This window comes from Choristoneura fumiferana, chromosome 16 (genome assembly GCF_025370935.1).
Source record: "Choristoneura fumiferana chromosome 16, NRCan_CFum_1, whole genome shotgun sequence".
In the NCBI taxonomy this organism is placed as follows: Eukaryota; Metazoa; Arthropoda; class Insecta; order Lepidoptera; family Tortricidae; genus Choristoneura; species Choristoneura fumiferana.
Window position 1 is genome coordinate 15,849,632 of NC_133487.1, and position 72,089 is coordinate 15,921,720.

The 72,089-nt window shown below is 36.2% G+C and overlaps 1 protein-coding gene across 1 annotated transcript; it reads right to left on the minus strand.

The window, feature by feature from the left end:
- Positions 1-3,608: 3,608 nt before the first annotated feature.
- mspo (M-spondin) lies at positions 3,609-56,368 on the minus strand. Its single transcript, XM_074098791.1, has 8 exons — positions 56,180-56,368; positions 32,652-32,915; positions 23,882-24,081; positions 17,424-17,528; positions 16,153-16,332; positions 12,971-13,191; positions 12,109-12,293; positions 3,609-8,222 (listed from the first exon to the last, which is right to left on the minus strand). The coding sequence occupies exons 2-8, from the start codon at positions 32,839-32,841 to the stop codon at positions 8,023-8,025; spliced, it is 1,281 nt and encodes a 426-aa protein (XP_073954892.1). The 5' UTR covers positions 32,842-32,915; positions 56,180-56,368; the 3' UTR covers positions 3,609-8,022.
- Between the last annotated feature and the right edge of the window lie 15,721 nt (positions 56,369-72,089).

Sequence of the window (72,089 nt, forward strand, 5' to 3'; positions counted from 1 at the left end):
TCGCCTAAATAAAAATATGAGATAAATAGTTTGGGAGTTAATAATTTGCTAATAATTTTCGCCAAATCATTAGTAAACCAGTATTATGGCACAAAATTGTATGACAAACATTTCGGAGTTCCAATAATCGGGGTTGAAAAATTATGCCAACTTTGGCGCACCCCAAATAGAGACGGCATCATATTTAACCGTCAGATAACACTAATCAATGGATGGTGAAACAGCCCCTTAATCTAAAATAAAAGCCATGGTTCCTAAGGACAGGTTTCGCTATATCTCATAGTTTCTGATTTCTCCCAACTGACCCATTTGGATTGATCATCTGTATAGTCTACTGGTCTATACTATAGACCATGTTATGTGTTCATATCTTCACAATTAACTCAAGTTGATAAACAATTTTGTCAGAGCAATTAAGTAATTGGGCTGTTTCATATTGTATAACTCATTCACTGCCACCGACGCATATATGCGTTTTTGGAACTTCCCCCCAGTGCGCTGTCAAAATTATTCCTACATTTTGAACGCACATGTGCGTCGGTGGCACCTGTGGTCAGTCAAGTCAAGTCAGGTGGCAGTGAAGTTAATTCATTGAAGTTTTAGTGGTAGTCTCTAGTCATAGTCATAATTTCTATTGCATACCTTGTAATTTTCTCTCTGTGTATGTGTTTTCTGTAACGCTTACTATTTCTGGTGTACAATAAAGTCTTTGTATTGTATTGTATGATACTTATGGACATGTTTGAGCAGTCAGTCCCTCAGTCATGGTACTGTTTTAAGAGATAATATATAGAAAATGCAAATGAGACGTTCGCACAACATGCTGGGCTATCTGAATCGCAGTGTGCATTTAGTATCACAAATCCCTTATACATACCTGTTGCAGCTCACAAGCCTGCTTGGCCTTTGGTTGTTTATATGTAATTTAATTATTGTGTTGTGGGTTTTGAAGTGTTAAATAAACATGCACGTTAACGAAGTGGTTGCCTGCCGACGTTATATTTTCGAATATATTATTATATTGACATAATAATAATTTGCTTGCTTGATTTTGTTTTTGCATTGTGCTATAAGAATATTAATCAGCCCTCGTCTTTGCTCAACTCATAATTCTTTTGCCAAGGAATAACTATATTTTGTATAAAATTACCCCTGTACCCTGTGTACTCAATTAAGCTGTTAAACTTAAGAATATACTTACTTTAGTGACAGTAAAGCCCACAACCATATCGGGATATGTTTGCTTAATTGTTAATAGTAAATCATAAATTTTGAAATAAAAATAAGTATCTAATCTATCTTTTGTTTTTATTTATAAAGAAATTGAATGTTATTTGGTAATTATTGTTGTTTGTTATTAATTCTTAATAACTATTTTTAATTATTGTTACTTTTGTAGCTATGTCGAAACTAGTTTAAAATGTTGCTGCTGATAGTTTGTAATTTCAGATGTTATGTCCAGTGCAGAAAGTTGCACGTGTACAATTACTGTTAAGTTTGAGATGATTAGTGCACGTGTAAAATTACTGTAACTTTCATGTAAAATGATTGAATTTCATGTAAAATCATGTAAAATGGTTGAAATGTTAACTGTTGTTTAAATTTAATAGTTGAATAATTTTGTAATGTGCAGACCTATACAATTACCTACCAATTTTAGAATCGCAAGTCAAGCGATTCTTAAATTGGTTGGCACTTTGTATATGTCAGGACATTGCAAAATGATTCAGCTAATAACTTTTAGCAGCAGTTAACGTTTCAACGTCAAGTTTCATTGACATTTTATACGAAAATTACAGTAATTGTACACGTGCAACCTAGTGCACTAATCATCTCAAACTTACAGTAATTGTACATTTGCAACCTTTCTGCACTGAACATCTGAAGCTTGCAGTAACTTTCACGTGCAACGTTCTGCAATACTTACCTGAAACTTACAACAATAATACCAAACTAACTTTCTGTAGGATCCTTTAGTAACGTTAAGTAACATTTATTTGAGTCTTACAAATAACATAGAACTGGAACGTTTAAGGATGTTTCAAAATAATGTTACTGGCAGTACGTACCTGAAACTTACAATAATAATACCAAAGTAACTTTCTGTAAAATCCTTTAGCAACGTTTTGTAACATTCATTTGAATATTACAAATAATATGGAACTGCAAGATTTAAGGATGTTTCAAAATAATGTTACTGCAACTTCATCAAGTACCTTAAAACCAAAACTTACCAGCAACGTCGCTACACAAGTTAAAGAAATGTTCATTTTAACGTTGCAGAAACCTTTCATTACAACCATACTTGCAGCTTAACAAAGTAACTTTCGTTTAAAAGTTGCAGAAAGTTTGCCACACAACTTTACTTAAGTTCTAATTACTCCTTACTGAAACTTATATAAGCAATGTTGCGAAAAAGGCTTACAAAGTGGGTACTTTCAAGCTTTCTACAACGTTTCTGCAACATTGAGAAAAAGTTGAAAGTGAAACTTATTGTAACTTTCTCCAGAGATCTTCCTGCAAGGTTGTTTTGTAGAGTTGCAATAATCGTTCAGATAAAAGTTACTGTAACATTCTTATGGAAAATTCAAGAACCTTCAATTTGAAACTTACTTTATGATACCTGTTATGGATATTGAAACTTCCCAAAGAAATGTTTCAAAAATACCTTAGAAAGTGGGTACTTTCAAGCTTGCAACAACGTTTCTACAACGTTGCCTGAAGGTTGAAAGTGAAACTTACTTCAACTTTCTCCATATATCTTTCTGCAAGGTACTTTCATGAAGTTACAATAATCGTTCATTGAAAGTTACTATAACTTCTCGCTAGAAGTTCTAGGAAACTTTAATTCGAAACTTACTTTTACGTTATCTTTGAATGTTATTGCAACTTGCAAATGAAACGTTTCAAAAATACCTTAGAAAGTGGGTACTTTCAAGCTTGCAACAACGTTTCTACAACGTTGCCTGAAGGTTGAAAGTGAAACTTACTTCAACTTTCTCCATATATCTTTCTGCAAGGTACTTTCATGAAGTTACAATAATCGTTCATTTGAAAGTTACTATAACTTCTCGCTAGAAGTTCTAGGAAACTTTAATTCGAAACTTACTTTTACGTTATCTTTGAATGTTATTGCAACTTGCAAATGAAACGTTTCAAAAATACCTTAGAAAGTGGGTACTTTCAAGCTTGCAACAACGTTTCTACAACGTTGCCTGAAGGTTGAAAGTGAAACTTACTTCAACGTTCTCCATATATCTTTCTGCAAGGTACTTTCATGAAGTTACAATAATCGTTCATTTGAAAGTTACTATAACTTCTCGCTAGAAGTTCTAGGAACTTTAATTCGAAACTTACTTTTACGTTATCTTTGAATGTTACTGCAACTTGCAAATGAAACGTTTCAAAAATACCTTAGAAAGTGGGTACTTTCAAGGTTGCAACAAAATTTCTACAACATTGCAACAATGTTACAACCTTGCAAATGTAACTTGCAAGCTTCCAAATGCAACGTTCGTTAACATTTAGGCAATGTTACCTTGCTCAGTGGGTAGAGAAGAATGATAAAATAAAATCGACAGTAATTCTATTACCGAAATGAAACTCAATTGTTATTTAAGATTTTATTATTGAAATGAGAATAATTTACATTGTAAAAAATACACAGACTCCAATAGTTATTACACTAAGGTTAACATTTTAGCTTTAATTTTTGGCTCTATTTTACAATCTTCTATAGCTTAAGTCCCTTTGTAACTCTATAAATCTTTCACGTAATTAGATATTTTTGGAACCTCTAAACTAGCAAAAGATTCTTGAGTCAACTCACATGTTCAATGCATAGATACAAAATAATTTTTTTTTTTTTTTTTTAGTTAAAATGGCAATACTTTTCTGTAAATGCAACGTTATGTTTTATTTCCAATGCAAAATTCTTTTAAAATCGCTCCTTTTAAATTAAAATGAAACAGTTCGAAATATTCACATTTCCAAAATAAACTTGAAATGAAACAAAATATGGTTGAATTTTAAAATGAGAAAAATTCGAATTATTTCAGTTTAATTTTAAAGGTGCGAAATATATGAAAGATATCACGGATCAATCTATCTATGACATGTATACTCGAACGTGTTTTTTTTGTGACAGTGTAAGACAATGTACACATGTAATGCATCATTATGCCATTTTTATCCATTGTATTTTATCGAAAAAGTTAGTATTTTCGCTCTCTGTCTATTAGCTTCAAAACCCATCTTACAGTCCTTTTAACATTGGACACTTAATAATAAAGTTCTTTATTAATAAATAAATAAATAATAAATAAATATCACGGGACAATTCACACCAATTGATCTAGTCCCAAAGTAAGCTTAGCAAAGGTTGTGTTACGGGTACTAAGCAACCGATAAATATAATTATATAAGATGCATACTTAAATACATACCTATTAAACACCCAAGACACGAGAACAAACATTCGTATTTTTAATATAAATATCTGCCCCGACACGGGAATCGAACCCGGGACCTCAAGCTTCTGGTTGGTTATGAAAATGGGTTGTGAAAATGTTACTCATTACATACAATAAATTGATTGACACTTCGGCTGCATTCGTGTTCTGACTAAGATCTTACCTTTACGATGGAAATACATTATACTTTATCTGTACACATAAAATATGTAAGCGTTGGGCGGTAACGTAGAAAGCTAGTTCTAATCCCATTATTTCTTGTCAGAACTTTCGACGATGTTCACCAAGCTTTTAAACACACTCCTTCTTTTGTGAATAAGTCTAACATATTTTTGTATTTTGTATTTCACTCACGAAGGATATACGCCAGACAGCTATTACTTACGAGGATGTTCGAACAAACAAGACGTATTTATCATTCATGGTCGAGTCAGATTAGATTTCCGTGTAAAACTTTCCCAGAAGTTTCTTTGAAACATTGGATACATACGTACGTAAGAATAAAACAAAAGGAATAATGCGCGAACATGTGAGTTGACTGGAACAGAGATTTTGTTCGAAATTAAGCCTATATTTTTTCTTTGGCATACGCTTAAGCGACTACTCTGGCTCCAATTGTTTGACAGATAACTTTTAGGTTTATTCTAAGACTAAAATTAACTGATTCCTTTACAAAAATCTTTAATAAAAGCACGCATTGCAAAAGGTGCAACAAATGAAATACAGATACTTTTAAAATACCAAAATATAGAATCATGCAGAAGGCAATGCTGATCTATAAATATATTAATCTAAATACAGACTTAACTATTGTTAACAGTTGCTTGCACGAACTCTAATATCTGGTATTTTCTTTAAATGCTAGATCTTTACATTTTCGCCCAGTTTTAATTGTTAAAAAGTGAACCAGTTTATTTACTCATTTAGTGTCCATGCAAGATACGTTAACTTTTTACATTTATTGGTATGAAAAATAAAAGCTGTATCTTTGGATTTTTCTCAAACCACTAGAATTAGTAGACACTACTATTTATTGAGTTACTGTCACAAGTGAAACACTTAAGTAAACGATATGTTTTTTTATTATTTAACCCCCCACCCACTGCATATTGTCAGAAAACGTCAATATTTGAAATTATACTGTTAATACAAAAGAAATGTTAAACTGTGTTTAGTTTTAATTTCTATTTTAGCATAAGACACGATATTATTTTGTACTAGACCTGACAATATAGGTACGTAAATATATTTCGGAATAAAATATACTCGCTGACAAAGTACAGAAATTATTACAAATCAATATTAAGTTAATGAATAATATAATTATTTAGTTTTATAAGATTTGAAAACGTAAAGTAAGATATAAATTTTAACTTTACTTGCCTTAACCTCACTTATCCTAACAATAATTGACAAACAAATGAAAATGAATCGCAACAAGCTTACGTAGGTACAGCAAAAACAATGGAACTCTATCTAATTTCCAAACATCGACAGTCTCTTACTAAATTAATTTATAATATTATACATCATTTTTATTTTTATAATTTTTATACATCACGAATTTACACAGAAACTAAAACGAATAAAGACATTGGAATCGAAACTGAATCAAACCAAGTAAGCTTTGGACGGACAGACAAAGATATAGATTTAATTTAAAAATATGAGTAAATTAAAATATGGCACATAGTAAGATGTATGGAGGATCATATCAGCTCGAGTAAAATTTCATTAGGAGTCAGTTAAATTACTGAGTCAACCATTTAATATCATCAGTCCAAGGTAATTTCAGAAAGTCCCGATAACCATTTAGTTTTGCCGGCAAGAGCAATTATCATTCACACTGCTTTGACGACTAATGATAAATTTTTCCGAGCACTTTAATCCTTATAAGAATTAATACATATGACGCTACAGTTTCTCAAAAAGGTTGCTCTTTTTGAGATACTGCGGCGTAAGATAGGGATTTTTAGACCCCGAAAACACTCAGAGCAAACGGTAGAGTCTGGATCACGCCACGTTTATATCCTCGTAAATCTCACTAGGTAGTAGTTGGCGAAGTTTTTGAAAAATAAATACAGTGAACTACTACTATTTTTAAGATTTTTATTTTCATTGTTTTTACTGACGTATTCACACAAAATATTCGTCACATTATACTTCGAAGTTTGGCCGACGGCTAATGATAATTAACTGGCAGTTGAAAAATGATTTAATGATATGCCAAGGCGCCTAAACGCCGCCTCGCTTCAAGAAAACACTGAAATGTAAACTTTGAACAAACGCTTTGATAAAATCAAAAAGGTTTGCAACCCTTCATCAACCTTTTTAAGACTTTAAAGATTCTCGTTGTAAAATTATAAAGTCTACATTACAATGCTTCTTTTGAATTTCGTGTATCGGGACTACTAGGTTTAATAGGCTGGAATCCTCACCCTCGATACTTCCACTTTGTCATACCAAGATAGTATTGAAATAAGTGAATCATTGACTATAACCATACAGCATGATTGAATAAGCTGAAAAATGACAAAATGTGATATAATCCCTTTTAAAGCACAATCTCTGCAAAAAGTAATTTTTTGAGCAAACTTCGTTACAGAGCTGAGATTTTTTTGCGACGTATGCGCTTCAAGCTTTTAGTCGACGTGACTCTTCTATTCCTCCTATTACGAGTTCTATGGTGCCAAAATGAAGCATCCCGATGAAAAGTATCCTCTTCTTCTTCCGTAAAGGTTCGACGGCACCGATGCTCAAAATACGCCGACGCATCGTATGTAGTGTCATGAGTACGCGTACGCGTTTACTAACGTGACGCATGATACTAATAACACGTACCGTACACACAGTTGCACAAAAAACGGTAAAGCACCTTAAAAGCAGACACCTGCATCATGCATACATTTTGTTGACTCGTAAGATCGGTTTCCTTATTTAAGTAAACACTTTTGTATGCCGCTAATTGGGCGTTTTCAGTTATTGTTATTGAAACGATTTTTTTTTTAGTATTGGATGAAATTTCGTTTTCCTACTCAGAATCAGGAGCACTTTCGATTGTAATAGGAGAAAAATAGTATCCCAGGTTTTTAATATAATTTTGTGTTATCCATTACACTACCGCCACAGAAACGTGTATGAAAACGGTAACGCAATGGAATAAAAATCTTGGGACACTTTTTTTCTCCTATTACAATCGAAAGTGCTCCTGATTCTGAGTAGGAAAACGAAATTTCATCCAAATCTAAAAAAAAATCGTTTCAATAACTTTTTCTGAAAACGCCCTAATATGGAAAAGTGGATGCTTACGTAAAGAAATCGACTATATGTATAGACCTGTTTACCTGATGCTACAAAAATGGTTTGATTTACAGTGAGTCAGCGTCTTTTGAGCATAGGTATGGAAGATACGCGTAAAAAAATGTGCCACATGGGACGCGTTACAGAGTTTACATATTGCGTCAGCGAATTTTCAACAGCAATGCGGTTGAACCTTTAATTTCAGTTCTGGTGTCGGGTCTTTTTGTATGTAAGAAAATAATTTCCAAAATTACGTAAGATTGTTCCGCCAGTCGGGAGCTGTGCAGTTGGTAGCGCACCACCGAGACTGGGCGGTGGGGGGGCAGGGCGCGCCGCCGGTGCGCGGGCGGCGGAGGACGCGGCGCGTGCGCAGCGCCGAGCCCACGCAGCCGCCGTCGCTGCGGCACGGGGACCACGAACCCCACTCCGACACACGGCAGTCTAGGAGCTCTGGGAGAAGAGGTGAACAAAATTTAATTTGACTCAACTCGACTTGAATCGATTCTTGACTCGATTTTATAAAATTACCCATTTAAATTTGTAAAACCAATGTAGATTGAATGAGGGCTATCGTTTTTTGTCTCACTAGATGGCGCACTGTTGCGTGAGGTTTTTAAGTATGGTTTTGAAGTCTGTTATTACGGGCGTGGAAACAAAGTTTAGATTAAAATCATATTTAATACACCTTAAAACCGTACCATATAAATATCGAACATGCCACAGTGTTGCATAGTCCCCGTTTTGTTCGAAAAAAAGGGAGGACAAAGGTTTCCGACAGACAAAACTGTCTCAAAACACAGACATTCATTGCCCCGGAACGCATATTTGCCATAATTAATTACAGATATTGCAAAATATTCACAAAATTATTCTAATTCTAAATAAACCCGCGTAGCTCACCCAAAAACTATGAGATTTGACATTTCGGAGACCTCACGCTACACTAGCGCCTCTAGCGGCGAACTCATTCGCGATAGCCCTCATTACAAAGGTGGTAGTTACATAAAAGTTGTTTCAATTTCAATAGGGCATATTAGGCAAAGCTCTGCGCAGGGGGCGACACTAGCACAGACCGTAAAGAAACCGCCGCCATGACAACGTCAGTTCTCTTTATGTTTTGTCGCCATGACAGATCATGACCAAAGAGTATTGACCTACCTATAGAAATCATGACATATTTATGAGTAACAAAATAAATGATATTTAAGTACATCGATGGGATTCGCGCTGTCATCGTTCATCCACCATTACCTCTCATATTTCGTTTTCTATAATTTTTTTACCGTACAACGGCAAAAACTACTAGACACTGGCAAAATAGTCCTCCGATGGACAGAGCCATATTGTTTTAAAGAAACAACAACAAGTACATCGATAGTAGTGATAGAGATATATTGAGCTATATTTCCAAAAAAATAATTGAAATAATATGATATTACGGCATCCTACGGACATTTAAGATACTCAAAAAACAATTAACCATAACCATTATGGTATGTGCCAGTGCTGCACTTTGACGGGATAAAATTGCAGTAATATTCCCTATTAATGAGAAGAAAGGCAAAAAACTACTATTCATATCATCGTAAATATGAGTGACGGAATAATTACAAGCATCAAGGCAGGTTGGTTGATTTATGGTGTGCAATAAAGAATATTTGTATTGTATTGTATTGTATTGTATTGTTGGCTCCTCGACATCGGCAATTACCTGAATCAACTTTTTGTATGCTGAAATTATTTGTGTACAGTCAAGGGCAAAGATATCGACACGGCCAAAGTTGCAAAAATATGTTTACACGGCCTTAATGTTAAGTGCATAAAGTCGTGTATATGTCGGCGGCCGATCGTAAAATCCGCCAGATCACGAAATTCCTAGGCATATCGTGAAACGCCGCCATTTCATGAATTGGCTAAGGGACATCCGCCATATCGTTCATAACTCACCGTTTAGCGATTTGCCTAGTGACGTTTAGGCAGATCATGAAATTCCTAGGCATATCATGAAGCGCCGCCATTTCATGATTTGGCCAGTTTAGGCAGATCATGAAATTCCTAGGCATATCATGAAACGCCGCCATATCGGTTCTGGCACTTCGCCGGCCGCTGCCGCGGCACGCTCGCTTCGCTCGCTCGGCTCGTGCGTCGTGATCACAATTAATACTAAACACTCCTCGCTTCGCTCGTCGTACCTAAATTTTTCTATATAAATAAATAACAACTAGTGAATACTTTATTTACCAACAAAATACTAACCTCTAAAATACGGGCAGACGTCCATGGTTTTTTCACATTGTGCACAGAATCCGTTTGATTCACATAAAAAGAACGGAGCTGATGTTCAAAAGCTTCTATTGCACTTCTATTTTGAATTCAATCACTATTTTCGGTTTAAAGATCATTTTGCTGCGACGCCGACATTTTTCACGCGCTAAACAAACACGGCCGGTCAGCTGGTCACGGCCGCCATTGCATACGCAGCGCCACCAGTGGCCAAATAAGAAACTATTTTACGATGTGCCCGGTATAGAGCTAGGAATATCGACGAATGCGTTGCTCTAATCGATCTGCCGTATTATTTCTCAGGCACATCGTGATATTCCTGGCCAACGTTTAGGCATATCATGAAATGGCGGCGTTTCACGATATGCCTAGGAATTTCGTGATCTGGCGGATTTTACGATCGGCCGCCGACATATACATATTTTTGTAACTTTGGCCGTGTCGATATCTTTGCCTTTGACTGTACTACCTAACCCGGGTTTTAAATACTTAAATACTTTTTGAATCATCCCGGAAATGGTAGTGAAGAGTAAAAAAGCATATACCTAATCTTTTAAAAAACATTTTCTTTTAGGGGCACTTGCAGGCTTTTAAATCTAGGCTTAAGTGGTCTTAAGTCCTGTCAGATCCGTACAAAAACTGTCAGTTTAAGCCTTAAATCGAGATTTATAAAAGCACGTCCTTAATCAATACAATTTCCACTTATTCATCATCATCATCCCAGCCTATATACGTCCCACTGCTGGGCACAGGCCTCCTTTCGGAATGAGAGGGCTTGGGCAGTAGTTCCCACGCGGGCCCACTGCGGATTGGGAACTTCACACACACCGTTGAATTGCTTCGCAGGTTTGTTGTGCAGGTTTCCTCACGATGTTTTCCTTCACCGTAAAGCTCGTGGTAAATTTCAAATGTAGTGTGGTAGATCAATCTTTCTTGTAAAAAACGTGCCAGATAAATTCTTACATAATTCAATACAACATAAAAAAGAGGTGCATCAATTTATCTGTTTTTTTTTCCGCTAACATTGAAAAGCCGAGTCGAGGGCTGCGGTTAGAGTGGTTGCCCGCCAATTGCCAGGGATGGTTAGGCACTTGTTTTATTTTAAATAGCCCCAACTTGGCTTTGAAATTTGAAATAAATTAGCCGCTCTCATAAAAAATGATGTAAAATTTACTCCTTTTATTTTTGAGGCGCTTACAGTTGTTTCTATTATCGCATTGTTTATCAAAAATACCTAGTAACGTTTCTGTAAATTAAACTTTTTACATAATATCTTTCCTTTCCCAGAACTTCATGTTTGTTCCTTGTAAAAAAATAATGTTGAAGAAATAATAAAGAATAAATTAAATAATTAAATTGAAACTAAAATAAATATAAGTTGCATAAATCTAAATAAAATCTGGAAATAATCCCCGTGGTATTGTGCTCAAAAGGCTGGCAGCGTTTCCTTGTTGAATAGCTTTATGTTAATTCTGTGAGAGAGATAGCTATCGGCCCTTTGGTTTCCAGCTGTGTGAACCAAGTGTATTTGCAAATCTGTGAGACCCAGGGTTTCAAAGCTGACAAATATAAAATTTTATGTCGAAGCGAACCCTGGTGTTTTGCTAACTTCTCATTGTCATCCTTTACATCCTTTTGAGTAAATTTGAAATTAAGAAGTAGTATAAGATATAATACATATTTAGTAGTGATGCAACAGACCTAACGTTATTCATAATAAGTTTCTGTTAAAAATTTAATTTCTAATACAAACTTCTTTGCTGACTCTACTTTCATTGTCATTTAAACTGCATATCCGTACCAAATTTCAAGTCGGTACTTTTAAACATTGAGGAGTTCTCTCCTGCGGAGACGATCCTGGCAGGACCACCAAGATGTCACTACCAGATTTTTGTATTGTCATAAGTATGTCAAATTTCAAGTTAATTAGACCACTGAAAGTGGATCAAATTCAGCTTACAATAGACCCAAACAAATAAATAAATAAACAGGGCAAGCTAAAGAAAACCTTGTAACAAAATCTAAATCTTGGAAAGAAACTTAAATAGCTTACTAGCTCTTTTTCGCTTCCTCCGCTCAGCGGGGTCGGCGTTATCAGCCCGCAGCTTACGCCGCCGTCTCGCTCTATACCGACGCGCTAGACTGCGAAGGGCTGATCTCTCACTAGCTGTCGGGCCTGATGTCGGCAGCTCATTGGCTGAGCGCGGCTCTTCTGTTGTGCTCGTTGAGTTGTTTACCCTGAGAGAAGGAGATGGATTATATGACGAGCAAGCAAGATATACTTATAAAAAAATTTCGTTGCTCCGCGCGAGTTAAACAACGCGACACTGCTGCATGAGCATGATGGTAGAAATTGCGAATAAGATAGTATTAGCGATTCAGACAAGAGATCCTTCTATCAGGACTTGAAGTATACATATCTATTCCAAAAATACCAGTGCTAAAGCAGTATAATATCCGTATTTTGGGTTGTTCCAAGTTTTCAAATTTTAATTTCGACAAACAGATTTAATTTTAATTTTAGAGATTCCTAATTTTACAAAAGAAAACTGGTTCTGGTAGGATCATAGTTCTTCCTAACCACTTCTCCTTACATAAAATAACAAACCTAACGGAAACCTTCTTTAAGGTAAAATGAGTTTAGAATCAGTAATACAAATCTGTAGAATTAAAAACAACCTGAAATTTTCCATTTCTGTTCTAAGGAATCGTTTACTACCTTCGGTACTATGGTACGGTACAAAATGAAAAAAAAACCGGTAAGTAGCGCTTTAATACTGGCATTTTGGTACCGCTTTCAAGCCTTGATTGTACCCCGTATGCGGTCATTCAGCCGACTCACTCCGAGTTAAGTTACAAGTACCGGTATTTATTCACCTACCACATGCAAAGTACTTGAAGGAAAGGCAACTCACAGAAAATAATAAGAGTAAGCTGCATCGGGCGTTGTCAATGCCCCATCAGAGTAGATTCTTGGTGCTTGTTCCGCCCTCTCCGCCTCCTCGGCGATGGAGAGAGCTCTGTTGCCATCCAGGACATCAATACTGTTGTGGCTGAGCTTGTCCAGTTGTAGGACGTCGTATCGTCTGTCGTCGCTGTCGCGGTGGAACACTTCGGATAGCTCGTATTCGCGTAACTGTGGGAGAATAAGTGTTACAGTAATTTAATCGCTGTTACAGTTAAGAGCGTTTATTCCTGCTGAGCTGGCAACGTTGCATTTTTGTTAGTTTTTCTCGATTATTCCATAAAAATTGAATGAAAATTAAAAAAAAAATCTGATAGAACACTTCTTAATATATAAGTTAATGTGTCTACTCCAATAATTATTCGTGATAGACTTTTATATTTCTTAAAAAATAATTAATGTTTATGACCGCTTTTTAAAAGAAATAAAAGCCTATAACGAATAATTATTGGAGTAGACACATTAACTTATATATGAAGAAGTGTTCTATCAGACAACATTATTAATTTTCATTCAATTTTTATGGAATAATCGAGAAAATCTAACAAAAATGTAACGTTGCCAGCTCAGCAGGTATAAACGCTCTTAAATAACGCTCTTATTTATTCAACTACTGCACCTATATTTCATCCCTTATCCCTTCAGGGGTTAGAAAAAATCAGCGAAGTGTGAGTCGGACTCCGATGATGATGATGATGTCGTAGAATACGAAACGGCGGATAGGGCCGCATCTATGAAATTCACTGTTAGCAGAACCCTCTGCTTGTAGGAGAAATACATAGACATAGATTGACAGAAAAAAAATAAGATTTTTCTTAATGGTTGTGCTGTAAGGGCTACCGATAACTGAAAATGCTCTATAGGTTTTCCGCGTTCTTGTGAAAAGGATTTGATAGATGAACAAACAGACAACACAACAAAATAAGGATACAAGTTTCTGTTAAGGCTAGGTTCCATCTCTGTACCTTCAACGGTTTTAATGTCTCATTCAAAGTTCCACTTGTAAGCAGGGGTTTATTTTCAAAAAAGATGAAAGCTCCTTCTTATTTACTCGTACAATGGTGAATTGTGTTGATCCACACTGATTTTTAAACCAAAAATGATTCGAGCAAATAAAACTTTGAACATTTAAATAGCACACTTCAAACTTAAAGTTTGAAGCTTCTGCGGGTTTACTAGTATGGCTAAAGATTATTTTAAACACCACCAGTCTTGTATCAGATTAGCGGAATTATAATTTCAAATGTTATGCCAGCGGCAGACACAGCCACACCGAAAGAGAAAAGACTTAACGTTATAAATTACGTAATTTGTATCTGTCCGACGCACAGCTAATGTGTTGTCAGTTTCGGGGCTCTGTTCTACATGGGACTGGCTGATTGGAACATGGAAAGTTTCCCTTTGAATTTTTTGGAATCTTTTTTTTATATAAAATTCGGAGTATTTAGGTATCAGTGGCCTGAAACTTTTGTTAGGCAACATGGAAAATTATATTAAACTAGCCGCTACCCGCGACTCCGTCTGCGCAAAATTCGTTAATAGGTTCAGTGGTTTAGACATGATGAAGTCACAAACAAACAAGCAGACTTACAAATATTAGTGGGATTAAATGATTGACGGATACAGCACTTCACAAATTAATAGTGTATCAACTCTTGCCATGCTTGTAATCACTAATGTTATGGTAAAAATGGAGACAATGTGGTGGGAATCTACTTAGTGGATAGGCCATGTCACGCTATTTCTAGTTAAGTACGAGTACTTAGTGTCCATATAGTGTTTGCGTTATTTTATCACCATGAACACAAATAAGTAGTTGATGCGCCTCGATAAAATTACGAGTAACTATCATTTAAATTTCTCTTTCGCTACCTACAAGACAGCTATATCTATACGACTCTATCAGAACGTCATTTGATTTGCTTGGGAACGATTGTGTGGTCGCTTAGCTTTGAAAATTAACTCTTATAAAGTCTAAAACGCGTTGGTAATGTGTAATAGATTTGTGTGACAAAATTATGCTGGTTCATGTGGAATTGGAAGAAAGGGGGTTTCTTGTATATAATATTTCTGCAAAGTAACGCCTGAATCAGTCAATCACACCTTAATCTTTATGTTTTTTTTTCTGGGTTTAGTCTCCTTAAGGGCCAAAAAATACACTATGTCCTTGCTTTTGTTTACTTAGGTATTTTTAAATGTTACATGAGGTTCTTTGTAGGAGATGGCATGAAATTGGGAAAAATCCGTTACAGACGACTGGGAAAGGAGGGTCCAGACAGTGAAGTTAAAAACCCAGCTGCAGTCTCTAACTCTTAGCCATTGATAATTAGCTTCAACTTGATACGTGAGTAATTCAATTTATTTCACTATACTCCAGGAGTAGTATTAAGCAGAACCAACCTCTTTGGATAATACCAAGCTAAAGGTTTGTAAGTGACACACGCGAGCTTCTCCGCTTATTATTTACGTAATGACGTCACTATTACCATTTGTCTTCTGTCCCTTCTATTACGTGTTGTCTGTAATCGTTCGAGGGTGAAATATGATTGTCAATGTTTGTATAATAATTACAGTTTTGTGTTTTACTTAAGTGTCTTTTAATAATGGTACAACCTATTGAAATCATAACCCTTCCTTTTGACTTTGCAGTTGTTAGATAGAAAGTAACCATAAATATTAACTAAAAAATTAAGACAAATGTCGGACTCGCGCACAGAAAACTCCGTACAAATTTGCAGTATGAATACAGTGTTAGCGGAGCCCCTCAGCCGTGCTCAAGGCGGCTTCGTGACAAAATTAAGTTTTAAAATGGAGTGTAAAAGATAGACGCAAGTTGATATTACAAATTATAGATATTAACTAGCATCTATTTTAAAAAATCATTGCGTTTTTCGACTCCATCTCGAAACTTGATTTTGTCACTTAGACGCCTTTTAGCTTGAGCACAGCAGCCCTCTCCTAAGCAAAGTGTAGGGGTAATTTTAGATGATTACCTCCATACCCAATTTCAAGTTTTCACGACAACTGGAAGTACCTACCTACCCTATAATAGGTTTACCCTATAGATCCCATTAAGCACATATCTCATCAGTGTTGGTAAAGGACGGTCCGGAGTCTAAATCTCGTACTTACCTTAATAAACTGGAAAGTGGCTATCGGCGGTAACCTTCTCAGGTGGGGGTAGAAGAACGACCCCGCCGGATGGGAGGGGTATTTGGAGGTGATGCGGTACGCTACCCCCTGGGGGGCGGTCGGCCAGTTCGGTGCCGTGAACGTGAAACCGTTGTCAGTGCCTGCGTCGAGAGGATCCACCTGGTAAGAAGAATTAATAATATTAATAGACATTTTTATACACCATCACAAACTATAAATTAGTAAGTATGATTTGGAAATGAAATAATACTTATAACCGTTATTTATGTCTTGATAGGGATAGTGAAAAGCAATAATTTCCTATTCAATTCCTTGGAAATTTAAGTAGATTAATTGACCTTTGCCCAGCAGTGGGACACTATATAGGCTACTTAAAAAAAAATACTTTATTTCATTGCTCTCAAATAAACTTATATCAATCAAGCTGTATCATTATCATCTCTAAAGATCACAAGGATAACTCAAGATGCAATGTACAGAAGAATATATACAGTGTGTTACCGCCAGCCAAGCTTTTTTAAGGGAGGTTAAAGGCTATTTCTGTAACTAAACCATGACATTAATTCAATTAATAAACTAAAATTCAGACTTTGTTAACTTTCTAGCAAAATGATTTTGGACAGCAATGTACAGCAAAGTAAATAAATTGACAAATAAGTGTAAGTTACACCCGACAAATACTTTCACTATTACATTTATAATTTTGTTAGAAAGTAAACAAAGTCTGGATTTTAGTTTATTGATTGAATTAGTGTTATGGTTAAGTTACAGAAATACGTAACTTTAACCTCCCTTAAAAAAAGCCTGGCTGCAGGTAAAACACTGTAGAATTATGTACCTGTGTGAAACCTTTGTGCTACTAATGTCGTGTTGACGTCCCATACTTTTGTCAAGGAAAGCAAAGCGAAATTGATTATTAAAAGGTCCATCCTGGCGCAGTCACCTACAAAGTTATCGATACGGCCAAAGTTACAAAAATATACCTATGTACCTATACACGACTTTATGCACATAACATTAGGGTCGTGTATATTTATTTTCGTAAATTTAACCGTATCGATATCTTTTTAGTTGACTGGGCATGAATCAGTTTGTTCCAGATAGTCCCAAAGGAAGTCCAGCGCCGTTCGCAAGACCGGCAGGTTGCTGATTTGGGACCATTTCGTGACATGTATTTTATATTTATCCATTCTTCCCATTTTGTAACGAAAAAATGTTTTTTTTTTATTTTATTTCTTTCATTAGTTTACCTCTATAGTGATGCTGTCCAGCCAGTTCCCGTCGACGCAGAGGTCGAAGCTGTCCACGCCCACGAACCAGTCAGGGGACGGTATCATCCTGGCCATCACTGACACCTGTGACAAGGGATTCATCTTAAAAATAATAAAAACCCGGCCAAGGTGTCGAATACGCCCTATATAGGGCTCAATATAGGGTTCTTCATTTCAGCTCAGTGTTCGAAAAAGGAATTGAAAATTTTGAACTACAAGATAATACCGGGTGTGGCCTGTAATATGAGCAAATAATTAAAACATAGATCATATTCATCAAACTTAACAACATTAACTAGTTCAGCGACTTTTAGTTTTTTTAATATTTATTACACTTTTAAGTTTATTCGAAGAAGCAATGTAAAGCAAAATGCTTAATGTTTGTAGCGTGACAGGCGACGTCAGTTGTGTTCTGGGATGGCGTTCATTGATAGCATTATTTAATTTGTATGAAAAAATTAAAATTGAAAGACTCCATTGTTTTTAAAAGTCGCTGAACTAATGTTGTTCAGTTTGACGAGGACGATCTATGTTTTAATTTGATACTCGTATTACAGGCGACACCCGGTATGTATATGGGTACTTATTCATTTACATACGAAAGTTGAAAGTTAAATAAATGCTTGTAAAAACCTGAAGCCACATCATTGACTGGCTGACATTGCGCCAGACTTAAAACTTTAGAGATAATCACCCTGGAGAAGGTACGTTTATATTTTTATATATTGGTTTCAGTTAATCTTCTGGCGTTGCAGGTGTCCATGGGCGACGGTAATCGCTTACCATCAGGCGATCCGCCTGCTCGTTTGCCCCCTATACCATAAAAAAAAAGTTATTTTTTGCCGTGGCTGTAATTTTTTTTTATAATTCCAAAAATTACCCAAAAAATCATTGGTCGCGCAAGTAAAAGTTCGTATTTAGAACTAAAAGAAGGTACTATGAACAATTATGAACGAAGTAATTACGCAACTTTACGTAAAAACTAGCTTTTGCCCGCGGCTTCGCCCGCGTGGTGAATTCGGTTATCGCGCGCTATTCCTTCGGGATCTGTGCATTTTTCCGGGATAAAAACTAGCCCATGGCACTCTCGGGCCCATAAACTAGAGGGACGGACAAACTTACAAACATACAAACACACACTTTATAATATTAGTAAGTATGGATTATATCACGTTTCTTAGTAACAGGTAGACCGCACAGACAGTCGGTAATTAATATGCCAAAGGCAGACAATACGCGCTCCTGGGCCGGGAGCTGACTGTATTTAATTGATCTTTTTTTTACAAGCTTTTATTTAACTTAACCTCTTAGCAATACAATACCCGTGTGATTAAATGTTTGAGAAAAACATGCACAACAATTATCAGTCACTCAGTGTACGGATTAAATCAAAATTTTGTAGATCGGTATGTAATTACACGTACAAAGAAAGAGAAAGTACTTCAAAAATATTTCAGCAGATTATTTAGGACGTTTGACTGAACACCTATGTGAACGTTGAGACACGATGCGATAAATTTCAAATTTTAAACAATATTATATGGACTTATTTTAATAACCTGGGTTTCTTCTACCCTACCAGACATGCGAAGGGTTAAGTTACTTTTTTGACACGGTAACTATAATGTTAACATCAATTGAAAATTCCCATAAAACTTTTCAAGAGTTTTTCGTTTCATGTTAAACATAAGAATTGTGTTATATGTAGCAGTACAGGTAGATTGCTGAGACAGTCAGTAATTAATAAAATGTCGTGCGCAGACGGACGGCGCGCACTGGGCTGGGTTAAATTGATTGAATAAGTAACTTTGCCATTAGACAGCGCCTCACACATGAAGTAATTTGTATTTGGCATTTTAACTCGGTTTATAGAACTTTGTAGTAAAATAGTATCATGACACGCAGCAGAGCGCCAGGCGAACGTCAAAAAAAAATATCGAGCAGCACTGACTGTTATTACAAGTTATATTTTTATTTTACTCGCAATTTTCCAATATGTATTTTCTTTTCATGTTTATAATTGTTTTTAGTTTTTGGTAATGAATATTTTTTTCATGTTCATTTCATTTTTTATGTTTAATTTTTGATGGAATTTGTCAGCGAACATATAAGGACAGTCTAAAGGCTTCATTATAAATATATTTTGTTCATTAGAGACTCTATTTTGTCTCTTAACTTCTGGGACACTCCATAAATTCTTTGAATAAGTAAACTTAATATTTGTCGGAGGAAGCTGAGTATTTCTTACTTGTTTATATGGACTGATGTATTTACGCATAATTTTCATGGAAATTAGTTTAGATATATTATTCAGATCCACTAATGTTTCAGTCTTGAGAAAAGAGTTACACATATTTGACGTCAACTCCCGAGCTAAGCCTTTACATCCGCAACCTAATCTACTGTCCCAGGAGAGCCTCTTCCTCTACCTTCATCAAATTACTGCCACTTCGTCCAATTAAAACTGATAGTAATATTTTGAGGGCAGGTCACATTTATGACAATAATTATAAGACATATACCCTAAGTATTAAAATAAGTTGCTGTAAAAAAACATAACATTTTTAACACCACTATTTTGATGACTGTACTTCAAATTGAAAGCAGTTGCATTGTTATCCAAACTGTATATCCGTGCCAAATTTTAAGTTTATCTCATCATTAAAAGTTGGTGAAATTTGACTGGAAAAGGTATGTTATTTATTTGATTATTTATTGTTTTGAGATTCCTTTATTGTAGCGTCCCTCGCGTTTTACAAGGTATTTACTAAAATTTGACCTAAACAAACTCATCTTAGGCATAATTACCAAAAAAAAAATGTGTACCTAAAAAAACATTATTGAGTGTTTGTAGTGTGTATTTTTTTTTTCTTTAAGCAAAGGAAATCACTCTTGACCTACCTAATAATCTCACATTCTACTCTAGATTACCAAGTTTCGTGCTCAACCTTTTATAACTAGTAGAGACACTGAAGTTAACAAGAACTCGAATAATGCCCGAAGTTTCGTGATACGCAAACAACAAGAGAACTTAGCACGACGGCTGATTACTTAGGTGAGGAAAGGTTTCGTCTCAGGTTTCAATGTAACATTGAAGTGATAAAAGTGTTGTTTACGTGGCAAGTTTTCAAATTAATTTTCTTTTACAATAGACTAGTGTCTCAAAAAATTCTAATCCATCGGTTTTCAGAAATTATTGGACATGTATTATTTCTTTTGTTTGGTTTTTGTTTTTTTTTTTTACCCCGGTAATTAGACAATTTAATCGGGTACTGCCTTTTCGCAACGCGTTTGGCAACCTGTTTGATTTCGCAAACTCTAAAACTGTAATTATTTCAGGATTTATTTCAGGGCCATCGTGTAAAACCTTTTAGGTTAGGTTAGATTAGTTTTATATTACAGAATTCCTAAAATATTTACTGTTTCAGAAATATTAAACAAAAGTTGTAAAATGAAACAGGTTACCAAACGTTATTCGCCGAAACATAAGAAAACCCATATTAATACCTATTTTAATTTTAATTTAGAGGTCAGTTCAAAAACGTCAAAACACTTTAAATAACAAAACACAATTAGGCTTCAAACGTCAAGGTTAGTTCGTTCCTTTTATCAAAATTACTTCTAGAGACAAAATTTCTAGACCTATCTCTAATTCATCCAATACAGTCCGTCGTTTATTAAGCAGGAACTAAATGTATCCGACTATAATTCGATCAAAGAACAAACACGGCCTTTAGTAAACAACAGCATTATGTTTATCTCGTAGACTGTACTGAACCTAATTCATTTAGAGACCCTTCTTGTAGGCAGAAATCGACGAATACCGGTTGAAGGGCGGAGGTCACAAGGTTCCTTATAATAAACAATATCAATACATAAATGTAATAAATAATACAAATCAATCAGAGTGAATTTTGGTAATATCATTTGGTTTGTTCCACAACCGGACTTTCGTCGGGCGAATGAAATTGATTTTTTTCTCTATACCAGCTCTCTACTAGATTGAATAGAAAAATGTCTGTAAGGTCTAGAGATGTATTTATATTTTTTATAATAATGTGTTTCTTTGTTGTATAATATCTTCCTTGTGATGCTATTTTATTATTAAATAGGTATTTAAAAAGGAGTTCAAACTGACGCATTCAAGTCAGAACTCCGTTTTTGATGAGAGACTGACTGACACATCAACGCCTAGGCCAGACACTTGAAACCAGAAAGCTAAAACGCATTGTCTTTGACATTGAAGGACAAGAAATAGAAGATAATACTAGATACAGGGATGGTGAATTTTGCTGCAAGTGCAAAATTACCTCTTACGGGCATAAGCTAGCATTAAAATATAATTTTCATCAGAATAATCCAATGTCAAAATTAAATTTGTTCTGTTTGTACAATTAATTACCCCAGTAACAAAGGTGATTTCGTTATTACAATTTGAGTAAAATTTTGTTTTCAGGTGCATAATTTATTACATAAGCAGCTACGATTTATAATCCCTAAATAGTGAATAATTATGAATGAAGGACGTAAGTACACACAAACGATACTAAAATACGGGTCTCCCCAACGATACTAAAATAATAAACCCTAATATCCAGAGAATATCGTGTACCAGAACATTCGTAAAACGGAATATAATTTTATAATAGGATACTTTTCATCGAAAGTACCCGCTCGTAATAACACATAAATATTAACGTTCAAACACACGACATTCGGCGAAAGTCGTTATCGTTTACCGTGAACGCCAAATAGCCGAAACCGAGTTGGCCGAATAAACAAACGCGATACGTACGTACGATAAAACTCCCCTTTTATTACGAGAATTTGAATCGATTCGGCTTTTTATTCGGCAGTACAACAGTTTGACGTATCGTAATTGTTGTTTGCTCTCGAGGGCATTAATTAGTGATGAAATACGATATTTTCAGGCATTGTCGGGGAATGTTGGCAATGCCGACGGTTTTATATTACAAGTACCGTTTGCAATTAAAATGGGAAGTTATTGAGCTGCGCTGATAGTTAAGCGATATAGTGCCTATACGTTTTGTTTATCGTTGTTTACGTTGTTAGATATCGTTTAAAGATGTATTTATTTATCGTATGGAATAAGTGTCACTGCAAAACTGTGCATGAAATACAAATGAAAACTAAACATTAAAACTTAAATCTAGATTTTTTAAAATATTCCACGGCTTTCTTTGACAGCTTCTTGAGGTCATCTATATGTCCATCGAACTTAGTGATCGGGCATTCCAGTTTAAAGATGTAGATATTATATCTTTAACAGTTACTGAAATAACATTTTCGGTGTTTGTTAGTTAGAGTCAATTCGACGGCAGCATTGTATTCCTTTTTCTGTAGTAATATTCATTCAAGAATACAACTCTGTCCTAAACCTTCAAAGGAATTAAAGTTTTTTTAAGATTTTCAATGTTATTTTTAGGGTTGAGACTCCATGGATTCTAGAACTACGGTAAGCATCCAAATGTTCCAAGCCTAGTTATTTTAGTTTAAATGCCACAACAAGAATAAACAAGTTTTTATAAATATCTCAATGTTTTTTAATCAAATACAAAATTTTATATGCCCCTAAAAACTATAAAATCTGCCAGCTTTTTTTTCTATCTGCAAACACTTCACTTATGGAGTTGAAAATGTATATCTTTGTCCCTCTAATTTTTAGTTAAACAAGGTATTTCGATTACAAAGATTTTAAGTATAATTTATTATTCATGATGATATTGAGACATTTTCACTTCGAACAGGACTGTCTCATTGGTCAACCTCCATTAATCTATTATGAAAAATCTTTTAAAAGGGTATTCAGTTGAATTTGCCCAACCGCTGGCTGAATATATCGGGTTAATTTTGTGATATTATATACCTACGATATTTTTCTATTTACACAAAAAGAGACTGCTTCCGTAGAATTAAAAAATGGCCAGCTCGTGGTAATTTGGAAAAACTGCGCTTCTGTGATCAAGGAATATGCGTGCCTTTCAAGTTTCTAGCTGCAGTGGCTAAGCCATGCGTTGTCTGTCAAATAGTCAATTTCGTTACTCTTTTAGAAGACACTAGTGCTTAACTGCAGCTTCGCACGTGTAAAACATTAGATCCAGCGCAGTTGAATTTAAATTTCGAGATTTCACTAAAGCCCTTGAGTATTAAAAAAAAGAGGATTTAACTAACGTTGCATATAAAAAACTTGTACTTAATTTCAAGATTCTAAGCCTAGAGATTTGGAGATTTTATCCCAAGCGTGTGGGTATATTGGGACATAAAGTAGCCTATATGCTATTTGAGATCTCCAGCTATTAACAGTTTTACCATGATAGAGTAACAAACATATACACACATATAGGTACTCACAAAATTTCTCATTTATAATAATTTCGCGTTTATATTTGTTTTTTAATATTAGTAATGGTACTAACCCTTGAATGGTTCCCATCCACGAAGAATTCTGCCTCTGTTCGGCCGGCGCCCTGCGTCACTGCCGGCGCGCCGAACACGTCCATGGTCCCGGGGGCCGAGCCGAGCGCGTCCGAACGCCCGGATTCGGCGAACTGCCGGACCGGGGACGAAACGCGTCGGCCCAAGCGGAACAGCACGTACGAGCGGTCGTGGGAGACGCCTGCAGCAAAAAAAAAATAGTAAAGTTATAAACAAAACAGCCAAAAACATCGACTGAGTTCTATTTTCGAATGGAGTACGAGTTTTTTTGTTATCTATGTATGCAGTTTTTTGGTCACTTATATCGATGAGATGGATCCTAAGAACATATATTGGTATATCTTACAGTTACAGACTTGCCCATACTGATCGATTTAAATGTGCAACCCTGTGCACACAGACAAGGGTGGGAACACTCTCTATGCCCGGTGATGATGAAATGAGTTCATGTAAGTCCACACACGCTCCAAAAATCTAATAATAATGTAGTCAACTATCAAATTGCCATAAATGAGTCATACCACGAGGGAATCCTAGTTAGAGACTTATTTATACCTTGTTTATGTAACTAGTGAATCAACGAGTAGTGAACTCAGTTGCCAACTGGCATGGAGACAACCAAATCTCTTACTAACAAAACGGTGTAAGTTCCTCCATTCACGCGGACTTGAACCCTTTTAGAATGTGAGTGTAAGATGTAAGTACTTGATTCGATAATTTATTTCTGTTCTAAGACAGGTGCATTGGGATTGGGAATGAGGATTTCATGTTTCTTCGAATTGCACGGCAGTCGCTTGTTTTGTCCCTCTTTCGCGCCAATTGCACTTGCTCAAGGGAGCTGATTACTCACTTGTTTCAAGGTAAACAAGAAGGCTTTTAAGTGGGCAGTGGCAGTAGACCGCTCAGTGAATATTAGGCGGCATTACTTAGTAATTCGTGAGGATGAGAGGAACGGTTGCAAATACTCGCCACGTTTGGTAAGCGGTTGATGAGCGCGATATAAGAAGTAAAAGTAAGTAGCCAAGAAGACGCTGCTGCCTACCTTCTAGTAACATCCCTCGGCCGGTTTCTACGGTGCCCACGGGTGGAGGGACAATATTCTAACGCCGGCGCCCCACGACAAGCCGATTATGGGCAATTATGGGGGTGGCCTATGTTTAACAGTAGACTTGCTACGGCTCATAATAATAATGATGATGATACATTAATAACTAGTGAATTAGTGGGACAAGTTCTCAATGACAACGATGTTTGTGATAGTTAAGTCTGTGTGATATAATAATATGTTGATATCGAAGAGCATAAGCGCAAGTATTGCATAAAAATACGTCGCACAGACGTACTACGTCTAGGCTTATGTGCAAAAATGCTGTCTTGTACGCGGGGTTTTGATTTGAAGTACGAGTCAACGCCAGAATCAATCAGTTATAGGGAGTTAAAGTGAGTTCAGTGCCAAAAAAAAATCAATTGAAATAGATTTTGCTAAAGACACTGGACTGGACTGTTTCTGATGTCCTTTCAATTGTTCAAAGGTTAACTGGCAGAGATCCCTTTATGGGATAGGTTCGCCTTTGTACTTGGTTTTGATAACTGTTATTTTCATATGTTTTATGTACAATAACTAAAGAGTTCTATTGCAACCCCACCTACTGCCACCTACTACATCATCAAATACACACACATTAAATACTACATAATTTCCTTGCATGTATAAAAATTGGTTAAATAGTGCTAAACACTTAACAATTAACTGAGTCCGTGTAACCTACTTAAATGTGTCAGGACAATTTCAAAAGTATCGATAGCCCTCACCCAGCCATAATTAAAGCTATAATTGACATCAAAAACACTTAAGTGATCAAACTGTTTGCGTAGGGCAAGCATTTATAAATAGCGCAGCAAACACGGCCAACCTTTATTTGCTGATCCCTGCCTGGGGCTATTTTTCCAGGAAGGTAAATTAGGCTGAAGAAAAATAGATTAGCCATTTATTTTGCCGGCCTAACGGAGGAATTGCTGAGAGGCAATTAAAGGGAACAAAAACACACGTGAACTTATTTATATATTTTGTAAGAAAATTCTAATCGCTATCGCAAATGTCTCACAAACAGCACACAGCCCACCACTGGAGCTAGATCCTTGAAATTTTGCACCTATCCAACGATATCCCACACTATAAAATTAGACGAGAAAAAAAAACACCCCCACTTTACGTTTACGTCTATGGGAAGTACCCTTAATTTTTTCTTTCTACGTTTTATTTTACCACTTTGTTGGCATAATTGTTAAATACACGCATACAAAATTACAGCTTTCTAGCATTAATAGTTTCTAAGCAAAGCCGCGGACAGACATGACGAAACTATGAGGTTTCCGTTTTTGCCATTTTGGCTACGGAACCCTAAAAACGAATGTTAAAACTACTACACCAAAACTACTAGTGACAGTGAAATTCAAAATATGTTCCTACCCATCTGCAAGGGACACTTGAGTGCGAGATATCTACTTTATTTTAATTCTCTCTCTACCTTTCAGGCTACCAAAATTACAATTACATTCTAGCTAAGACTTCAAGGCAAATATTCATTTGTAGACACATTTCACCTTGTTCTTATTAGGGTTGTAACGGAACTTAACCTCCGCCTAACTAATTGCGGAAATTCCGCAAAAATCGAATCTCCGCATCCGCCTCCGTTAAATGTTTACGGAGTTATATACTTGAGCGTGACGCGCGTGTCTATGAACCCCTAAAAAACTGTTTCTTTGACCGATAGGTACTTTAGACTGACTTAACGTAAGGACCACTCTATAGAGAAACTTGTAGTGTAAAGAAGGGTCAATGGCTAAAGATCAAGAGGACGGAGCGGAGATCATTCACCTTGGCTCCTACTTTCCGGAGTGTATCCTTACCACCTAAAGACCACCTTGAGCTTCTTGGATTAGACCTTCAATCTAATTTCAACTTCGGTGCGGCTATTGAGTCCAGAGCGAAAATGGCTGCAAAAAAACTTGGTGTCCTATATAAGGTGAAGCGGTATTTCACACCAGAGCAGCATTTTACTCTTTAAAAAGCGCAGGTAAGAGTGTCTATGGAATACTGCTGTCACCTTTGGGACGGTTCCGCCAAGTATCCCGAGCGCCGGTCCCGAACGCTATTTGGTGACAATCTACTTATCGGGAACAGCAGGCTGCAGAGCCTCGAGCGCCGTCGTAGAGTTGTTTGTCTGTCTGTTTTTTACCAGGTACATTTTGGTGAGTGTGCGCAGGAATTTGTTGTATGTAATTCCTCCATCTCTATTTTGCCAACGGACTTCCAGGCGGGGGGAGCGTCTACACTCTTATCCAGTTAGTATTCATAATGCGAACTGCATAAGCGAACTGCTAAGGAATGGAATTCGCTCCCGTCGTCTTTATTTCCGCATAAATACAATCTAGGGCTCATGAAGGCTAGAGTGAAAAGGCTGTTACTGAAACAGTGAGATACACCTTTGGCCTCATCTGCACTTAACATCAGATGAGATAGGGTTCAACCACGGTTAGTTTCATGTAAAAAAAACAACGTTCTCCTACTCATTGGACCGACCAAAACGAAGCCCCAACAAATACTATCAACGTTTGCGTCAGAGAAGCGATGACCAGGGATAACTGGCGTAGAATTGTTTAACGTGCTATGTGGCTACAGCTCCTTTGTCAAGATTATCTGACAAAGAAAATCGCTTGGAAGGCAACAAAGCTACAAAACTGCTTTTTGTGAAATTATAATTTGCCTCTTAGTTAAAGCCATAAGTGGATGAAGGCCGCTTCCAACCGAAGCAAACGGAGGTTTATATAAGGAGGCATATATGCCCGGCTGTGGACGTCTGAATTTGAATTTGTCTCTTCTTAATTTAATTTATTAGGGATTACTACTTCTAGTAAAATAGTGTAATAATGTTTAGTTTTGGTCCACACATTTAAAATATATATTTTTTGGCTCTTTAATACCGCAATAAGGAATTTATATTTTATTTCTATCCACTTCTATTTCCATTCACCTCCACATTTGCCTCGGCTTACGATACAACCCTAGTTCTTATATCACCAAGTACACGAACAATTTCCTTCGCAATTTTAATTAAGCCGTGGCTTCAAGGTAAGGGAGTCTACTTTGCTTGTACGATACATTCCAGGAATATAAGGAAAAATGACAGTAATTAGGCCTGCACCTTAAACTAATGGTCTTGTTTTTCCCTCCACTCGCCCTAATTTTCTTTTTCCTTTAGAAAAAGTTGGATCTATGTAGTACGTTAATTTACTTAGTAGTCTGGAGCCGTGGGTTTTTTCGGCTTCGACAGAGAATAGGTTACGTTGATGATGTTTTTGTTTGTCTCTCTATGTCATAATATTTTATTGACAGTTAAATATTCAACTATCTTTTCAGGCATTTATTAACTTAGTTTTTTAATCATGATGATTATTTATCTGATATCTTTAAAGAAGCGATAGTGATTTGATTTTTTTTTCATTTAATTAATAAATGAATACTTGAATTGACTTTGTCAGAGTAACTTATGTTTGCAGCTCCCCATCCCATAATACAAACAAAAAGGCTTATTATCTAATCCGAAAATATTTTCAAGAATGCTTTTTCAGCATGCCAACTTCAATTCATACCTATGTGCTAAATCAGAAGATAATAAAATATTATTAGATTATTTTTTGTAATGGTTAAGTACCTATTCATTGGTCTCATCCAGTCCCATCTAATAGCTTACTGTATTAGTAATGTTAAGCGAGATACAGCCTAAATATTAGTAAAATAAAATCAATTATGATGCCTTCGAATTAGACTGAATAATACATTTAATTAAAACGAAAAGTAAAAAGACAAATGAGAATGGATTTTGTTACTACAAATAAAGTGGCTACTACAAATTTATTTGAAAGCACCGAGCACCACAAATAAGAACTGATAAATCACTAGACTTTAACAATAAAAAGTCAGCCAAAACTAAATCAACTTCAAGAATAAATAAACCTAAAAGTACTTAAGCTCCCGAAATAGTCCATTACAATGAGTCTTCGCGGAATAACAATAAACAAAGTAATTTGTCACATCGCCATTAACCTCAAACACTTGCAGAGTTATAATTATACGGTTTTATTTTTACCTATTCACCTACTTGTCGAGTGGCAGAGGAAAGTTTTTAATTAGGTTACGCTAAAGTGAGTACAGTTGCGGTATGAAATGGTTCGTCGGTTTCAAATACAACTCGTTATTTTATTTATTACCTACGACGGAATATTTATTTTTATACTTTGCAATCAGAGTTTGTTTATTTGTGCACAAAATAGTAAATAGTTTGTGTGACTGAATTAATGTAGCCGAATACAACTGCTATTAGGTACTTTCTCTGTAAAAAATGGTGGTTCATCTGTAGTATTTTGGTGTTCATTCGCCAGAAGAGGTTTGTCTTATTATGAGAAACTTGTTTAAAATTTGTGAAAGTGGTCCACAAAATTGTATAACGGACAGGTTTTTAGGTAACCGAACAGGTAAAACCGGTATTATGAACAGGTAAAACTGATCCTACGATGACGCATTTTTTCATACCGGGAGTACATCTATTCACACGTTATTTTAGCCGAACGCGGGCCACTCTATAGCCTTGCATCAAGATATATTTTTAGAGAAGCTTTACACTAATTAATTATAAGTACCGTACACGGTATTAAGTACATTCGCGCAAAAATTAATCTACTAATTACCTACAAAGTTGCCGCAGCTCTTAAAGATTCAAAGCGTAGTTATTTAATAAAATAATAATTTGGCCTCAAAGGGAGCCTGAAATCTCGCGGAGTTTAACAGATTTTGCAACTTCAAAGCCTTCATTCGATTTTATGGGATTTTCGACTAAAAGATCTTTAGTAATTTACCTTTTATATTAAATTTTATTAGTCACGGCATTTGCTGGCTTGAAATACTTGGAAATGCTATTTAATCCAGTAATAAGTTACTAGGGCAGATTTGATTACGATATATAGATTATAATGGACGTCATACGGCTGATATAATGATGATGATGATTATTGTTGAATAACTTAGGTATTATAAGCGTTTATTTGATAGCATCTGAACTTCACAGATATTTCAATCCCACCCGGCTAAATCATGTCTCCAACTTCGAAACTTGAAATTATCCAATGTATGCAACCCAGTAGGGCCGCTCTCAAAGGCTTCCAGCATATCGATAGTTTCATCTCCACTTGCATCCCTTCAGACAGCTTCCCGTCACATAATAGTGTTGTGACAGTGTCGTGTTTCCTGTCGCTATCGATAAGTGAAGCTATTTTAACGTTTGCCACTGGCACGCAGCCAAACCGAACGACTTAAGCTGTGTGTGGAAATTAATTGTCTATTCCGAGATTTTTGTAGCTTTGAAGTTATTTATGAATGAAATGTATTTTTCTTGGTTAATCTTAAACGATATAATGGGATATTTGGTGGTTATTTTTACTACGATTGGTTTAGGTATGCATGCGTGTAGGATATTTTTGAACAACAATGATACATCAAACGAATTAGCTAAGACGAGCATTGTACCTACGAGTTTTATGTCGGTTTTTTATGGCTATGAAACATGAAATTTTACTGCAGCAAACTAAAATAAACTTTGAAATATTTTATTTATTTTTTTAATTTTTAAATGTAATGGATGTAACCGTTTTACAAGTCAATACACTTTCTAGTTTGTTTTTGTTCTGTCTAGTTCTTTGATAACGTAGATATTTGCCTTACGCAAATAAATTCAAACAATCGAATTTTTAGCGGTCATTTAATGCATTGAAAGATTTGGAAGTATCTGTATTTACTGTTTTAAACTCTGAGAAGGTTTTAATCTGTGATTAATTTAAAGTAAAACTACGAGTGACTATTATATTCCAAATGAAATCGAATTCATTCAAGATTTCTTATTCGCTTTGCAATTTAATTCAAATGCATTTCGCAAGGAGTTAAGTAAGACGTCTGCAAAATGAATCATGGCGCATACTGAATCATCTTCTATTGTTTATTCAATAGCTTCTTGGAATAATTCTGTCAGGAATATCAAAACCGATACAATATTTATTAAAACGCTTTGGCGAGTTCTTTGCTTAATTGTTATTTTACACAGTTTATTTATACCACAAATCACAATTAAGACAATGGTTAGTCAAATGTATGTCTAACCGCAATACTGCTATTCAGAGTAATAAAATATTTTTCTTTAACAGTCACGAGTAATAAGGATGTTTAGTTTACCTGTTTTTATTGTGATATATGTATAGTTGAGAGAGTCAGATGTTGTTAAATGAAATTGTAACGCTATAACAAGTAAAACTTTTTAATATTATATTTATACTAGCTGTTGCCCGCTACTTTGCCTGCGACGAATTTGTTAATGGCGCGCCATCGGGTACAACTATTTTTTTCGAGATAAAAGGCATGTTATATTTATTATGGTCTTGTCTTTTAATACATAAGACGAATGCAAAATTTCATCGCAATCGGTTCAGTAGTTGAAAGTTGACAGGAGAACACAAACGAACTTACTTTTGTGTTTTATATAAGTGAGAATTATAATTGCAGATGAATGCGACGTCGGGGACGGTGACTCAACGGGGTCACGCCGTTTTGTCACCAAATTAGTTTTAAATATTGATTATAAATATGTATGTTAGTCTGTAAGGTATTTATTGTATGGGCCAAGTTGCCCGAAATATATGAATTTATTATTTATTATTATTATTATTATTATAATTATAGTACATACAACGACACACAAATACAACTTTTAGTCGGACACGTTTTTATACATGTAACAACTGCTGAATAAAAAATTATGTATCGTAAAGAATGAAGTTGTGTTAATAATTCGTTTTGAAAAGTTTGAAGAGCATCTTAAACCGCCTTTAAAATGTAAATTAGAGGCAATAAATTTTATTCATTGTTAGTTATTTCGAGCGAATTCACACAATTGAGAAAATTTATGCATCAACTCAAAACTTCCAAGTATGCCGAATCTTCGAATGAATAGATGATTTGCAATTATAATTATTTTTTACCTTTATAAAACAGGCCGTTACGTGCGCGTCATAATTTGATCAGCTTAAGTGGTTATTTCTTTTCACTTGATTTTGTGAATTGTTTTACGAAGGACAAAGTTTTCTTTTGTCGTGATTATTTATGAATTATAATTTGCTCGTAAATAAATTTAAATGCGCATTTTTTATTTGGTATTCAGCCAGGTTCCTGTAACTGTAAAAGTGATAGGTAGGTACTTTTATTGATTATAGACATATTTTTTCTCGTTAGGACATCACTATAATATTAAAACAGTTATGACGCATGTACGTGGATTGCAAAAGTAGAAGCTATCCATTATCATACCAAAAACACAAAAGCACAGTTGATTAATAGTACGTAGATTATAATTTATCACAATAATTTAGTTTCACGTGATTTACCTAAAATTTTATATAAATATTAACTTAGAAAAGTTGGAAATCCCCGAAATTGTCATTTCTGGGTTCAATATCTCAAAAACGGTTGTACCAATTTTTTATCAAACATAGCTAAGAATAACGTATCGAAATCGGTTCATCCGTTTGAGAGCTACAATGCTACACACAGACAAACAGACATTAGGGTCAAACGTATAACACCCTTCTTTTTGTGTCGGGGGTTAAAAATTATAATAACTAGTACAAAATAATGTTTGTTATGCTCACCATACACTCGCGACCACTGCGCCGGCGGTCGCCAATCCGGGTAATGTTTTGGAAACTTCTCCCTCGTCCAATACGTGTGCAGGACCATCCGGTAAACTGTCATCTTGTCAGGATTGCACGTATCCGCGTCGCTAGGCTGCAGCGCCACAGCGAGCGCTGGCAGCACTAGCGCTAGTAACAACCGGGCCATATCGATACGGATATCGACACTTTCACAACACTAGCCAGAGCTCATTGTCACAACATGATGACGTTAATCGGTACCTGTAACAAAAGACATCTAATGATAAAATTGTTATGTTGTTTAGACGGTTCATCGTAAGCAAATGTGCTTGGTCCGCTCGCTTTGAGACGGCTCCATTGATTAGTGTTAACTGACGGAAATGTGATGCCGTCTCCGTCTTTCGAACAAAACAAATAGAGACGGCATCACATTTAACCGTCAGTTAACACTAAGCAATGGATGGTGAAACAGCCTCTAAGAATCGTTTATTAATTAATTACTAAACTTTACCCTCGTTTTCGCACGCGTAAACCATTATTTCTGTCAATTGAATTGAAATTCCGGGATTTCGCTAAATTCCTATGGGAATTTCCAAAAATTACAACGTGGATTTCATTATCGTTAACACATAAGCCACTGTGCTACAGGACTCTATAAACAGCGGATGAGATTTAGATATTTTATACTGATTCCGTAAGAATGTCGGGATAAAAAGTAGTCTATGTGTTACTCCAGGTCTCCAGCTAACCACATAGCGAATTGCATTCATATTATTAGTAGGACAATAATATTTTGCTTTTCCGCGTTCCAAACGTCAACTACCGCTTACGTTGGCAACGGACAAGCAAGGATTACTTTAATCTTATCAACAACTTATCAGAGTCGACAATAAAACTGTTCCAAATACGCTAAACTTTTTAATAGTTTAAGTTGTCAATTGGGTCGAACCAGGCCAATTTGTTGTTAAAACATCGACACATAATTGTTTAATTGATCAGCACTTTTTAGTACTCCACTATAATGATCCGTTGCTACTCAAATTTGAATTCTACCATTTTGGTTTTAGATACAAAATTTCTAGCCCGGCACTGAGTTTTAAATTGAAATAAACTTGAAGGGTTCTAGTACGGCGAGAAGCTTCTAAGTTTATTTTTACGAAAAGGTATTTGAAATTAAACGTTTTGATGAAGTAGGAAAGTGGAATCTTGACCTTGTCCCAAAATTAAGTAATTATAAAGGAATTTATTGTATGAACTTTATCAACCTAAATGAATGGTTTTATTGTAATTATTAATATTACGAATGAGAAATAAACTCTGTCTGTCGGTTACCTCTTCATGACTAAGTCACTGAACCGATTTAGATTAAATTTGGCATTTAGATCGTTTGAGATCAATTGTATCGCAGGATTGCGATAAATGAACTTTTCGCACACGTTTGTTTAAGTTTTTGTGGTAACATGAACAATGTTTTTTCTGACACTTAGCTTTTGATTTACGCGTGTTTTAGCAGGAATATAAATCCCCGGACAAATAACTGCGTTTCATTTCGCTATCACATCCAAGTGAGTCTTCAATAAATTAACAATAAAAGTGACATTTCCATTCCTCCAATCTAAAATCCCAGTGGGTAAATATATCACTACCAAAACTTACTTGTTTATACACATAGAAAAATTAAGCAATTAATCTTTCGTACCCACTATTCATAACACATAGTGATTCAAAATAATCATCACTGAAATAGAAGGGATCAATGACCGCAGCGCGATGTGACGGGGGTCTTGCGTCATATAGATGTAGTAGACGGGTTGAACTTTGAGTAACATTAAATTAGTTGTAGTATTTTACTCTAGTGATGGATCGATATGACGTAAAACTTTTGAACTTTTGTTTGAACTTTTTTTAAATAAAAACTAGTTGTTTGTTTTGTCTTGATTCAAAATTAAAAAAAAATATACTTATATTAAAACAAATTTATTTGGTCACTAAAGATAGATTCATAGTCAAAAAAGAGGGTCTCTTAATTATCACGTTTTTTATTGATTTAATATAATAATAAATAACTTTTTATTAATTTACTTTGGAATATTTTTAAAATCCATGTTTTATTAAATTAAATGAGTAAAAACTATCCTATATATATATCTATATATATTATATTATTATTATCTCTATACCAAATTTCATCTTTATTGGTTCCGCGGTTTAAGCTTGAAGACGTATCAGACAGATAGAGTTTCTAACTTTTACATTCGTAATATTAGTAATGATAAGGAAGCAGCAAGTATTTAAACATAAAAGTGAGTTTTGTCAATTTAAATTCTTCATATCCCCAAACATTTCTAATTACAAATATGTTTTTCACTCGCATAATCCTAGATGCCATGTTTACTACGTTAAACTGAAAAGTCCACCCTAATCTGCCAAATAATAAAACACCACGTATACAATTTCCTTTTTTCAAAACACACTCAGCACACAGCAGCAGCAGGATTACTGGCACTTATGGTAGGCCTCTAGATTGGCAACGCATCTGCAATACCTACCCCTGGTGTTGCAGATGTTTATGGGCGGTGGTGATCTCTTACCATCAGGAGATCCACTTGCTCGTTTGCCATCCAGTCGAATAAAAAAAAGCCCCTTCAATTCCGGAATTGAAACAAAATTCAACCCTAACAGGAAACAAACGGCACCTGAAAACCTCTTCATTTTGGCGAAAAACCCCAGACATTTAGCATAGGGCCAATAAATATCGTGCAATGATCCCGCCCCAAAGGGGTGAGTTATCCTTTCCTCAATATTTTGCCAATATTTCAGGAAAAGTGCTGACGTTGCGGGTTTTTTAATCCCGGCTCACCCTTTAAAGTGGACTATATTTTTTATATGTTAACGGATGCTTTTAATGGAACGGGCAGAAGTTTCGGCCATTTTGTTATTCGTAAACAGGTTGGAAATTATTGAAAATGGAGTGTTATTTTGTTTCATACTTCTGGTTACAGGGAATAGCGGCACGATACAAGGTACATTTTGAACATCGTTCTATGTACATAAATATTTGTCAGCAAAAGTAACCTGTTAAAAATATTCTGGATTGTTTTAAAACAACTTGTATTAGTTAATTACATTACACAAAAATACAGCTCCATGGAAACTAACGATGATTTAAAGAAAGAAAGAAAATATATTATTTAGAAAGAAAGAAAGAAAGAAAGAAAGAAAATACATTTATTCGGAACAGTGACAGAATAATTACATAAAAGAAAGAGAAAAAAAAACAGTGTTACTGTTCACGAAACGGACCCACCTCAGCATAATGCCGGCTCAAGAGCTGGCGCTGGTCTTCCGGTGGGACCGTGAGGCCGTCATTGCACGCTGCACGTGCGACCGAACCGTGCCTAATTGTGAACGCAAATATAAAATTATTTGGTCACATTAAGAGAAACAAAAACAAAAATAGCAAAAGCAGTAAGAGCAAAATATAGACAAAAAGGTAATCTGGCTCACAGCACGATGCCACAAATTGCTTCGCAGATTCTGCCAGAACCTTAACCTTAAGGGTTACTAAATCTAAACTTAACCTAATACACTTATCAACAATGCGGGACAGAAAAGGATCGGAATATAGAATACAAACAAATTTGAAATAAATATAAAATCGGTGGCAACCAACTGACAAAAACACTTAACTAAAAATAAACCGTTTCACCAGTTTCAAGTTTTCGATTTGTTATAATCCTGCTTATATCCATACTATCCATACTTCCATACTATATACTATTATACTATAATATTACAAATGCGAAAGTAACTCTGTCTTTCTGTCTGTCTGTCTGTCTGTCTGTTACGCTTTTCGGCCTAAACAACTGAACCGATTTTGATTAAATTGGGTACAGAGATAGAATAGACCTTGGAAAAGAACTTAGGCTATCTTTTATCGCGAAAAAGAGGCTTTAAGGAGTTGAAATAGGGGATAAAAGTTTATATGGTGGAAGTTCGTCGCTGTCGAAGATAAAACCATTAAATTTGGCATTTAGGCACTCAATAAGAAATAAGTAGTTATTTGTTTGAGCTTTTTTGAAAATTCGACCTGTAAGGGGATGAAATAGGGGATTAAAGTTTATATGGAAGGTCGTCATTATCGAAGATAAATCGATAAATCTTTATTAAACTTGCCATTTCGGCACGTGATAAGAGATAAATAGATATTTGTTCGCACGTTTTTAAAAATTCTTCCTGTGAGAGGGTGAAATAGGGGATGAAACTTTATATGGAAGATCGTCATTGTCGAAGATAAATCTATGGTTTTTTATTTTGGCATCTGGGCACTTATAAGAAATAAATAGATATTTGTTCAAGCGTTTGTGGATTGTTTCGAGTTTCAGATGTATAATACTCCCAACTAAGTCGATTATTGTAAATTGTCACGTGATACTTAATACATTTATTTTTAAAATTTTATGCTACTCATAGAATCATGGCGAGCCACAGGTTGAATACCGTCTAAACGAATCTAAACTTATACAATATTCCGATACGCGATTGAGTTTTGTGGAAGGCGTAACTTTTCAATGAAATCTGGGCGCCTATTCTGAAAGCAATAAGCTGTAATCACCTCTGAATGCGTAACGCCGTGCCATTCAATTTAAACGTTAGAACTTTGGAACGAACGACCGCGCGTGACTTGGCTTTAGATCCGGACTGTACGAAAGTTCGAGAAAAATAAAGAGAAAATAAAGATTCGATCAATTAGACGCTAATTTAAATCGTTCGAATTGATATTAGGTGTTTGTTGGTGACCCCATCGCCTCCGAAAACCCACAGATAGCAAATTTTCTTGAAATTCTGTATTTGACACCTTCTATTACTTATAAGTATTATTATTATTATGAAAATATATAGATACACACAATAATTTAGCTAAAAGAAAAAAAAATCAGTTGAGAATTGTATTTATAGCGATTTTTTGTTAAATCTGTAGGTATAGCTATCTCGTTCTAAAACGCTTTTCTGTTTACAGCATGTATGACTCGACTTGATGCGACGTCTCATGCAAAGTACCTACGTCTTTCTCTATCTAATCTTAAATGCTGAAAGTGTGCCTAATGAAGAAAGTGCCAGGTATAAAATTAATACAGACGACAACATATATATATATTATAATTTTATGTGTATTTTCCATTAAAGCTGAACGGTTTGCAGAATCCAATTAAAAACCAACCCTTTGTAATCACTAAACGTACCTGAAATTAAACTCCCTTATAAAATCATCAAAAATTTGCCCGCAAATATTTGTATTGCACTCTTGCCCCTGTTTGCCCCGCGCTCCCCTACGGATGGCCAAGTTACCCCAACTTCCCCTTTTGTTTTAAGCGCCTGCGGCTCTCTGCGGACCGATAACACTATTATGCGAAGTTTCGGTATTTGCACCGTTAAGTTTATCGAAGTATTGTAGAGGGTCTGGAAAATACTGTTACAAACGGAAGATGAACATATATAGAAATAAAATGCCAAATATTCTGTCGTCGCTTAACGCACACGCAATTAAAATCGTTGTCATCATTTCTTTCTTTCACATGCCATACGATGAAGGTAGAAAGAAATGAGCATTCATTAGACAGTCAGTACGGCCTCTGATTGATAAAACCATTCCAAACTAACTAACTTGAAAATATTCCTTTGTGACAGAAAAATGATCTATACAAAATTGTATGTTTAATGATTTATTGTTGTACAGAGTTTATCGAAATTCATGTGCGAAATAACATTTGAAAATTACCACTAGCTTTATGGTGAAGGAACATATCGTGAGGAAACCTGGACAAAGCTGTGAAGTAATTCAATGGTCCGTGTGAAGTTCCCAAACGCATGGGATCTATAGCCCAACCACTCTCATTCTCTGAAAGGATATCTATGCCCAGCAGTGGGACGTACATAGGCTAGGGATGATGACGATGATGATGACTTAGCTTGTTAGTCAGACAGGTGAAGGTCCAAAAATTTTTTAATAAACTAGACAGCACTTGTGTTCCCATAAATCTTCCATCTCACTTGAATAAACAAGACGCAATATGCAAAATTGCACGGTAAATATTCGCGGCTTATTAAAATATTACTAAAGTTATGGCGCCAAGTTTGAGATACAGTGTCTAATGAAGATTTAATAATTCAAAATGTACCCAAACTGTGGGATGCAAGTTTGCGGGAAGTTTAAAATATTAATTGACCTCCACCGTAAGCTGTTTCGAGTGTCGTTGGGGTTTCGTCGTAGACATTTTTGAGGTATTTTTAGGATTCCGTACATAAACAGGAAATAGTATATTGTACAACAAGAACATAAAACGAGCCATTTTATCCGAGACGTTCATATAGCCACCCGAACCGGTACGGCGAGTGTGGATAGACAATTAGACACGTCGAGGGGAAAATGGGTTTAATGCCCGAGTTTTACACTCTGCTTTTCACTTCGATTGAGAGAAACTTAAATAGCAACAGTGGAAAAAAAATATTCACTTACTAGGTACCTTTTATATATCATGCATTGTTAAATCATATTTTTTTAGTTATATTGTTGACTTATAATTATAAATTTTTAATTTTATTGATTTATAATGATATATTGATTTGATCGATATTTAGTTTTACATAAAATAAAGATCATTAAAAAAATGTATATATTTAATCACTATTTGTTTGTGACTGTTGACACCTGATTAGCTTAATTGGTCTTAGACGAAGACTTAACTTTATGCACAAGAGCATAAAAAATAATTTTATGTCGCCTAGATCCAGCATAAATACCAACTTACGTGCATGAGAAGTGAAAAAATCTTTGTGGAGTCACTTGGTTGTTTTCTATCTATGTGCTAAGACCCTTTTTCTCCGAAACACGTAAAGATAGTTTTGTTGAAATTAACATACAGTCTTTGAAAATCAAACTATTTTCGTACAAAATTCGTTGGGGAGCGTGCAAACAAAAAATTGACCATTCAGGTGGTTTTGAGGTTTTTCAAATGCCTTGTTAATGTCTAAATGCTGACGTTTTTTAAGGAAAAACTAATATAACGTATAGATAAACTCTTATTCTGATGTGCGGTGATTCCCATTTATTTCCGTTTTTTACCAAATCATTTTGGTAGTGAGGTTTTACAAAAATACACGTCAGAGCTGTCTTTCATGCGAAATATTTCCATTATAACCCATTAGTTATTATTATTCGAATACCATTCTACAAAACGTCTAAGTCGGTCTACTTATTTTTTTTTTCTCATTTATTAGAATGTATTTGCCAATAAAACATTTTTATTATAAATCTACAGGAAATGTTTAGTCTGTAATATTTTTTTCAGCGCTTAATAATAGCTCATTTAATTTTGTCAATTTTCTAAACTTCGGTCCTAAATCATCATCATCATCATCATCATCAGCCGGAAGACTCCTACTGAACAAAGGCCTCCCCCTTAGAACGCCACAATGAACGACAACTCGTCACTCGCATCCACCTCACGATGCCGCCAGTCCATGAGTCCAGTTAGTGGAAGGCCAGCCAATGCTTCGTCTTCCGATTCGTGATCGCCACTCAAGGACTTTTCTCCCCCAAAGGCATGTTTTATTTTATTATATACCGTACCTAAGTAATAATAATAAATATCATGGGACCCAAACTAAGCAAAGCTTGTACTCGTACTATGGATACTAGACAACGGTTAAATACATAAAATGTACCATGGATACTAGACAACGGTTAAATACATAAAATTTTAAACATCCAAGACCCAAGAACAAACATTCGTATTACTCATACAAATATCTGCCCCGGCCGGGAATCGAACCCGGGACCTCAAGCTTTGTAGTCAGATTCTCTAACCACTTGGCCATTCGGTCGTCGAGAAGCGTTCAAGTCTAATGACCTATAAATGCTATGAGTTATGTTTATCAAAACCTATACACATTACAATGGTGCGTTCCCAATCCGCACTGGGCCCGCGTGGGAACTATGGCCCAAGCCCTCTTGTTCTGAAAGGAGGCTGCCCAGCAGTGGGACGTATATAGACTGGGATGACACCACAAAAAAAACATTCACCTATCCAATCCATTTCGTCAGCCAAATACATTTCCTATCGAACTATTAAATAACGACCAGCAAAATCGGATAATTTCCCGACGCCATCATTAGCTAGACTTATTGACTGTCAATCTATAAAAGCATTGCCGTGTTGCCCAAACAATAGGTATTTTTCTACGTACACTGAATCAGTCCAACATTGTTCCTCCGATAATTAAGATTAATGATTCGAATATGAACGATATCGCATTTGAAACATCAATACAGGCTTTTTGACTAATTTAGACTGTTTGTGAATTTAGTAAGGTGTAAATTGGGGTGATGTTTGGGTCGAATTTGTCATTACGTCGTTTAGTATCAGTCTCAATTAGAAGCTAATGGACAGTTTTAACTTGCTGTTGTTAATATTTTTAATTGATTTGTCATTAGACCCTTGATTCTTAGTCTAAAAATACCCTAACACAACCTACCATGGCTATTTGACGAATAAATGTGATGCAACCTCCGTTTATTTTGTTCGAATAGACGCAGACGGCATCACATATTTATCCGTCAAATAAAATAAATCAGTGGGTGGTGAAACCGCCCCTAAGTAGGTATTCTGTCTTGGAGTTCGAATGTCTAGTTTCCGGCTTCATCATTCCCACTTCATAACACTAACATTAGCCCACACGCCCTAGTGTCTAGGGCCTATATTCATTGCAGCTACTGGCGCTGCCTACTACATTTCAATAATCTGACCATTTTCAAGACACTTAAGACATCTAACGTGGACGCACTTATTGTGTATGTCCGTGTTGATGTGATTATAAAAGGAATAAAAAAAGAATAATGCTGTGCCCCTTTCTAACTCGAAATTCTATGTCTATTCTTGGTTTATTCCCGCCCAGTCATACGCTTAACTGTCGTCGGGATTACATGTCAAGGATTGTTAAATTCTATTGAAATGGAGTGTTTACCTGAGGTGCACGCCACTGGATACCTATATGTCCGTTTATATCTCTTCTACACTAAAGCTCTAGTTTAAAGTCTAGTTCAAGCTTAAACCCAGACAATTAACGTCTTAAATCGAGTTTAGCTTGACATGTTTCGGGCTAATTCGTAGCCCTTCATCAAGACGCACGCGACACGGCGGGTGTTGCAAAACGCGCACTGCGCGCCATCGCTCTGCTCGCGGGATTAGGTACTCGATGAAACTATTACCGGCGCACAACTACCCACATTTACATCATCATTTTTGCTATTATTGTAGGTTTAATTGAATTATTGTTTTGTATTATCGTTTGAGAGTCTCACGGTAGTTTCATGTTCAAAGCTGTAGTTCCAAATTAAAGCCAACTCATAAAACCAGCTCTAAAAGTAATAGCTTAATAGAAAATAGGTAAGGTGTGGTGTCTAGAGTTTACGATATTGCTGTCTCAATTCATTTTACTACGAAATAGGACGTGAGCTGCAATAAAACGTCTGACGGCTAAATAAACTCTGCTGATCGATATTCTTGTACAACACGGTCTGCCATTGCTTTAGATTTACATGTATCTAACCTAAATACTATCGAATAATCGAAGCGAACGTAACACGTTCAGTACCACTACCATGAGTTTACAGTGACCGTACTCGATAGCGACGGCGTAAGTTATTTGTATGGAGAATTGTACAGCGCCTATAGAAATAATTTACGCCGTCGCTATCGAGTACGGTCACTATAGACTCATGGTAGTAGTACAGTAATTATGTCGCACTGTGGAAGCTTTCAACAAGAAAGCTACTCATACTCGTATAGTGGCATCCTGTTGTTTCTAAAGGAAATTCATTATTGCAACTTATTGTGAAAACGTTCTACGCTACGCTGGTTCGGAACGAAAAATAACAAATCAAATTTGAATTTTCGCTTTAAGTTTCTTAGTTTGCATCGTAATTGCTAGCACCATAAAGCTCCCACGACAGAAGTTGGCTGCGGCTTATCTTTCTATTATAAGTTTTTCAGCCATTTTTCGCGTAAAGAGGCAATGGCCAGACCATATGGGTGAATTACAAAAAAAATGTACATAGTTAAGGGCTTTAGTTAAGAAAACTTAATTGACTGTTGTGTTTCGGCGTGGAGAGTAAGACAGCCGGTGAAATTACTGGCACGTGAGGTATCCCATCTTAGGCCTCTAGGTTGGCAACGCGTCCGCAATACCCCTGGTGTTGCAGATGTTTATGGGCGGTGGTGATCTCTTATCACCAGGAGACCCACTTGCTCGTTTGCCATCCAATCGAATAAAAAAAGAAATAAAAAAAATGATTCCTTTGTGTTACGAAAGTTAGTCATACAAACTATATTTTCTGGGTAACTCATAACACAAAGGAATAAATTAAATTTTCTTAAGTAAAGCCCTTAACTATGTACCAATTTTTTGCAATTCACCCATATCATTCAAAGAACACGGACTGGAAAACGCAGTGTTAGCAGATGGCGTTCTTTGTTCAATAGTGTATGCCTTCCGGCTGATGATGCTAATATTACGGCGGAAGATATCCTGCGAAACAATCTCCAGTCACAAGTGCTACATGGCCAGCACAGTACCAACCGGTGCCAGTAACCTTGGTACAAAATCGACACCAATGTTTACAGTTATTATGTTATGACATTACAATATTCTGGCACGAAAATAACTTGTACATTCCAGCTGCTTTAATGTGTGTTAGGCCCTGTTTACATTATTCTAGCAAAATTATTTCCGTAGTAAAATAATAATAATGTTTATTATACTCAAAACAAGCTTTATAAGTTCAAATTTGTCCGACATTGGTGCTGGTGACCGTACAAACAAATCTAAAGCCGAATTTAGATTTGCAAGAAAAAACGTGCAAGTTGTATTACGAGTACATTGCGAGGCCGTACAGCCAACGAGTTTGTAGTGGTCAATCGAGTAACGCAATGTAATGCAACTTGCACGATTTTTCTTGCAAGTTTAAACTCGGTTTAAATAAGTGATCAAGTTTTTGACAAGCTTTGAACGCTCCGAAGCCCATTTAGGGTTAGTGATTAAGCCGATTTTATGAAAGAATATACATATTATAATTATGTTTCACATCTCACTTATCTCTTACTCCATGTACCTATGTACGATATCAGAATAGTTTTAATGCAAAATAATTTATTAGTACAGATTTACGATTCTAGTCGTTATTTGGGTCACGTACGTCCTTAAACACAGAATGCTACGACTTAGCAAGGCAAATGAATTTTGCATGTGGCAGTTTATGAGTTACCGTAAACATATATAATATAATTAAATTTTATACTCTGCCTGATGAAATTAATTAAGTTAAGTACGTTCGGGGCATTGTAATTTGTAGTGTATTTATTTTAGTCATAAAAGCTTTCATATTATACATAAATAATTTTAACAATGTTTAATGCGCGATACAACAGTGTTGTAAATAAAGCATAAACTCATTCAGGACCAACAACGCATATTTGCGTTTTCATATTGCGTTTGGCCCAGCGCTGCTGTTATAATTTTGACGCATTACATGCGTTTGTGGTACCTAAAGAAGTTTTGAGTTTGACAGCAAGCAGCAAATACTTTAACAAAAATGTTTTGGTATGCAATTTTTGTTATGGAACCCTACAAATACCGTGAGTGAAATGAGTCAATGAGAGTTTCTTGACACGCAAAATACCGCTAGATGGCGTTAGTATCAATGGTCCGTTTGACGTTACACACTTGCTGCGATTGGCTTATTTAGTTATTTAACCAGTGACAAACGCAAACGTAACGCAAATGAGAAAGTTATCAAACAGACCACACGACACTAGCGCCATCTAGACTGTCACAAAACCCCAATGATCCAAAATGTGATGCCTTACCACCCTGATCAATGAGGGGTATCGTTTTTTTGTCTTTCTAGATGGCGCCACTGTTACGTGAGGTTTTAAGTGTGGCTTTCAAAGTCTGTTATAATGGTAGTGAAAACAAAATTTAGGATAAAATCATATTTAATACACCTTAAAACCGTACCATAAAAATATCGAGCAACCACAGTGTTGCGTTGTCCCGTTTTGTTCGGAAAAAAGGGAGGACAAAAGTTTCCGAAAGACAAAACTGTATCAAAACACAGAAATTCATTGCCCCGTAATGCATAATTGCCATAATTAATTTCAGGTAATGTATAATATTCACAAAAATATTCTAATTATAATTTAACCCGCGTAGCTCACAAAAAACTATGAGATTTGACATTTCGGAGACCTCACGCTACACTAGCGCCTCTAGCGGCGAATTTATACGCGATAGCTCTCATTGATGCACGATTTGCCCCCTGTGTAGTCTTAAGCTCTCGTGTAACCTTCATTTATTTCCAAAACAAAACAAACGCGACAAAATCTCGTGTCATTTTCCGCGCTCAAAATCTATTAATCTACAGAGCGTTCGATAAATTTATCTCGAGCTACGAACGTCTGTTGTCGCCGAACGATGACCCATTTTGCGTCTATTCTGAGCGGTATCGACCGAAAGATCGCTCTGAGCGTCTTAGGTGCAAAACGAAAAATTTAACGCAATTTGTGTAAGGTATTTCGGTAGCAAACCTTTTAATAATATGATAAGTTTGCGGCATTTTTTGAGTACATATGTTATCTAAATATTTTCTACCTCATGTCAGCGTTAGTTTTACGAGAAATCATTTATAGTTTCGCCATATCCATCTATCCGCAGCTTAACTCAGAGATTGTTAGGGCTGCAATTTTCTAATGTGCAAAAAGTAGTGAAATTGCTAGCTATCTATGCCAAATTTCATTCTAATGTACTAAACTGTACTAAACTAAACTGTACTAATGTACTAAACCGTGAAGGAGTAACTAATTTACAAATAGTGTTATAAGAATGCTCAAATGGTTTGGAGAATGTATCTAAATAACTACGATATTGTGTGTTCGTTTACAACTATCCGTTTGAACGTACCTATTTAAAAAAAAGTTAAAACGCGCGGTGAAAAGAAGAGAATAATATGTGTAATGGTGAACTGATATACAGATTCAAGCTTCACATTTGATTATAAAAATGTTTTGAATGTGAATTACGAAAAAAATCGCACCGGCTTCAAATAAAAGTACTACATTCAAGACTCAATGAGGCATATTACGGACAAAGTTCCTAACTTTGGCTGTGAGCATCAAGCACTCATGAAGAGAGCTGCCTTTTGTTTTAATTTGTTTATTTTTTTTGACACACTTATTAAAAAAATAAGAAAAAAATTTGATTGATTGAGAAAACTTTTTTTATTAAAGTAAATAAATTATCACTTACTGGCAGATTTTAACTAAAATAGAGAAAATTTGCTAGTGTCTGGCAAACATGTGACAAAACGAACGCTAGACCAACAAAAACAACAAAAGTTTATAAATGATTAGGTTAGAAAGTAAGCAATGGGCAGTTTTCGTGAGGGGTTACGGCACGCGTCGAAATTTATGTCAAAAGATACGTTCCTACAAACTTCAAACATAACATCACCCAAATGCGAAACACAGACGCAAACTAAACTGTGTGCCACAGTCAATTTGGTGATGCTCATTTTTTTCTAATTTAATTCATAGCAAACCATAACCACTTTCTTGGAAAAAAAGTGTGGTGATTTTCTACGAAAACAGTGAGTTTTACACCAAATTACTTAACAATAGCAGTCAAACTAGCCGTCAAATCTCAAGCTAAGCAAATTTTAGCCGGAATGTTAAGTGGATGGATAAAAAACTGGCGTCCGGTCACCTCCTGTTGTAAGTGCTTCGTGATTATGAGAGCAAACTTAAGCACTAAAGAGACTTCACAGACGCATTTGTTTCAAGTAAAAACTAAAGTAGTTAGGTACTCAATGTTTTTGAGTGGAAATTAGATTTGCATCGTGTTTAAATTCAAAGTTTCGTTTAATTCTGAGTAATTAATAATGAATTTTAATCTGAGGCCGCGTAATTTAGTCTGTATGATGCGTTATTTTTGAAATTTAAATAATTATAATAAGTTGTAGGTGGATTTCAAAGAAAATAGGCTTTGAGGTACAAAATAAAATAACGCTTTTAAGTTTTTAAAAGCTTTAGATGTCAGTGACTATGCTAGCTTATATGAGTATATGTTTTTGTAATTAATTGATAGTAAGTAGGTACTCTATAAATTTTTCTATCAGGTGCTTAAAAAAAACTAAGTATTCGAAATATTCTGGTCGACTTATTTAAAACAAAAACCGGCCAAGAGCGTGTCGGACACGCCCAAAATAGGGTTCCGTAGCCATTACGAAAAAAATAAGTAATATTTTTCTTATACGGAATCTTCCAAGTTTAGGTATATGTTATACCTTAGGCTGCTATTTACTCTTAAACTACTAATAATTCTCAGGCAAACTTAGCCGTTATAGTTTTCCTTGAAAGTTTGATAAACTTACTACCATTCCGAATTTTTTCAAAATTTTCCAACCACCGGTTTAGATTTTAGAGGGGGGGGAAGCTCGATTTTAGTGAAAAATTGCACTTTAAAGTTAAATATCTTGCAAACAGATCACTGAACCGAAAAATAGGAACCCCCTAATGATTTTGAAAGAGCTATCCAACGATACCCAACACTACAATTTTGGATGAGAAAAAAAAAAACACCCCCACTTTACGTCTATGAGACGTAAGTATACTAAAAAAAATATTTTTGAAATCTTTATTGTACTAATTTGTCGGCATAGTTTACGTACATATTCCTGCAAAATTACAGCTTTCTAGCATTGATAGTCCCTGAGCAAAGCCGCGGACGGACGGACAGACAGACAGACAACCAGACAGACATGGCGAAACAATAAGGGTTCCGTTTTTGCCATTTTGGCTCCGGAACCCTAAAAACCGGTCAAGTGTACGCAGGACTAGCGCACCGAGTTTTTAAAGCAGCGGTGTGGCTGCTCCTTTATTTAGTAATTTTAACATACAACAGTTGTTCCAGTGAGTTTTGAGTGAGTTGAATCGAGCTTGCTTTTGAGAATGCTTGGTTCCACCGCGTTGCTTGTGGCGCGCTAGAATGATTTATGCAGTGTTAGGATTTTGTGCTGCTTTTAAGCGGTGCGGAGTTCTTTTAAGGAAAGATGCTAGCTTAATAATTCAAGTGAATTATTAAAAGAGTAAATAATAAATATCACGTGAAAGTAAAGTATAAAAACAAGACTCTTCAAAATATAACGATATAGAAAAAAGCAAAACATTACTGAAGATGTGAAAATTAATATATAATATTTTAGATGTTTAAAAAAGTTTTAAATTACTTAACTATTTCTATTAGTAATACTATATTGGTGTCTTTTAATGGTAAAATTTATATTACTTACTTTTCGGTGGAACTTGATATTCGGAATAAATGTTCAAATTTTAAATTCAATAACAATTTCTTAACAAAGTGTGAAGAAAAGAGGTGCATAATGTGAGCGGTGCTATTGCCCGTTTGTTGTATTTTTACCCTAAAAATCTATTTGTATGACAGAAAATTGAACCATCCATTTCATAAACACATTTCAGTAAAATGCAGACCCGTAAATAACGTAGAAACTGTTTCTCAGGTATGAGTAAACACGGGCGAGTAAACAACGTTTTAGAAGTATGAAAGGCCTTTATAGTGTCAAAAGCGAGCCACGAATAAATCTCCGCAGATAGTGCTCGGCGTGGGACAAGGAACAAGCGAACAGCTTTTAATACTATTTTAACTTTTGGTGGCAAACAGTGCCGAAACTGACTGATTGACTTACAGTCAACGCATAGTCTTAAATGAAGCTAGAGATTAGAGGTTTCTTAACTGGCGAAACATCGGTATCGAGAGGTCCGTTTGACGTTCCGGTCTTGCTTGCGTTTGACGTTCCGGTCTTGCTTGTGATTGGCTCTTTTAGTTGTCAGGTCCTTACGATAGGTACTAGCGCTAACTAGCATCTCAGAAACTCTAATTTGGCAAATATTTTTATCAACGTAGGTATGTTGTAATTAACAAGGGCACACAATGCGTAATACGCGGCCCGAATGACAGCTGAACTCGTTATTTAACTTGTACAGCCATCATCATCTCAGCCTATATACGATTTCACTGCTGAGCACAGGCATCCTCTCAGAATGTAAAAGCTTGGACCCGACCGTTACCCACGCGAGCGTATTGCAGATTATCAATTTCACGCACTCTATTGAATTGCTCCGCATGTTTCTACAGGGTTTCCCACTATGTTTTCCTTCACCAAGCTCGTGGTCAACTTCAAATGTAATTTTGAACAACTATTTACTAGTTGATTTATACATGATCCCTCCCGCGACTCTTCCACCTCTTGCGTCGCTCTGGTCCGCACTCGGCTCGCCTTTAGCAAAGAATTCTCACCTTCCGGAATAATGCTTTCACGACGCCACTCCACACGAAGCCTTCCTGGACTCGAGTTTCTAAACGATGTTTATTAAAAGCTTTGTCGAAAAATTACTGCTTTAAGCTACGTAAGAAATACGTCACGTTATAAAATATTAAAATAAAAAGGATCACGCTTTTTGCATGTTTTTTCGACAATAATTCTGTTATATTTAGTGCTAATTTGTTACCTTTTTACCATGGAAAGGATCAAAATGGACTATACTCCACATGAGTAGGTATTTATATTTTTTATATCGTAAAGTTAAAAAAACTTATTTTCAACCGACTTCAAAAAAAGGAGGACGTTCTCAATTCGACTATTTGTTTTTTTTGTGTGTTTGTTATGCGAAAATTACACCAATTGTGGACCGATTTTTGTTGCATTTGTTTTGGTTTAGGAATCAAGACTGCTAACATTTTGATGCTCCAAAAAGCACAAATACACGTCATCACCATCATATCACCAAAAAGACGATCACTATCATCATCATCTCTGCCGTAGGACGTCCACTGTTGGACACAGGCCTCCCCCATAGACCTCCAGTCACTTCGGTTGGCAGCGGCCTGCATCCACCGTGAACTCGCGGCTTTAACCAGATCATCCGTTCATCTCGTTAGTGGACGTCCACCGCTGCACTTGCCGATCCAAGGTCTTCATTCAAAAACGTTTCTGCCCCAGCGGCCATCTGTTCTCCGTGCTATATGGCCTGCCTATAGCCACTTTTTTTCTCATATGTATTACAAACATTTCTCTCTTTCTTCTTCTTCAGCCCATAGCCACCCAATGCTGAGTGTAGGCATCTTGCATTGCTCGCCACTCAACTCGGTCCAGTGCTCTCCTCATCCAGCACCTTCCCGCCACTTTGACCAGGTCGTCGGTCCACCTCATCTCCTGTCTACCAACGTTTCTCCGCCCGGAACACAAACATTTGCTTATGTCTAAATCCACTCGCCAAACTGGTATGACAGTTTGTTGGCGAGAACGCGCTCATTGCGATCTACTTTGCTTGGCTATGTCAGTGACCCTGATTCTTCCACGTAGGTATCTCCATATTTCTAACCTAAGTCTAGTTCGGGTGCCACGTTTTAAATTTTGCTCTGCGGATCCCTGCATTCGCGATTTAACGGAAAAACGTAAAGCAGCGTGATCGCACGCCTGTGTAAGAAGATAAACCCCAAAAACGTGTCTCAAATTGATATTTCGTCAAGCGCTTCAAGCTATTTGCTGAGGTACGTTTTACAGCCGAAGTCACTTTCAATTTCCAGCGAACAGCGCTTTATGTTACGTCGAGTCGTGACTGGCATAACGCTAGTAAAGGGATCGGAAGCTCACTTTGAAATACGCTGAATATGCTTATATGATCTACAAGTTTGAGAGTTTTTGGTATTGTAATACTTTTATGTTATTGTAGGAAATTTGGGAGTTAGCTTTATTTTCACTAATATTAACCTGCGGCTTCCCCCGCGTTAGAAACACGTACAGTAAAAGAAACTGGATCGCGTACCTACCAGGATGGAACCTTTGTGCTACAGATGTCATACTTACATTCCATACATTTGGCAAAGATATCATAGCGAAATTGAGTATGAAAAGGTCACCCTGGTATGCGATTTAGTTTCCTCGACATACCTACAATCTCAGAGCTTGGCCTGAATAAAGGTTACAGTATCAATTTCAAAGCACAACGCCACACGGACAATGCCATTTATGGTAAGGTAAACGTCCAACTGCCAGACATGCGAAACGATAATTGCCAATAGATGACACCCCGCTGTCTTAACTTTAATATACTTATTTCTTATTATTTAAAGTTAAAATGTTATCCCGTAAGAACGCACTACGTACTAATTATGTACGCCAAGTTTCTTTTAATTACGTTTAACCATTACTGCGTGCTAACTTGCTATTTTTTTCTATAATGCACGTAGAAAACCATATTTAATCCTACCAGGATTCATTTGTTACAATTTCGTTCAATTAGTACTAAATTTAAAAACACGACTTTCAAGCTTTCGATACTTCCATCGCTTCTGGAACTTTAACGTTTCAAGTAGAAATTAATTGATTCTTCAAATATCGGATTTCAATTGAACTTAACTGCGGCCATGGAAATGTTTGCGTTTAACGGAATAATTGCTACGTTCACTAATTGGTTTTGGTCAGTTGGTTATTTAATACCACATTCATTGATGGTCCTGTTTTTTTTTGTTATATATATTGTTTACCTTCCCTACAATTTCAACGTCTTTGAATCAAATCACTAACCACGTATTTCTCATAGCTTTTATGGAAAATACTTTTTGGCATTGACTTTCGAATGAGCTGTTTAGTAGCTTGTTATTTTCATTGAGCGCGAAGCCGCGGTATAAAGCTTATACACGAAGATTATCATAACACACATATGTACTAAGGGCCTCGTCATTTTATCGCTATGTCTGTGTATCTGTTGATCCATCCGCGGATGCCTAGAAACTTAAATTCTAAATTTCACAAATGCAAAATAACTATGTCTCGAAAAATCAGACACCTTCTAGGCAAACGTGTACCATCTTAGGCCTCATCTTCGCCTTCCATCAAGCGAGATTGTGGCCAAACGTAAGCCTATTTTTTATATATAAAAAAAACATTAACGATTTAGTTTTTTTTTACGAAATATGGGCCAAACTTCTCCAGTATCTCACTCACGAGTGTAATATTATAACCACGCGACTCTGCAGTTACAAATATCTGTCTCAATGTTATTCATCAGAGCGATCCATCGACTTTATTCCTCACACCTGCTCTGCTCACAAATTCAAAACCGTTTTCCCCTTTGAAGGTGTTACTCGGAGCCTTTCAGATTTTTCTCTACATTTGTACATAATATAGATGTATATAAACTGCTTGGAAGGTTTCCTCGAAAAAGTTAGCATTAAAATAATATATTCCTACAATCTACTTTGGGACCCTTGTTCGGATTAGACGTTTTTAATTACGAACGGAACAAATTAGAGCGAAAACAGTATTATACATAATAATAGTTTTTGTAAATTGCATTTTGTCATCATAATCATCATATCAGCCGTAGGACGTCCACTGTTGGACATAGTTTTTCCTCACAGACCTTCAGGTTCGGTTTAAGTAATAACTTCAACAAACAGAACATTAAATTGTTTCAAATTGAAAAGAATCATTATAAAAACAATTTTGGAGACTGGCAAAGTTACCCTCCAGGGCAAATGTAGCCCGACTTTATGCGAATTAATCAAAATAAAGAATTTAACTCTCGTAAACTAGTTACACAAATGTGTCATGTTCAGAGCAGTCGTAGTAAATTATGCCGGCGTAGCTAGTGTCAGCTCGCTGGAAAAATCCATGTCAGAGTAAAATCATGGTACAATTGCCCTAATGTCAGCTTAGATAACCTCCTTAGGACTAATTTTTACATAAGACTGCCTACCTTATTATTAGGTTTGTTCTCATTGCAGACTATTTTGTGATCTTAATTATAATTACAGTCACCAGCATTAACAATCTGCTACAGCGGAGCGTGCAAAAATATCTGACACGTCCTTCCGGCCCTAGAAATAGCGTCGTATCAGATATTTATGCACGCTTGTTGTGTCAGATATTGGTGCTGGTGACTGTACCTACCTACTTATAATAAGTAATTTTGAGTTAAAATACTTTCTTTTTTTTCATGGGCAAAGTTTTTTTTATAAGGCGTGGTAGCCTAGTGGTTTGATTTATGATCTCTCATTCAGAATATTGTATGTACGAATTCCAGGCTCACGCTTCTAAGTTTTTCAGAAGGAATTCATGTGCGGAATTATAGAAATCAACAACACCGTGAGAAAACATACACACACCTGTGCAGCAATTCAATGCTGCGTGTGAAGATTTTGCGGGCAAAATAAAAGTATTTTTTATAAACAATTTCACAAAGTTCAACATTAGTATGCGTAATTATGTAGACGTATGCTGTACATTATAGTTGAAGAATCTGAATCCAATACCAGGGTGGAATCTTCGTGCTACTAATGTTATGTTGACATACCTTACATATCAAAGGAAAACATAGCGAAATTGATTATGAGAAGGTTCTCGTCTGTTACGCACATCACTCCCCTCTATATTTAACAAAAAAAAAATTGAATAAAAAGATATCTTAAAAGCAACTCTCGTTATAAGAGCTTTATTGCCCTTGATAGTAAACTTTATGCAAATTGCATTCACTAGAACTGATAATACGCGATACGCCAAGTCAATGACATTGGCTCGCTTCCAGGGCTACGTACAAATAATCGTGTCATAATATAATGATTTATTGATAACTAGACATGTTTAGCAAATTGTACGGGAGTATTTACACTTGTGTTAAGTAATGAGAACATCAAGTCCTAGAGCGGAGCGGCGACTACGAACCGTAAGCCTAAGTGAACTAAAAGAATTTCTTTGCTCACCCGCGACCTTGTGATAGTTATGTTTATGCAAAATATGCGTGTTCATGCAGTGGCTCCACTTCCACACTGTAAGAGCACACACAAACCACACAAACCCATCTATCACCACCACCACACTACACGGACTTGTTTCGAACTCAACCAGAGCTCATCTTCAGAGCAACAGAACCGTACATCATGCTACCAGACGTTAGACTAAGACTAAGTGTTGACAGGCCTCCCACTAGGTGGACAGACGACATCGCGAGAGTTGCGGGCAACTGGTGGATGCATGTGGCGAGTTGTCGTTCATGTGGCGTTCTAAGAGGGAGGCAAAGGCAAACAGTGGATGTCTTCCGGCTGATGATGATGATGATGATGATGATGACCCGTGTTACTTATCCCACTTATATTAAAAGTTCAATTATCTGAAATATTTCATCAGAGATTTTAGCATTTCAAGAATTTTCTGAAATATTTCATCGCAGTCTTCAATGACGTTGCATTATAAAAACAACTTTGCCAAATCCACTGGTTGAGATTTTGAGGTTTTATCCCGATATTATTAGGTATAATCATCATCATCATCATATCAGCCATAGGGCGTCCACTGTTGGACATAGGCCTCCCTTATAGACCTCCAGTTGCCTCGGTTGGAAGCGGCTTGCATCCACCGTGAACCCGTGACTTTAATCATTCATCATCATCATCCCAGCCTATATACGTCCCACTGCTGGGCACAGGCCTCCTCTCAGAACAAAGGCTTGGGCCATAGTTCCCACGCGGGCCCAGTGCGGATTGGGAACTTCACACGCACCATTGAATTGCTTCGCAGGTTTGTGCAGGTTTTCCTCACGATGTTTTTTCACCGCAAAGCTTTGGTAAATTTCAAATGTAATTCCGCACATGAATTTGGAAAAACGAGGTGCGATAGGTTTGAACCCACGACCCTCTGTTTGAGAGGCGATAGGTCAAACCACTAGGCCACCACGGCTTTAATCATTAGGTACTCGTATATATAGACGTACTAAATTTCATCCAAATTCGTGATAAGCGTTAAGGTAAAACAAACATATCTAGACACACGCAAATACTCACAAATTTTCACGTTTATAATATTGTTATAGGATTTCCAATACTAATAACGGGATAGTTAGAAAGCCAAATTTCTATTGCACTTATTCGAACAGGAATTTTCATATATCTTTATCTTAACCTTTTTTCACAATTTCTAACATATAACATCAACTAAATTCCGTCTAAAATATTGAAATATTCATTTAATAAAGCTTTAACTAACCTAAAAATAAACCTAATTAACTTAGAAGGGTTAAATTCAAATTCAAAATATTTAATTCGGACTATTTACATTTGGCACACATCATCCATTCAACATTTGTCAATTCAAAATTCAATATCTCAAAAACGTCCAAACCGATTTTAGCTAATAACTACCGCAAAGAAATACATTTTCACGTAAAAAACACCGTATTGAAATCGGTATTTCCGTTTGAGAGTTACGATGCTACAGACAGACATTGAAATCAAACTTATCACTTTTTGCTTCAGAGATTAAAAATAGAATTCAAACCAAATACAATCAAGTTAAATTATACGCCGCAAAGGCGGCAACTGGGAACCCATAACCCATTTTATATCCATCATAAAAGCGTAGTAAAGAATCGACGATGAAAGAATAATGAAAATAACACAATATGAAAAGAAGGCATAATAATAAAATAAAAGTCCTCGGAGCTACGAGCTGCGTAGCGACGTAATAAACAGTGCTACGGTGCGGTGCTACGAGAATTGTAACTACGATATTCTTTGAAGAATAAAAAGAATACCTCCGAACAGTACTCGTGGCCGAGACTGTAGAATTAAAAAGTTAATCTTTTTTTGTTTCTTTCTACGTTTTTTTATTTATTTATTATTTGACTGGATGGAAAACGAGCAAGTGGGTCTCCTGATGGTAAGAGATCACCACCGCCCATAAAAATCTGCAACACCAGGAGTATTGCAGATGCGTTGCCAACCTAGAGGCCTAAGATGGGATACCTCAAGTGCCAGTTATTTCACCGGCTGTCTTACTCTCCACGCCGAAACACAACAGTGCAAGCACTGCTGCTTCACGGCAGGATTAGCGAGCAAGATGGTGGTAGCAATCCGGGCGGACCTTGCACAAGGTCCTACCACCTGCAAAAACGTACTCGTAATTAAGGCAATTTACCAATTTAAAACAGTTTTTTTCAAATTTGTAAACATACTGCCTCGCCCTTCAGTTTTCAAAAACGTAACTCATATTTATCAGATTTTTTTAATGTGTACCTACATCAAAATATTTCTACTACATTACATTACGTCATTCCCTCACTAACATTTTTTGTTACAAATTCAAATACTGTTGTCAATTCGAACTCTCCATTAATATGGGAAAGGCGTTGGTTTCACTACTGTTGTACCTAATAGTAAATAACTCCGTTAAGATAACCATCAATCAGCACAGGTGCATGCTAAAAATATCAACGCGAACCGAACACAATTAGCAAGATTAAATAACCAAAGAGCAAATTAAATTACCATAACAGCAAATGTAGCGGACGAAATTGCATGCCTTATCTACCTGAAATCGGCACTGAAAATACACTTACCGTGCTCGCTACATCGTCTATGTAATCCTAGTAGCACAAAGTTTAATTAGAACCACAGTCTTAACACAGGAGAGCTCGTTAAGCGCGTTTTCATCAATTTTTCATTGAGGTCCGTAAAAAACACGCCTGTAACGTGTTGATATAGAACAGTTAGACACACACGTGCGCCGAGTGTGAGCCGCCGGCCGAAACTGGGCTCACTCCCTCCGTGTTCTATATCCCGAGTGGGCGAGAGCGGGACGAAGTGTGCGAGTGGGATGGCACAGGTGCGCAGGGAAGAATTAGATGTTTATGTGGCTACGTGTCATGGGATAACAGGAGTGTGAGCTGGCTTTTTTGGAGTATCTTTGGTGTTTAGTTATGAGGACCTGGTACGTGGAGTGAGTGAAGGTTCTTGAGAGGGTTTGCCACTTTTCTTTAAAAATAACTTGATATATAGTGCTTTTCAGAAATTTGATTTGTATTTGTCTTAAGCAGTTTGTTCATGTTTTTTGGTACTACCAAATTTGCTAATACCAATCCAATTTTGACGAGGTGTCATTTATCGTATACCTTTACTTGCCCGAATTTCACTTACCGTACCAACGTTTGCCATAAAACATAATAGAACCTTAATGCAAATTAAAAAAAAACCGTGCTGTTTTCAGGATTTTTTTAAATGTCATCTTATAGAATGCAGTAGGTTAGGTTAGGTTAGTTTAATATCAAGTCTGAAGAAAATACTGTTACAGGAATAAATTGATAGCAAATGAAAATTATGGAGAACGAGACATTATGGCATATGGAATTCGGGCAAACGATAGAGAACCGTCATTTATATATTTAAATCAGAACGAGCTTAGAATCCGCTGCAGTTCATGCATCTCTGCGCACGCCATCTAAGTTTAATTACAAAAAACAAAATTACTAGTTGAATAACATATCTTCTCTAAATATATTCCAGGCATATTTTGTTAAAATAAAAATAATATTTTTACTACTTACTCCATTGAAGTAAAATTCGTTTCATCGTAATTTAATTTAAACTTGCAGCTTTGGCAAACTGGATAAGGCGGTTTTATAGGACTATAAATTTATCAAATTCAATAAAAGAAATTGAATTATAATTCAAAGACGAATCGAATTGGATTCTCCAAGTCAGCTTTAATATGATCGCAGCTAAGAAAATCCAAACTCAAGCGTAAAAAACTCCAAAAATAAATAATTGACTTTCCTATACACTTTTGAAGATTACAGACATATTTTTAGATCCCTAAAATATATATTTATATAACGTAGTGTCTCTTACCCGTTTTTAGAATAAGACAGACCCATTTCTTCTCCTGGGTGGGTGCCATAATAGACGACTAAGAAGCAGGACTTGAGAGTCAGCAGCATCCCTCTCCAATTATCAGCAGCTACAGACTCCAGGATCCAATACTGCCATGTGGAAGGAAATGGGAAATCCCCCCATTGTGTTTCCAAGAAAGTCGTCATAACTATTCATACATTAAATCTGTAAATGTCTTCTCAAATGAGTGTGAAAATGAGTTAGTCTGGGTTAGTAGTTTAGAGTATGACTGCAGGATGGTGACTGCTGACACATGCAAGATAGGCAGATCAGGTCTGTATTCTGGGCACTGTACGAGTACATCGCAATACAACAAGACCCAATGTCAAGTTCATGAATAGATGACAGATACACCGTCAGAGATAAACTGTTTTCATGGGCTCTACAATCCTCAGCTATGAGGAATAGACGCGAGGAGGGGATGACTAGCAAAACCAAATTTTACTATGGCAGACCGGTTATAATTTCTGCATTGAAGTATCTCACTTGTGTGTACGAGTATTTACATAGTAGGTTTGGGTCAAGTTTTCTGGTGTTGGTGTTTGGGGTAAAGATATTCAGGGTAGTTTATTTAAAAAAAATCTCATTTTAGGTCTTTTTTACATACGTCACTCCACCACTTGAACTCTTCCCACGAAAAAATAATAAAAAAAGGTCAAGACTAAGATCCAAATCCTAAACTGAGATCCACAACTTGTCTATTAAATAGGGTATGTAGTGATGTAGAAGAGAGCTATATTATTTATTGGTAGAATTTTACCTAAGAAACAGACTCATTACAAACAGTACAAGGACATTGTCTCTAAATCAATAAAAGACCTTCATTTATTCCTATCATAGTATTGAGCGGGAAAAGGGTTGTAGTTAATTGACAAGGTACTGGTATTATAGTTTTCTTATTATTATATAGTCCCATACCGGAAAGGTTACAAATTGAATCCTAAAAACTATAATAAGTGCGTTGTACCAACCATAATACTGACTTAAAGAACTATATGCTATGGGTTCATATTGGCTAGCATAATAGTTTAAAGCCACAATGAAATGTTTGTCATAATGAATATTTTGGCTCTGAAATATTCAGAATTTATTATAAAACAAACCTAACAATTTTACGGTTACGGCGGAAAAAAAATATTACTGACAAAATTATGACAAACTTACATTATGACTATCAAAAATTATGCTACTAGATACTCAGCCATGTACCATGTCAGTTCGCTTCTAATTCGCTAAAGTCCGCTCGCCGTAATGGCACGCATCAATATTTATCAAGAGCGCTCGTGACCGCTCGCGCGGCTCATTTTAACTGCGGTGTGTACAAAAGAGAGGGTAATATGCTTAAATAATGTGATTTGATATAGCTAGAGAGGGATAATCATATCAAATAGTGTATTAAGTGCGATTGAGACGCTATTTTGGGCGATTTTAGAGACGTGATTAACTCAAATCAAGTCTGCCATGTTAGATTAGTGTTCTTTTGTTTTAACGGCGTATAAAATGTACCAGGTGTGCTCTGTAACAGGACCAAAACATAAAAACCCAGGTTCTGCTACTCAAGTAACATAACTAAAGTAACATAGTTTTAGTGCTAGTTCTAGTCTTAGTTTTAGGTGGTACTTATGGAGCCAAAATAAACCTTTCTTTCTTTCTTTCAAATGGAACTAATTAAATTCTGCAACTTTCAAATATTAAATAATTTTAATTTTATCATTATTCCAAACAAATTAAATGGTATTTTCAATGTACGGCATCCAATAGCGTAAATGACATCGCCTGTCACGTCACAAAATGACGGATTTTGCAATACATTGCTTGTCCAATTAAACTTTAAACTATAATAAAAATCATAATACAAGATATTTTCAAAAGTTGAAGAACTAAATTAACTCAAGATGAAGAGTGGTTTTTGCTCATGTTACAGGGCCCATCTTATACACTTTAGCGATATTTGATTAAGAACAATATACATAATGAATGTTCCACGTAAAATTGTGTATGTAAGGTTAATCTCACGTCTGACTTACAGCACCACCTTGTAATTTTAATCGCTATGGTAGAGTCACTTTACGATAACAGTTAATGACTTATTAATAATAAGCGTTTTCGTTAGTCCTGATTATCTGAACAGTTAAGGAGTGAAATGCTCTGCCGGCTCCTGTGTTTCCCGATCGCTACAATCTGGCCGTTTTCATATGTAGGGCGAACGGGCATTTAAGCCTGTAAAAGACTCTCGTTCGTAATTCCTTATTTACCGCCCTTAAACACAATGTACTTACTATAAATTCCCGTTGATGCAGTGCACATATTTTGTAGGCATACTCATACAACATGTCTGTATATTGAATACGAGTACACAATTTGTGTCAAACGAAGTAACAATCTCTCGTTAGCTGAATGCACAATACATTTCGGACAACATGTTCGCTTCAAGGCAATGTTGTTTTGACACGGCGAAGTTGGAATTAAATCGTGATCTGTTTAACAAGTATCTGGGTGACAGAGCTTTGCTTGAAGTTTATTTTCCTTTCTAAAATCGTGTTGCTTTGTATAAGATACGTATTTATTTTAAGTAAAATGTAAACTGATAAATATTCTAATAAAAATGCATTTTTCCAGAGATAGGACTAAGGTTGTTTGATTGTTCGCCCTTCGAAGTCCCCATATATCAAATCTCATCGAAATTGTAAGAGCTGATTCAGAAAAAAATATAATTAAAATATTATTTTTTATTATTTGCTAAGTTTTGCAGGTGGTAGGACCTTGTGCAAGGTCCGCCCGGATTGCTGCCACCATCTTGCTCGCTAATCCTGCCGTGAAGCAGCAGTGCTTGCACTGTTGTGTTTCGGCGTGGAGAGTAAGACAGCCAGTGGAATTACTGGCACTTGACACTGGCCCATCTTAGGCCTCTAGGTTGGCAACGCATCTGCAATACCCCTGGTATTGCAGATGTTTATGGGCGGTGGTGATCTCTTACCATCAGGAGACCCACTTGCTCGTTTGCGATCCAGTTGAATAAAAAAAAAGTGATCAAGTGCGTATTGTTTCAGCTATCGTAGCAAAATAAGCACCACGTCTCTTAGAAATATAAACCTAACTCGTCTTACCTTAAGGGTATGTACAGAGTACGCGCGACTGGGGCGATGTAAGGAGCATTTTAATCTGTTCTGCGCGATCCAGACGAGCACCGCATAATATCTACCTACCTTGCAGCACACGCAACTAACCGAAACGCGCCGTTAATCGCATACAGTCGTGGCCAGCCCTTAAAAAATCAAATCACAACAAAGCACCAATCAATTACCCTCAACTTGGCCCTCACAAAAATATGAAAACAAAACTTCCCCGAACATTAATTCATGCAAATTAAAAAATTCTCGCAACAATCGAAAAATTCCAAACCGTTCCGCTCCGATAACTTATTAAGGCCCATAAAAAGGCCTAATTACTTTACTGAAAGTAATCACGGCCATAAACAATTCTGAACGATATCGGCCCTTTGCTTCTGAAGCACGTCTCATGCACTTAGAGCACATAACCAACCGGAGAGGAAAGCGACCAACCTACCTCTAAGAGTAAGACGACCAGTGAGTTTGTAATGAGTAGTTTTGTGAACGAAGCTAAAGCTAGTATGTGACGGTTTCTTTGTAAACTAGAAAAGCGTAATAAACTTCAATTGGTTGGCACACTTCTTTGTTTCAGCGCTAGCTGTCAACAATCAGACAAGTGCCTGCGGGTACTGAAGGTCTGACGGATTGAGGTCTCCGAATAAGCTTTAGGGAAACTTTGTTTCGCTAACTCATATAACTAGGTTCTTGTCATTCTTTCGCCATGGTGACGTCATGGAGTAATACATCAGATTTCCGTATTCCGCTTGTACAGAAACTAGCTTTATCCTACAGCTTCGCTCCCGTAATAAATTGGTTAGCTCTCCCGTGATAATTTCAAAGAATCTTTTAAATGCATCTTACTCAGGCTGTAGACGTAATCTCTCAGTTAGTTAATCTGTCAATCAGTCAGTCACAGTACACTTTTTTCAGGAGTAAGACCTAAATGGCAGAGATATCTCACTAGTTATTTTAATTCGTTGTGTGTGTGTATGCTGCCTCACGCCTGAGCGGGCGTGACGCCTCCTGTAGTGTCAATGCTCCAAACGTGCCATGCATAAGTATAAGGGCTGCGAAGTAATTCGACCAGTAATTGCGGCAGATTTACGGCCTGACCTAGCACTAACGTGATTGCCACGTTACAGGTGGCAACACTGTAATGGCAGCTAGTTCGTTTATACACCGTGTAAGTTTTGATTTCCGTTAACCTCAAGGCAACATTCATTCAATTCAATCTGTTCCGGGATTTCGCAAAAAAAACCGTGGGAATTTCTAAAAATCCTAACGGTTAAAGTATTGGGATTTTATCCCGAACCCGTGTAAATTTTGGGATAAAAAGTAGTAAATACAAAATTTCGTTCCAATATCATGCCCCTAATTTTAGCGGTTAATACGCGCTAAGGTACGAGTAAATAAGGTACATCAAAAAACCTAATATGGTAGTTATGTTTTCTCAAATTGTCTAATTTTTTGCGTCAATTCCTTACTTTTTTTTCTTTAATATCCTTCCACAAACTATTACAGAACTTAAAAAAAAAGAATAAAATTGGTAAGTAAAGTAATCTTCAAGTTATGGCGTGACCAAGGAAAACAGGGATTTATTTTTACATTTAGATAGATTAGCATGCGCTTGCTCATGAAAATCTTAGATTTGTATATGCATAATTTTGTATATTTGTTTAGATTTATTCTTCTATAGTCATTTTCAAATGCAGTCAGCAGTAAACCTGGATGAACAGCTGTGGTGCTTAAAATAACGTACGTACCTAACAAAAACTCAAACTATAAATATCGGCAATCATCAACGTAACCGCGCACTGTCCGATACCGTTTGAAACCTTGAAAAAACCGCTCAAATTCATACATATTAATACAAACAGCAAACGTGCCAAGGGTTTTTATTGCACGCATAAAACAGCGGTGGCTACAATGAAAACGAAATGGTCCGTGTGATGCGACCTTTTTGATGGTAATTTACTTTTTCTGTCGAATCATTAGGGTATTCATAACCTCTCAAAAATGTCCCTTTTCAAGTTCTGAAAGGAGCTGTTTGAGAAGCGTAATAGATCGCTTTAATTATAATTGTGATGTTGGATTGGAAGTTATTAGAGGTTATTAAGGAAAATGTGTGCCTGGTCAGAAATTGGAGAATTTCAGTGGAATTTTCGGTTCTCGTGTTTGTTTTGTTTTTATAGCAGGTTTTCTTGCCAAATTGCGTAAAATTAGTTCCACTGCGGTCTGCTTCTGTTCCGATATTCGCTACCCCTGAATTCTTTACAAACCGACGGTTAATTTTTGGATTATAACTAAGTTCTTAGGTCAGCATTATATGTAGACCAATGCTTTAGCATGCGCATAAATATTTTTAATAAGTTACCAAGAAATTTGAAAGAGCTGCCTCTAAATTAAAACAAATTGTACGAGATCCTATGTTGAGTGGTTTTGTGTCAGGTACAGTGTAGTAGTCCAGTTATAAATACCACTTACATGTTTTAGTGGGAGCTGGGTAGGAAGAAAGTGCATGTTAGTCTCTAAAACTATTTTATAAGAAAATAATGTTTACACTTACTTCTGTTTGCTCTCCTTAAATAAATAAATAAAATAAAATAAATTAGCTTTAAAAATTAACTAACTGAGCTCGTTAATTAAAAAAAAATTACGTAATATAAAGGAATTCCTCCTCCTTATGATTATCATCATCCTCAATCATCATATCAGCCATAACACGTTCATTGTTGGGCATAATTCTCCTCAATTACCTCCATTTAGTAAAAAAAAGTAAAATTGAAAATTAAGTCTCTTGTGTATGAGAAACCAATAAGGTCAGGAATAAAAGGAAGTTAGGTGCACTTATTTGCATATAATATGGTAAACTCCCCGTGAAATAAGGGCACTTAAATATTATTCAAATTATAACATATAATATTTTTTTCAGCTTTCGATACCTACCGTAAACTGCTTCAACTTTGCCTTCTGGCCCCAACATTGCCTGATTCGATTTAGAGTCGATAACTTAGCACTCTTATAGGTTTTAAACTTTTATCTACACGGGAATTATTATTACGGGGGGATAAAAGTTTAAAAACCTAGAAGGGTGCTAGTTATCGACTCTAAATTGAATCAGGCAATGTTGGGGCCAGAGGGCAAAGTTGAAGCAGTTCACGGTAATCACTTTCATGTTTTATGTTAATCAAACATGGCATCAAAGATACAATGTTTTAGACTATTGCGGTCATTACTAATTTTATTGTTTCAATTCATGTTTTGTTCCGCGTATGTTTATTTGAGAGAAGCTCGATATTTCGGCACAACTGCATGTGCCATGATCACGAGACGACAGGAAAATTGCGGGGCTGTGCCGAAATATCGAGATTCTCTAAAATCAAGGCCTAAGGCCAATCTAAGGCCTTATGTATTTTGTTTTTTGCCAAATAAATAAATACTAAATCAAGGTACGCGGAACAAAACCCGAATTCAAATCATAAAATCGGCATCAAACATATCTGTCACGTAAAATAACTTGATCTATTAGAGAATAGTGACATGGGTTTTAAGCCTTTGTCAATCATCATTTTAAAGCAGGCAGCCATAACCACTTTACGCTGAGGTGTTAAAGCACACTACGGCGTTGATTTCCCAGTGGGATTCGCGCTTGACTGCTGTGACGACTCTACACCGATTCTCTTTTGTTTCCGGACTCGGAAATAGATTAACTACATTTTATAGGTCCTTTAGCAAGCAAATAGGATGATCGCTAAATGATGATTTAGCAGCATAAGTAATATTACCTGTCTTAATAATAATCATCATGATCATAATGATCCTCGCCTAATACCTCCCACTGCTAGGTACAGACCAATCAGAATAAGAAATCTGTGGTTTTAGTTCCCAGGCGGGCCCAGCGGATTGGGAACCTCACACACACCATCCAATTACTTCGCTTGTGCAGGTTTGCACACGATGTTTTCCTTCACCATGAAGAAATGAAATTAATAAGTTTATTCGACACACGTGATACATACAAATATTACAAAAACAGTAGAAATACAAAATGATATAAGATACAAAATAATATGAAAATAAAAATACAAAATAATACATATTTTTTTCAGATGTGTTTCGAAACTCGGAGGTACAGGCCCTGGTTTTAACCCACAATTCTCTACTTTAGAAGCAATAGGTCAAACCACAAGTCCACGGTTTTATACCATAATACCTTAGACGACCAGATAGCCTAGTGGTTAGAGAACCTGACTACGAAGCTTGAGGTCCCGGGTTCGATTCCCGTGTCGGGGCAGATATTTGTATGAAAAATACGAATGTTTGTTCTCGGGTCTTGGGTGTTTACTATGTATTTAAGTATGTATCTATCTATATAATAGGTAGTATTAATAACTCAAAAGGGTTTTTTTTTCAGATAGCTCCTTTTGGCTTAAGAGGGCACAGTAATGCTTTCAATAAACTCTCACCATATTTTAGGAATCGTTACATACATACATAATATGAGACGCATAGGTAGTGCCACCAGAGTTGGGGTCACGCACATAATTCACAATCACAATGACATCGGGATTTTGACATTCACTCATTAATTTAATTCATTCTCCTTTTATTAACACCCGACACAAAAAGAGCGATGTTACAAGTTTGACCGCTATGTGTGTCTGTCTGTCTGTGGCACCGTAGCTCTTAAACGGATGGACCGATTTGAATGCAGTTTCTTTATTTGAAAGCAGGTTTTCTAGCTATGGTTTTTAGACATGTTTTATCAAAATCGGTTCAGCTTCAATTCTCGTGGCACTAACTATATCTGATTCAATTTACAGACCCGTCGGTTCGGAGGACGCTAGTTGGATTATGTACTTCGATTTACGCCACGCGGGTGTTATAATAGGTTTAACGTTTCTGTAGAATTATGAGAGGATTTGTACTCCAGTTCAAGGAGCTATCGCATGGGTGACCAGATAGCCAAGTGGTTAGAGAACTTGACTAGGAAGCTTGAGGTCCCGGGTTCGATTCCCGGCCTGGGCAGATAAATAATTTATAATTTGTATGAATGATACCAATGATACGAATGTTTGTTGTCTGGTCGTGGACGTTTCATTTTATATGTATTTAAGTTTGTATGTAATAATCCCATAATCCCTCATCATCATCATCATCCCAGCCTATATACCTACGTCTCACTGCTGGGCACAGGCCTCCTTCGGAATGAGAGGGCTTGGACCGTAGTTCCCACGCGGACCCAGTGCGGAATGGAAACTTCACACACACCATTGAATTGCTTCGCAGGTTGTGCAGGTTTCCTCACGATGTTTTCCTTCACCGTAAAGCTCGTGGTAAATTTTAAATGTAAGTCATAATCCCTATTAATTAGCTATTAATATTATAAATGTGAAAGTAACTCTGTCTGTCTGTCTGTTACCTTTTCTCGCTTCACCGCTGAACTGATTTAGACGAAATTCTGTATGGAGATAGTTGGAGTCCCGAGAACGGACATAAGCTACTTTTTACCCCGGAAAAATGCATAGTAGCCGCGGGATAGCGAATAGCTAAGCGAATTCTACACAGGCGAAGTCGCGGGCAAGAGCTTGTCCCCAATAACTCAATACGAGAACATAATTTATGTTCTAAATTCCTGATATTATAATTGTTTAACCATCCCATATGTTTGTATTCACTTCCCTACATTGTTCGATATTGATTAATATTGACAAAATTCGTGCAGTTGCACAAAACATTCAGTTTGTATTTAAATGAGAAATAGCTACATAAATTTATTCCATTGCAACAGGAAGCGGGCAGCTGCCGGGGCTCGATTATAAAAATTGAGTGATTTTATCAGTTGGCATGTAATGCATCATTTTGTCGTATCACGAAATTGATCGCACTTTTTGCATTTCACGTACAAAGGACTTTTAACGGGTGCTGTGGAATTTTTATGCTAAATACAATATTAATTTGGGGATTATTGCATAAATTAAGCCTAATGGGCTTAAATATTGCTTTAAGTGTTTAATTACCAACCCGTCTTGCAAGTCAAATAAGTTGCAGCGAAATACGTAAAAATATATTTTTGTATTTTTAATATAAGTTTTTTGATGACCTTGTCATAATCTGCATAAAATATACAATACAATAACTAAATTATCAATAGACATATCAGTTATTTTCTTTCACCCGCGACCTTACCTAAGCTTATCCAGTCATGCAGTTCCTCTACCTCCACACTGTACGAACACACACAAATCACACAAACCCATCTATCACCACCACCGCACTACACTGACAACAGTTGTCAGTCTAACAATAGAGTACGGTTGTGTCACTCTGAAGATGAGCTCTGGTTGGTTCGAAACGCGTCAGTGTAGGTGGTGGTTATAGATGGGTTTGTGTGATTTGTGTGTGTTCTTACAGTGTGGAGGTGGAGGAACTGCATGAACACGCATATTTTGCATAAGCTTAGCTATCGTAAGGTCGCGGGTGAGCAAGGAAATTATAGTTCATTAATACAATAACTCTTTATTGCACACCGACACAGTAAGCAGTACAGAAAACACAGGTATATTATATACTCGTAGTCGTACATAGAGATTTTCTAAGGTAAGCCTAGGCGGCCTTATCGCTAGCTTGTAGTATGTTGTATTATGTTACCTTTGCAATATAAATTGTTATTCTTCGCACGTTCGTAGAACGTTTCCTCACGAAATTCGTTGTTCCTTCACCGTCCATTGTAAAGCTGCCTGGAAATCGCTCGGAAGCGTAATTCCGCCTATTGCTTATGAAATTCTCTATGTATATACTCTGTATTGCTTACTGTGTTGCGTGCAATAAAGAGGTATTGTATTGTATTGTATTGTATGCTCAGACCATTGAAAGAAGGTTACAAGTGAATGCGAGTCTACCAGCCCACCACCTCACCTGTCACCTTTAGTAAGTATGATTTATTTTCCAGAAACTCATTTATTAAATATTCCTAGTTCGTAACATATTCGATAGTGAACAAATAATTTTATGATAATAAATTGACTGAACAAGTAAATACAAATCACCGCGAAACATAACACAAAACTTTAGCCATTTGTCTGCACCGCTGCACTTTATTATGATGGATAAAAATAAAGCTCTGCTTGCTTTTTGCATACAATTGCTCGGTGCAATATTTTGCGCAAGCACAACTCGAGACATCCGAATGCAATCTCTGAGATTGTCGTTGGCACAGTGGTGCTTTTGTTAAAATTGACACCGACAAAAACATTTATTTATTATAAATTTAAATAAGTGGTTGCTCTGTCTGGAGAAAGGAAAGTGATTTATGCTTAAAAATTCAACAATAAGTTTGAAATAGCAATAAAGCAAGTGTTTATGAAGTTTCATTTAACTTGCTATGTTGTTGTTTTGTTCTCGGTAAATCTTGTAAGTGAAACTTACTTACTTAATTTTTGTAGTTATTCCGATTAAGCTGAAAAATGTTACAAATATTATTATGTAATCCGAATGTTAGTAGTAAAAATTACAATTTGTACACTAAATACTTACTTATTTATTTTTGTTTTATAAACTACTCATTAAGTGAAATGTAACATTTCTTTTGAGTAAATAAATGTCTTTAACCAGAAAAATAAAATAGCAAAAAATCTTTTATTGAAATGTTTTTCTACAAAAAATACATTAATTCTATTTTTAAAGAAAAAACACATCATACGCAGAACATTGAAATCATTTCATGCACCTATTTATACCTACTTAAAACTTAAATAAAACTTAAAATTAAAATGATTGTAAATACCTAACATAAGCCGTCAAACAATCTAAATAATTATTTTAAACCTAAATCTATGCCATAAAATAATAGATTTAAGGTGTTAATTTTAATTATATATTTTTTATTTCAATTAAGCTATACAATTTTCTATTAAAAAAGGATTTTTCTACACACAGCACGTCCATAAGTGCCTAAGTGTGTGTGTGTGTGTGTGTGTGTTGTGTGTGTGTTATGTATGTGTGTATGCGATAATAAGACAATACATTTTATAGCTGCTTTAACAGCGTGGCCCCACAGTGCAGTTTCCGACAACTCCGTATAAGATTGCCTGCATTTGCATACGCCTCAATACCAGGGATTTTCTTGTTGGTTTAAAATTATTTTGCAAATTAGAGCTCAGACGTCTGTTTTCTTTGAGTTACTGTTACGTGTATTGTGCACAGCGGGTTAAATTCTATATGCATTAAAACTAGTTAAGTGTTATGAGGAGTTGTGTGGGAAAAGCTCCACTGAGTAATTGCATAACGGGGTTCATTTAAGAACAATTATTAAAACATTTCTGCTACTTTAAAATAAAACCTAAACAAGTGTTATGCTTCAGAAATCTGAAGCTATGGTTATTTTCGTAGTTAATTTAATTGCTCTGGTTTAAACGAGACAGTAGTGAATACTGGAATTAATAAACAGGTAAAACTTAGCAACAGAAATGTTAATAAATGAATCATGTTAGAAAAAATATATAGTCAGGTGATACTTTGCGGAGGTCCATATCAACGAACTAATAAACAATTGCTTTACTCACCCGCTTTATTGGTGAATAGTTGTGTTGTTCTGATGATGAACTCTGATTGAGTTCGAAACGGCTTACCGTAGCGTGGTGGTAGTGATAGTTGGGTTCGTGTTACGTGTGTGTGTTCTTCGGTGTGGAGGTCAAAGAGTTGTTTGAACACGCATTTCGTCACTACTTTGATAAAATGAAAAAATCTCGTATCTACTCGCAAAATCAATATGACAACAAAATTGAACCTTGATGTACCTACCTAATGTTCAAAAGTTCACTAAGAAAAGATAACTATTTTGAGGTACGAGTTTTTATTAAAGTAGTGACGAGTTGCGGCTGAGTAATTGTTTGAACACTCATTTCGTCACTACTTTGAAAAAATGACAAAATCTCGTATCTACTCGTAAAATCAATGTCAACAAAATTGAGCCTTGAAATGTTCATAAAGTACACTCAGAAAAAATATCTAATCTAGGGTACGAGTTTTTTTTAAAGTACCTAGTGACGAGTGCCGGGTGAGTGAGTAAAAAGTCATTGAACAATGTTCGCTCATGATCTTAAATTAAATGTATTGAAAGTTTCCTTGTGCAATTTAAATACCTATAAAGAATGTATCCTATTGATCACATCGAAAAAGATAAAACATCGTGCAAATATGTGCCAATTGTTCTATTCACAATAGTCTTTTGATGGAACGTGTTATGCATGCATGAATCCGATACTTGCACATTCAATGATTCATTGTGCATTGATGCAATAATAAGATCTTACAAGTGCCCAATGCTTTGCTCCCGTTGCTGTACTTTCTGTTGCGCCGGAGTTTAAAAAAGTTCGTCTTTGTGTTTGTACATTTATTATTCTTTATTATATGTTACAAATTGTACATGTATTTACATGACGGGTGACACACTTTCCGACATGGAAATACCGACCCTGTTTTTCGTGTACACGCCCATAGAAGCTCCTGTCAGTTTCTATGTCGGTGTTATCCGGGCCGGGAAAGAGTGTCTTTCTCTTAAAAGTTGTACCACTAACTTTTTTCTGGGATTTTAAATTTTTTATGTTACATACATGCATCTACTCAGAGCCACGAGTACTTTCGATTTTAATAGGTGAAAAAAAGTGTCCCAAAATTTGCATATATTTTTTGTACTATCGTTCCGTTACTCTCATATAAGTGTATATGGGAAAGGTAACGGAATGGAATACAAAATTTTGGGGCACTTTTTTCACCTTTTAAAATCGATAGTAATCGTGATTCTGAGTAGATGTAACATAAACATTTCAAAATCCCAGAAAAAAGTTAGGGGTACGACTTTTAAGAGACAGGCCCACATAGCGATCAAACTTATAACACACCTTTTTTGCGTCGAGGGTTAAAAAACTACTTATCCAATAATATTTTTATAATAACACTAAAATAGAATAGTATTTTTTCCCAAGAAACTACCCTATTATTAAGCGGTAGATATAAATGAAGAAAATATAAACGAAACTGACGAAAACTTCGAAAATCTACCGTTTAATTCAATTTCAACTCAATCGTTTCACTCTCAAATTAAACCTTAACGCGTTATTGCGTTGTCATTAAAACAAATACCGTACCTAAACATTAAGAAGCAGGTATCCAGGCAATTCATGCTGACACGATAAAAGCCAAGTACCTAGCACTAATACCTAACTTGTTGGAATGGCTAATGGGCTCTCAATTGGCCGCCATTCGAGACGTTTCTGGAGAATTACCCGCAGGCCGTTCAAATAATTGGGAAAACGATCATTATTATAATCCCCGATTCGAATTACCGAACATCGTCATTAGCTGTCGTAAGCTGCTTGCACGCGGTACGGTTGTGTCATGGTTGTGTCTTAGCCTCTTAGGCTGCGGCTCCACTGAGACGGAGACGAGAGCGGAGCAGAGAGGAGACGTGTAGGGATCGACCAATCATATTGGTTCAAATCCACATCTTGTCTCCACACCGCTTCAATGGAAACAGTCAAGCGGAGACGAGCGAAGCGGAGACGAGCGAAGCGGAGACGTGTAGAAATAGACTAATCATATTGGTTGCAATCCACATCTCATCTCCGCACCGCTTCAATGGAAACAGTCAAGCGGAGACGAGCGGAGCGGAGAGGAGACGTGTGTGAGATCACTTAAGTCTTTTCACAGCTCTGCTCCACTCAGCTCCGCTCGTCTCCGCGTCAGTCGAATCACTTAACTCTTCACAGCTCTGCTCCACTCAGCTCCGCTCGGGTCCGCCTTAGTGGAGCCGCAGCCTTAAAGCCAAGTTTAGACTTGCAAGAAAAATCGTGCAAGTTGCATTACATGGCGAGGCCGTAAAGCCAATGAGCTTCAAGTGGGTAATCGAGCGCCGCAATGTAATGCAACTTGCACGATTTTTCTTGCAAGTCTAAACTTGGCTTAAGGTGGAGATAAACTTGAGCATCTACATTATAACAACATCGACCATTCACCGTTTTTTAAATGTCGAGCTGGACAACGTACAGAAGCAAGCATAGAGCCAAACATTGCTACAAACATTCATACGATTTGCTGATAGATTTGAGCATTGAAACTGTAAACAACTGTTGAATTTGTGAGCATCCTAGCGAATGTTTGATGACAGGTCAAAGCTCACAAAATGAACAGGAACGTTTTACCGAGCGAGCATGTTAGAGCATAGAAGTGAAAAATTTAAAATTTGCTTCGAACTTTTTACCAAGCATCTGTCTAATATCATCATGAATAAATAAATAAATAAATAAATATCACGGGACAATTCACACCAATTGACCTAGTCCCAAAGTAAGCTTAGCAAAGCTTGTGTTATGGGTACGAAGCAATGGATTAATATAATTATATAGATAGATACATACTAAAATTCATATTAAACACCCAAGACCCGAGAACAAACATTCGTATTTTTCAT

Coding starts and splice junctions, on each gene's coding strand:
- mspo (XM_074098791.1), bottom strand. CDS start 32,841: ATGGCCCGGTTGTTACTAGCGCTAGTGCTGCCAGCGCTCGCTGTGGCG. Junction 16,333..17,423: donor TGGACAGCATCACTATAGAG/GTAAACTAATGA, acceptor TCTTCTTACCAG/GTGGATCCTCTCGACGCAGG. Junction 13,192..16,152: donor CCACTTTCCAGTTTATTAAG/GTAAGTACGAGA, acceptor ATTCTCCCACAG/TTACGCGAATACGAGCTATC.